The sequence below is a fragment of the Mus musculus genome, chromosome 15, assembly GCF_000001635.26.
Source record: "Mus musculus strain C57BL/6J chromosome 15, GRCm38.p6 C57BL/6J".
Taxonomy (NCBI): Eukaryota; Metazoa; Chordata; class Mammalia; order Rodentia; family Muridae; genus Mus; species Mus musculus.
Genome location: NC_000081.6, coordinates 63755502 through 63811607, shown reverse-complemented (window position 1 = coordinate 63811607; position 56106 = coordinate 63755502). Strand labels below are relative to the sequence as shown.

General features: G+C 42.2%; 1 protein-coding gene and 1 pseudogene across 1 annotated transcript; one reads left to right on the top strand and one right to left on the bottom strand.

Moving 5' to 3' along the window:
- Positions 1-2868: 2868 nt before the first annotated feature.
- Gsdmc (gasdermin C) lies at positions 2869-35637 on the top strand. Its single transcript, NM_031378.3, has 12 exons — positions 2869-3133; positions 7012-7226; positions 7855-8032; positions 9563-9725; positions 12137-12248; positions 31512-31613; positions 31805-31834; positions 32053-32079; positions 32901-33040; positions 33531-33660; positions 34094-34167; positions 34692-35637. Exons 2-12 carry the CDS (start codon positions 7016-7018, stop codon positions 34929-34931), a joined length of 1407 nt encoding a protein of 468 aa, NP_113555.1. The 5' UTR covers positions 2869-3133; positions 7012-7015; the 3' UTR covers positions 34932-35637.
- Positions 35638-51025: 15388 nt separating this feature from the next.
- On the bottom strand, positions 51026-51463 carry Gm46499 (annotated as a pseudogene).
- Between the last annotated feature and the right edge of the window lie 4643 nt (positions 51464-56106).

Genomic DNA, 56106 nt, shown 5'->3' with positions numbered 1-56106 from the left:
GCCCTTGTCTTTTCCCTTTGTTTTTTCTTGGAAAGAAGAAGGAGATGAAAATTTAACATAGAGGGTTGAGTGAAAGGCTTTTTAGCCAAGGCAGCTGTTCATGAGTGCTGTATGGTCGTCAGTCCACTGCTATGCATCACCTCTGCCCTGAAGATTTGTCTGCTGGCCCGCAGCCCACCCCAGGACTCCTGTGCCTGTGGCAGGGCAAGGCCCAGGTCTCAGTCGCTCAGCATGGGCCACACTTTTGAGCAGGGCCATGGTGGGGAGGGAGAAACAGAGTTCAGAGCAACACACCTGTAGCAGGCGCTGCTGGGCTGGACTGTAATTTGCATAGACACAGATCAAAACAGAGACCACGGTGGGAGGGGCAGCAGAGTCTTTGAAACTTCCTGCCCCAGCTGAAACCTGTGAGAGCAACTGAGGGAGTGGGGAGAAAGCTGTCCAGGAAACGCCTGTGTGTGTGTGTGTGTGTGTGTGTGAGAAAGAGAGAGAGAGAAAGAAAGGGGAGAGAGAGAGAGGGGAGAGAGAGAGAGAGAGAGAGAGAGAGAGAGAGAGAGAGAGAGAGAAGCAGTTTTTGAACTAGGTCATTCAGACAGGTAGATCAACGGAATAGAACTGAAAACCCAGAAATGAACCCACATACCTATCGTATACCATACTTGATCTTTGGCAAGGGAGCTAAAACCATCCAGTGGAAAAAAGACAGCATTTTCAACAAATGGTGCTGGCACAACTCGTGGTTATCATGTAGAAGAATTCGAATAGATCCATTCTTATCTCCTTTTACAAAGCTCAAGTCTAAGTGGATCAAAGACCTTCACATAAAACCAGAGACATTGAAATTTATAGAGGAGAAAGTGGGGAAAAGCCTCAAAGACATGGACACAGGGGATAAATTCCTAAACAGAACAGCAATGGCTTGTGTTATAATATCAAGAATTGACAAATGGGAGCTCATAAAATTGCAAAGCTTCTGTAAGGCAAAAGACACCATCAATAAGACAAAAAGACCACCAACAGATTGGGAAAATATTTTTACCAATCCTAAATCTGATAGGTGACTAATATCCAATATATACAAAGAGCTCAAGAAGATGGACTCCAGAAATTCAAATAACCCCAATAAAAATGGGGCTCAGAGCTAAACAAAGGATTCTCACCTGAGGAATACTGAATGGCAGAGAAGCACCTGAAAAAATGTTCAACATCCTTAATCATCAGGGAAATGCAAATCAAAACAACCCTGAGATTCCATGTCACACCAGTCAGAATGTCCTCAATCAAAAAATCAGGTAAGAGCAGATGCTGGCGAGGATGTGGAGAAAGAGGAACACTCCTCCATTGTTGGTGGGATTGCAAGCTTGTACAGCCACTCTGGAAATCAGTCTGGGGGTTCCTCAGAAAATTGGACATAGTACTACTGGAAGGTCCAGCAATACCTCCCTTGGGCATATATCCAGAAGATGTTCCAACCAGTAATAAGGACACATGCTCCACTATGTTCATAGCAGCCTTATTTATAATAGCCAGAAGCTGGAAAGAACCCAGATGCCCCTCAACAGAGGAATGGATACAGAAAGTGTGGTACATTTACCCAATGGAGTACTACTCAGCTATTAAAAACAATGAATTTATGAAATTCTTGGGCAAATGGATGTATCTGGAGGATATCATCCTGAGTGAGGTAACCCAATCACAAAAGAAGTCACTAGATATGCACTCACTGATAAGTGGATATTAGCCCAAAAATATAGAACACCCAAGATACAATTTGCAAAACACAAGAAAATCAAGAAGAAGGAAGACCAACGTGTGGATACTTCATTTCTCCTTAGAACAGGGAACAAAATACCCATGAAAAGAGTTACAGAGACAAAGTTTGGAGCAAAGACGAAAGAATGGATTATCAGAGGTTACTCCATCCAGGGATCCATCCCATAATCAGCCACTAAACCCAGACTCTATTGTTTATGCCAGCAAGATATTCCTGAAGGGACCCTGATATAGCTGTCTCATATGAGGCTATGCCAGTGCTTGGCAAATACAGAAGTGGATGCTCACAGTCAGCTATAGGATGGAACACAGGGCCCCTAATGGAGGAACTAGAGAAAGTCCCCAAGGAGCTAAAGGGGTCTGCAACCCTATAGGTGGAACAACAATATGAACTAACCAGTGCCCCCAGAGCTCATGTCTCTAGCTGCATATGTTGCAGAAGATGGCCTAGTCAGCCATTATTGGGAAGAGAGGCCCCTAGGTCTTGCAAACTTTATATGCCCCAGTACAGGGGAAGGCCAGGGCCAAGAAGTGGGAGTGAGTGGGAGTGAGAGCAGGGCAGGGTAAGGGTAAGGGAACTTTCGGGATAGCATTTGAAATGTAAAGAAAGAAAATATCTAATAAAATAAAATTAAAAAAAAAGTAAAACCAGAAAAAAAAAACTCCAATCTTTTCTTAATGAAAATGTACCTAGATTGTCCAAATGATTTCTTGTGATTCCTAGTGAGTTTCAAGTTTTTAAAATGTCAACCTGATTTTGTTTTCGCTAGTGAATATATAATTTGCTTAACTTGTTTGTGAAGTTAAGTTTTGTACTTAAACGGAGATGAAATAAACCTTCCCTTCATGGAGTTGCTTCCTGTCAGGCACTGGTTATGGCAAGGAATGTTGTAACCACTGCAGTGTCAGCACAAGCTTGAATCCTCCCATTGCAGCCTGACAGTCACACCCAGCACTTCCAATCACTGTTAATCACAAGTCAGACTTGCTCAGCTGGCTTTCAGTTTGGAGAGAGAGATTTCTAAGAATCCTCCCTCCTCTGAGCCAGGACAGCCCTCCAGGGGTACACCTGCCAATGCTCTTTGATTCAGAGCCACAGTCTTTTGAATGGTGGCTTTGAGCACTGGTTCTGAGCTCAGAGCTTAGTTCCTGGAGAACAGAGTTCATCCCCGAGCTTACCTGGCCAGAATACTGCATTGAAAATTGACTCGGACCTGCTAAAAGGAAGGAGACAGTAAAGAGAATCACGTTGATTTGGTCCTGGATTTCGTACAAGTTATACTTGGATTAGAAGGTCCAAGGACTAAGGAGCCACATTCAATTGCACTTTCTCTAGAGGAGATAACGCAGCTTCTGCCTGGTAAGAGCTGATGGGGATGAGGGGGTGAAAGAGGAGAGAAGGCTGTGTGCTCAGAGACAGAGTCCTGCAGGCTGGTTTGGGGAATGAGCTGATGGGTTTTCCTAAGTCATGCATGTAACCTGCAGGGAAGGACACATTTCCTAAGTTCTCCATAAGAGAATTAGTGGCGAGCTCATGAGAGTGTGGAAGGGCAATGGCTGGTCTCTGACACATCTCTGTTCAGGTTTCGTGTTGGGGACATAATTGAAATGGTCCCATGAGAACTCTTTTACGGTTGTTGACAGTTCCATCTTACTATATTCATATCATTCAAACTCAATTATCTTTGGAAATCTCGTTCTTTTCTGTAAAGAGAATGATTTAAGCAGATTAATATTACTTAGACTTTTCTGCAGAGTATTGTTAACATATCCAAGTTCCTGAATATCTACAACCAAAGTTTTGATTTCTACCCATACCCCTTTGCTTCAAACATTTTATCTCCATGACAGTTTCTACTATCCTGTGCTGGTATGTATGATTAATCTTTCCCTGGCTTTCAAAATCAATGTGCTGAGATATGAATGCATGTCCTTTCTCTTCTTGGAAATGACAGTCAGGGAAACGGCACCAACTCCATCATGTTGCCCTAGGGATCCTAAGGTCCTCTGCACTCCTCCCCTTTGCCATGTTTTGCACAAAACCCATCATTAATTTTTTAAAATTCTGTAGTAATCTTCAGTATTCACCCTAGTGTAATCTGCATATATGTCTTATTTGAATATTGCTATGAAGAGCATCAGAAATAATTATGTTCTTTGCTGCTCAAAATATATGTATACATATATATGTATATAATTCTCAAGACAGGGTTTTTCTGTGTAAGAGAGCCCTGGTTGTCCTCATTTGTAGACCAGGGTGGCCTTGAATTCACAGAGATTTGCTTGTCTCTTCCTCCCAAGTCTTGGGGTTAAATGTGTTTGCCACCAAGCCTGGCATGGAATTTTTATACCAAGAAATTGTGTGTGTGTGTGTGTGTTATACATATATAATTGGTAGTGCAATTGGCCTTATGGATTCATGGATCCCACAGCTTTGGGATAAACTGACCATTGACTAAACATATTCAGAAAAGGGCTCGGAGAGAGGGTTCAGCAGGTATAGCACTTGCTGTGCGTTGTGAGGTTCAGACTCTTCCCCCCTTCTCCCCAGAGACAGGGTTCTCTGTGTAGTTTTACCTGTCCTGGAACTCACTCTGTAGACCAGGCTGGCATCAAATTTAGAGATCCACCTAGCCTGCCTCCCAAGTACTGGGATCCAGGGCACTAGATTTTACTGTCTCGATAAGGATCTGACTTCTATTCCTAGGAACCCATATAGAACCCAGTGGGCAGGGTGCAAGCCTGTAATCTCAGCATGCAGGAGGTATAGATAGGAGATCTCTGGGGCAAGCTGATTAGCCAGACTACCAGCAGTGGGGAGCTCCAGGGTCAGCAAGAGACTTTGCCTCAATATAGAAGGTGGATAGTGATTGACCAAGTCACTCAGTGCCAACCAAGGCCTTCACATGCACACATGTGGATGAGCATTCATAGAAATATGTGCCTTTGAACACCAAAATGTGCATACATACATGCATAAATGTCACAAACATGACACATATATGTATGTTAAAAGAGGAAAATATTTAGGGGCTGGAGAGATGGTTCAGCAGCCAAAAGCACTTGATGCTCCTCCAAAGGACCCCAGTTCAGTTCCCAGTGCAGATGATGCTGTCAGAATGCACAGGGCTCAAGTGACTGCCCTTCTGAACCCCTGTGTCAAAATTAGTCTCTCCTCCATTAAGTCATTTATGTCAGGTACTTTTTTCATAGCAACTTAAAAACAGTTACTAATACAATAGCATTTTAAGCATTCTAGAGGCAACTTAAATGTTATCAGGAGTGTGTAGTCATATACAGATTTTGATATCTATTCAGAGCCTGGAACACCCAGCTATATTGAGTTTTGGCTATATGTGTGGAAAATGTTATCTATAATATTTAATGTATTGAGGTAAGTACATAAGCTATATGTGTGGAAAATGTTATCTATAATATTTAATATATTGAGGTAAGTACATAGCATGAGCTCTGCCTTCAATAGAAAACAGATCCAAACCTTCCTCAGAGATCTGTAGTTTCCTCATTTGTGCACAGGAAACACTAAGGTGATTGACTAACAATGCCCTTCTCTCTCCTCCTTTACAGAGCTTTCTCTGGGAGAGCATTGTTTTCTCTCTGGGTCGTGGAGAGTTTGAGATAATTCGGAAGTAGACTCCTCTGTGTGTGTGTGTGTGTGTTTGTGTGTGTGTTCTTGACTGACATATGGTTCAGCATCCTCAAGATTTATTAAATTATTGCATTTTGTAGAATTTCTTTTCCTTTAAGGCTGGTACTAGTACACAGTAAGATGTCACATTTTTCTCATTCTGTTAACAGATATTTAGATTGTTTCTACATTTTGGCCTTTGTGAATAGTCTGCAATGAACATGAGTGTGCTATTGTGTTGCTAAGATATTATCTTCAATTCTACTATTTTTTTTTAAATTTATTTTTATTTTTATTTTATGTGAGTACATGGTCGCTATCATCAGACACACCAGAAGAGGCCATCAGATCTCATTATAGATGACTATGAGCCAATGTGTGGTTGCTGGGAATTGAACTCAGGCCCTCTGGAAGAGCAGACAGTGCTGTTAACCACTTAGCCATCTATCCAGCCCTCAATTCTATCTTTAAGATTTCTTTTTTGAGACACCGACCTGATTACTGTAGAAGAGATAGTATTTTGAATTCTCTCAGTGTATCTGGTTCCATTTTTAACGTTAATACTAACAGTCATTGCCTTTATATAGTTTTGAAACAGCATCCTGGAAGATATAATACCTCATTGCGATTTTGCTTAACATTTTTCTTATGATGAGTGGTGACACTTGTCCTTTTGTATACTTGTTGGTTATTTGTATTCCTTTCTTGGTAGCACTGGGTCTTGAACCCAGGTCCTTATGTGTGCTAGGGAAGGTTTCAAATCCACTAGACAAGTAACTGATCGCATTTATTATTTAGAGCAATGTCTATCCAAGTCATCAGTTCTATGATTTCTCCTTTTTGTATTTATTGTTTTAAATTAGCATAAAATAATGGGCCTTATTATAGCATTCTCACAGAGCATATTATATACTTCATCATGTTCACCCTATTACCATTTCTTGTTCTGCTGACCCACCCCAAATCCCCTATATATCTGAAAAGTAGTCATTTCTTATTTCATAATTTGTATATATATATATATTAGTATATGTGTACAAGAGAGGCATGGAATATCTGTGTGTCTGAGTTTAGTCAATTTCATTTGTCTTGATGAACCTGAATTCCATCTGTTTTCCTATATTTGGTGCAATTTCAGTTTATGAATGAATAAAATGCAATCATGTATATATACCACATCTTCTTTCTCCATTCATCTTTTAACAAATTATTTATTTTTATGTGTATGGATTTCTTACTTGCAATTATGTCTGTATAGCACATATGTGCCTGGTGAGGTCCCCTAGCTATGGAATAAGCCACCATGTAAGAGCTGGATCCTATGGAAGAGCTGTCAGTACTGTTAACCTCTGAGGCACCTCTCCAGCCCCTGCCCCCATTCATCTTCTGGTGGGCACTACTAGGTTTAGCCTGTCTTCTGGCTTTTTGGAATAGTCCCAGGATAACTTGGATGTATATATTTCTGCTGTGTGCTGACTTGGGAGTTCTCTCACACATCAGTGGCTTATGACAAAAACATCAGGAATCACTGAGAATCAGTTACACTCTCTCTTTAACCCAGCTGAAGTTTGTGCTTCCTTCTATCCTAGGAACATGTCCTACACATTTGACTGGCTTAGCAAGGATGTGGTTAAAAAGCTTCAAGGAAGAGATCTGAGGCCTGTCAAATGCCTGTCAGATGCAACCAAATTCTGCCTGTTTAACATACTTCAGGAAACTTCTTCCCGGTTGGCTTTGAAAACTGAATATATTCCAGTTGGATTTACCCTTCTGCATCTCTTGGAGCCCAATATTCCTGTTCCAGGTATGGTCAGTCAAGGGACAGAGTAATGTGAAAATTAGTATTTTCAATGGTGCAGCTTCCCAGGTCCCTGAGGTGCTCAGACAGGTAGCTAGTGAACCATTCTGCTTAAAGGCAAAGGGCAAGGAAGGCTCTTTAGGAATCCACCCATCCATGCTTTTGTAGACCAGGCTGGCATTGAACTGAGAAGTCCACCTGCCTCTGCCTTCCGAGTAAGAGCCTCTTTAAATAGAGCTATGATACCCATCTTCCTAAAACTTGTTCAAAGTTGCATAGTTCAAACTGGTAAGTCTGGTTATGATCCAGACTGAGGTCAGTCTATCCTCAAGTGCCAGGTGTTTTTCTATTTCAACAACATACCCTGGGACTGGATTCTCTGCTCAGAAAGGTGTTCCCCAGGGACTGCTAGACACTGAATAAATGATGCTTTTCTTTCTTAGGATGAAGACCATGCTTGCATGGGTTCCAGAGTTTGCCCTCTGTGGTAATTTACATTTCAGATATGGCTTATTAGCTAGCTTCTTGATTAAGATTTAAATGAGGAGAGGAACTATCCTTATTTTTCCCATTCTCTAGAATAGCTGTTCCACAGTAAACTCTGAGCTGAACTTGTGTGCCCTTTCTTCTTCAGAGCCTGAAGTGTCAGCTCCCATCCCCCTTAAACACACCATATCCCAGAAACTGAAGGCTGACCTGGATGTCGAAACCATTGCAGGAGGAGAAGCAGGGTTTGTTAAGTCCTGTGGATATGACATCGAGGTTCAGAGTAAGAGCATCCCAAATCCAAAACTGGAAAGTCTTCAAAACAGGCAAGACCACGGAGGGGGTGGGGGGAGGTAAAAGGATGACTCAGCCAAGTTTCAGGCTGTGTTCTTATAGGCAGAGAGGCAGCAAGCAGGTTCTGTTGCTGGGTGGATGACAATTTAGTTTATTTTACTTTAAAAAAATCATTGAAATAATGACATATTGTCCACTAAGAATACTCATTAGGGTAGAATTACCCATTATTGTTGTATTAATGTGATGGGAACAGAAAGACAAGACAGACAGACAAAGGTTCTGATATACTAGAACTTTCTGTTCATTGTATAGAGGATGGGTATGTAATGAGAAACAAATCAGTAGAAGTGAAGGTTAGAATATTGATTAAATTATGCCAAGGATTGTAACAATCTTTTTAAGTAATCAGTGTCTCAGTGGTAAGGGGTTTAGATTGAATTCTTGTCACATCTCCTGATAGATAATTTAGAAGGAGAAATGCATGTTTCATGTGCAGGATTTTGGTGTGATATATGCATATAAGTCAGTAACATATCATCACTGCTTCTGGTAACCATTGTTAAAATGTTTTATTACGCCAACCATTGGATTGACCATAGGGTCCCCAATGAAGGAGCTAGAGAAAGGGCCTAAGGAGCTGAAGGGGTTGGCAGCCCCATAGGAGTAATAACAATATGACCTAGCCAGTACCCCCAGAGCTCCCAGGGACTAAACCACCAACCAAAGGGCACACATGGTTAGACTGATGCCTCCAGCTGTGTATGTATCAGAGGATGGCCTAGTTGGACAGCAATGGGAGGAGATGCCCTTTGTCCTATGAAGGCTCTATGCCCCAGTGTAGGGGAATGCCAGGGGGGCTAGGTAGGGGGAGTGGGTGGGTTGGTGAGCAGGGGGAGGGTATAGGAGATAGGGGAGCGTGTTTTTGGAGGGGAAACTAGGAAGGGGGATAACATTTGAAATGTAAATAAAGAGAATATCCAATTAAAAAAAGGAAACAAAGAAACTGGAAAAAATAGTTTTATTACATTTATTATTTACTCTGTGTGTGTTTGTATGTATGTGTGAGTGTGTGAGTATGTGTGTGTGTGTGTGTGTGTGTGTGTGTGTGTGTGTGTGTGTACATACCATGGCTCACATGTGGAAGTCAGAGGACAACTTGCAGGAGTCAGATCTCTCCTTTTGCTGTGTGTGGCTGAGAATCAGACTCAGGTCCTCAGGGTCTGCAGCAACCACCCCTACCTGCTCAGCCATTTTGTCAGCTCAGTAACTGCTATTTTTATGGCAAGAACATATATAGCCTACAGTCTTAGCAGATTTCAAGCACCTGTACCATATTATCAACTACAACCACATGTTTTCTGGGGATATAAATTCATGTCCTCATACTCCCATGGCCAGCACTTTATTGACTGAGCCACATCCTCATCCTGAAGCTGACTCAATCTCTTTAGTTTTAAAAGGTTGGTTCACATTTTTCTGTTTTTTTTGTTCATGATTTGGTCTCTGTTTCTATGAAATTAGCCATTTGGATCTTTTTTCATTCTCTTTTACATCTCCAGAAAACTGTTGGATCAGTTGCCCACATTTATGAAGACTTGCTGGAAGGATGGAAAGAACCTGTATGTGGTGACAGAGGCCTATGAAGTGACCAAGGATACTGTGCTGGAAGGCACAAGCAATAGCAAATTTGCAATCAAAGGGATCATCAACCAGCTTGTCAAGGTACAAGATGGGGAGAAGAAAGCTAGTCCAGCTAGTGTACTCTTGCTTCTCAAGGGATTCTTGGGATCACTTTCTAGGGGTTACAAAGATGGGGTCATTATTTTCTACTGCTCATTTATTGTGTATGCTTAATGTTAGTTCTGATCTTACATTATATTCTAATGCCCTTGTTTATAATGCTTTAATACATAGGATCATCAAATATTTATAAATTCATGGTTATTTGGTACCATGTGTTGTTTTGAGTAAACAGTAGATACTGTAGAAACAGAAATGTAAGGATTCTGCATTATTTACACACTCCAGTTTCATTGCTAGAAAAACACAGGAACATCTTACTAAACTGTACCTGTTAATCTATGTTCTATGATCATCTGATAACACATATTTTTTGAGATGTGGTCTTATATAGCCTAGATTGCCTTCAACTGACTATGGAGCTAAGACTGGCCTTGAACTCCTGGTCCTCCTGCTTCCATTTTCCAAATGCTGGGATTGCAGATATATCTCACATGCCTGGCTGTGGTTATAAATGTTTGAAGGGGCAAGATTTAAATACCTTGATTTACATGATCTATGACCAAGTCCCAAATAAAGGCAGGCTTGTCAAAATAATAGCTGATTTCTCTATGGTGACTTTAAAACCAAGAAGAGCTCAAATGAATATACTTCAAGCCCTAAAAGAATACAAATGCCAACCTGGACTATTATACTCAGCAGAACTGTCAGTCATAATCAAAGGGGAAAATAAACCTTTCTATGAGAAAGCATTTGAAAGAACTTATGACCACCAGTCTAGACCTACAGAGGAGACTAAAAAGAATAATTCTTCATGAAGAAAGGGGTGGAAATGTACAATCAGTGATGGCAAAAACTAACATTACGTCAGTGATTAAACAAAAGTCCACAAATGCCATAAAAGTAAACAAAATGACAGAAATCAATATCCTTTGAACATTTGTGGTTTAAACTCCCTAATCAAAAGACACACTTTAGCAGTAAAAAGCAGACCAATTTTCTGTTTCCAAGGAACATACCTCAACCACCAAAGATAGAAACCTTTTTTAGGGTGCAAGTCAGGCAAAGATATTCAAAGCAAAAGAGAAGTAGACAGACATGAGTTGCCATAGTAAAACCTAATGTAATAGACTTTAATCCAAAAATAATCAGAAGAAAGAATGCCAGTTCACACAGATCAAGAGAACAGGCCAACACAAAGACATTATAATTCTAAGATTATGTGGTAGTTTGAATATGCTTGTCCCAGGGAGTGGTACTATTAGGAGGTGTGGTCTTGTTGAAGTAGGTGTGGCCTTGTTGGAGGAAGTGGGTCACTATGTGGGTGGGCTTTGAGACTCTCCTCCTAGCTGCCTGGAAGATAGTCTTCTCTTGGCTGCCTTTGGATCATGATGCAGAACTTTAGGCTCCTTCAACTACATGTCTGCCTGGTTGCTGCCATCCGTCCTGCTATTATGTTAGTGGACTAAACACTTGAATCTGTAAGCCAGCACTAACTAAATATTTGCCTTTATAAGAAATGCCTTGTGCATGGTGTCTCTTCACAGCAATGGAAACCCTAACCAAGACATCATATTTTAACCAAGGATGGGTACACTCAGCTTCATAAAACAAACATTTGTATCCATAAAGAAACATAGATGATTGTCTTAATGAATGGAGAGTGACAATGTGGCAATAACACAATGGAATTTTATTCACCTGCAAAGATGTGTGAAACTATGAAGCTTTCAGGAAAATGGATGTACTGGAAATATTAATCTTGAATGAGGCAACCTAGACTCATAAAGACAGATGCTTCATGTCCTGTCTCAGACCCTGTGAGGCTGCTGAGTTCAGTAGGTGGTACCTCTAGGGTCCCAAGGAGATGATGAGTAACAGGACAGAAGATACAGAAGACATCACATGGACTGATAGAGACAAGCTCTGGAATGAGGAGAAGCTGCCTCCCTCAACAGATAGCTGAGAATACAGGTCTATGTAGAGACCCAGATGTGAATATGGGTAAATCAGTGAAACCTCAACATTAGGAGGAGACAATAAATCATATACCTAGTTTGGAAAACTCTAGGCATTGCAATAGATCTGCAGCTATGGCTCAGTGATAAATACTGGCCTGGCACATGGGTGTTCAGATTCAAGCTCCAGGCCTCTCTAGGCACACCTCCCACATTTCAATGTAGACAAATATTGTCATACAAGGCAGAGGTGCAGTAACTGGATATGGGAACCAGAAGTGGGGATAAGTAAGTGACTGTTAGGATTTTCTCATGAGCTTTCTAGATTTATGACTTTTAAATTACATACATACATTTTTGGATTAAAAGTAAACATTTTTAATGGTGTTATGAGTCAAAGAACTACAAGTTCCTAGGAATGGTTTGTTTCCCCAGGTTGGAGGCAGTGGACAGTGGCAAACAGAGAAAACAGATTCAATACCTATCCAAAAGGGTTCAGTGTTGGCCTACAAGAAGCAGCAATTGGTCATTGAGGATAACACTTGTGGTGAGCAGCAGTGGGGGCCTGGTGGGGATGGGGTTTCCAAACATGTGGACCTCCTCTGACTATAGGCCAGGAGCACTCCTCACCATCCCAGGCACATGCCCCACTTTCTTTCTTTCTTTCTTTCTTTCTTTCTTTCTTTCTTTCTTTCTTTCTTTCTTTCTTTCATTCATTCATTTATTTATTTATTTTTATATTTTTTTATTACATATTTTCCTCAATTACATTTCCAATGCTATCCCAAAAGTCCCCCATACCCCCCCCCCACTCCCCTATCCACCCATTCCCACTTTTTGGCCCTGGTGTTCCCCTGTACTGAGGCATATAAAGTTTGCCTCTCTTTCGAGTGACGGCCTACTAGGCCATCTTTTGATACATATGCAGCTAGAGTCAAGAGCTCCAGGGTACTGATTAGTTCATAATGTTGTTCTACCTATAGGGTTGCAGATCCCTTTAGCTCCTTGGGTACTTTCTCTAGCTCCTCCATTGGGGGCCCCGTGTTCCATCCAATAGCTGACTGTGAGCATCCACTTCTGTGTTTGCTAGGCCCCGGCATAGTCTCACAAGAGACAGCTATATCTGGGTCGTTTCAGCAAAATCTTGCTAGTATATGCAATGGTGTCAGCATTTGGAAGCTGATTATGGGACGGAACCCTGGATATGGCAGGCTCTAGATGGTCCATCCTTTTGACACAGCTCCAAGCTTTGTCTCTGTAACTCCTTCCATGGGTGTTTTGTTCCCATTTCTAAGAAGGGGCAAAGTGTCCACACTTTGGTCTTTGTTCTTCTTGAGGTTCATGAGTTTAGCAAATTGTATCTTATATCTTGGGTAGCCAAAGTTTCTGGGCTAATATGCACTTATTATGAGTACATATTGTGTGAGTTAATTTGTGATTGGGTTACCTCACTCAGGATGATACCCTCCAGGTCCACCCATTTGCCTAGGAATTTCATAAATTCATTCTTTTTAATAGCTGAGTAGTACTCCATTTTGTAAATGTACCACATTTTCTGTATCCATTCCTCTGTTGAGGGGCATCTGGGTTCTTTCCAGCTTCTGGCTATTATAAATAAGGCTGCTATGAACATAATGGAGCATGTGTCCTTCTTACCGGTTGAGACCTCTTCTGGATATATGCCCAAGAGAGGTATTGCGGGATCCTCCGGTAGTACTATGTCCAATTTTCTGAGGAACCGCCAGACTGATTTCCAGAGTGGTTGTACAAGCTTGCAATCCCACCAACAATGGAGGAGTGTTCCTCTTTCTCCACATCCTCTCCAGCATCTGCTGTCACCTGAATTTTTGATCTTAGCCATTCTGACTGGTGTGAGGTGGAATCTCAGGGTTGTTTTGAATTGCATTTCCCTGATGATTAAGGATGTTGAACATTTTTTCAGGTGCTTCTCTGCCATTCGGTATTCCTCAGGTGAGAATTCTTTGTTCAGCTCTGAGCCCCATTTTTTAATGGGGTTATTTGATTTTCTGTAGCCCACCTTCTTGAGTTCTTTATATATATTGGATATTAGTCCCCTATCTGATTTAGGATAAGTAAAGATCCTTTCCCAATCTGTTGGTGGTCTTTTTGTCTTTTTTTTTTTAAATTTTTTAAAAATTAGGTATATTCCTCCTTTACATTTCCAATTCTATCCCAAAAGTCCCCCATACCCATCCCCCAATCCCCTACCCACTCACTCCCCCCTTTTGGCTCTGGCGTTCCCCTGTACTGGGGCATATAAAGTTTGCAAGTCCAATGGGCCTCTCTTTCCAGTGATGGATGACTAGGCCATCTTTTGATACATATACGGCTAGAGACAAGAGCTCCGGGGTACTGGTTAGTTCATATTGTTGTTCCACCTATAGGGTTGCAGTTGCCTTTAGCTTCTTGGGTAATTTCTCTAGCTCCTCCATTGGGGGCCGTGTAACTCACCCAATAGCTGACTGTGATCATCCACTTCTGTGTTTGCTAGGCCTCGGCATATTCTCACAAGAGAGAGCTATATCTGGGTCGTTTCAGCAAAATCTTGCCAGTGTATGCAATGGTGTCAGCGTTTGGAAGCTGATTATGGGATGGATCCCTGGATATGGCAATCACTAGATGGTCCATCCTTTTGTCACAGCTCCTAATTTTGTCTCTGTAACTCCTTCCATGGGTGTTTTGTTCCCATTTCTAGGAAGAGGCAAAGTGTCCACACTTTGGTCTTCCTTCTTCTTGAGTTTCATGCGTTTGGCAAATTGTATCTTATATCTTGGGTAGCCTAAGTTTCTGGGCTAATATCCGCTTATCAGTGAGTACATTTTGTGTGAGTTCCTTTGTGATTGGGTTACCTTACTCAGGATGATGCCCTCCAGGTCCATCCATTTGCCTAGGAATTTCATAAATTCATTCTTTTTAATAGCTGAGTAGTACTCCATTGTGTAAATGTACCACATTTTCTGTATCCATTCCTCTGTTGAGGGGCATCTGGGTTCTTTCCAGCTTCTGGCTATTATAAATAAGGCTGCTATGAACATAGTGGAGCATGTGTCCTTCTTACCGGTTGAGACCTCTTCTGGATATATGCCCAAGAGAGGTATTGCGGGATCCTCCGGTAGTACTATGTCCAATTTTCTGAGGAACCGCCAGACTGATTTCCAGAGTGGTTGTACAAGCTTGCAATCCCACCAACAATGGAGGAGTGTTCCTCTTTCTCCACATCCTCTCCAGCATCTGCTGTCACCTGAATTTTTGATCTTAGCCATTCTGACTGGTGTGAGGTGGAATCTCAGGGTTGTTTTGATTTGCATTTCCCTGATGATTAAGGATGTTGAACATTTTTTCAGGTGCTTCTCTGCCATTCGGTATTCCTCAGGTGAGAATTCTTTGTTCAGCTCTGAGCCCCATTTTTTAATGGGGTTATTTGATTTTCTGTAGCCCACCTTCTTGAGTTCTTTATATATATTGGATATTAGTCCCTTATCCCATTTGGGATAGGTAAAGATCCTTTCCCAATCTGTTGGTGATCTTTTTGTCTTATTGACAGTGTCTTTTGCCTTGCAGAAGCTTTGCAATTTTATGAGGTCCCATTTATCGATTCTCGATCTTACAGCACAAGCCATTGCTGTTCTATTCAGAATTTTTTCCCCTGTACCCATATTTTCGAGGCTTTTCCCTACTTTCTCTTCTATAAGTTTCAGTGTCGCTGTTTTTTTTTTTTATTGTTTGTTTTTTTTAATTAGGTATTTTCCTCATTTACATTTTTCAATGCTATCCCAAAGGTCACCCATACACCCCCCCAATGCCCTACCCACCCACTCCCCCTTTTTGGCCCTGGCGTTCTCCTGTACTGGGGCACATAAAGTTTGCAAGTCCAATGGGCCTCTCTTTGCAGTGATGGCCAACTAGGCCATCTTTTGATACATATGCAGCTAAAGACAAGAGCTCCCGGGTACTGGTTAGTTCATATTGTTGTTCCACCTATAGGGTTGCAGTTCCCTTTAGCTCCTTGGGTAATTTCTCTAGCTCCTCCATTGGGGGCCGTGTGACCCATCCAATAGCTGACTGTGATCATCCACTTCTGTGTTTGCTAGGCCCCGGCATAGTCTCACAAGAGAGAGCTATATCTGGGTCCTTTCAGCAAAATCTTGCTAGTGTATGCAATGGTGTCAGAATTTGGAAGCTGATTATGGGATGGATCCCTGCATATGGCAATCACTAGATGGTCCATCCTTTTGTCACAGCTCCATATTTTGTCTCTGTAACTCCTTCCATGGGTGTTTTGTTCCCATTTCTAAGAAAGGGTCCACACTTTGGTCTTCGTTCTTCTTGAATTTCATGTGTTTGGCAAGTTGTATCTTATATCTTGGGTATCCTAAGTTTCTGGGCTAATATCCACTTATCAGTGAGTACATATTGTGCGAGTTCCTTTGTGATTGGGTTACTTCACTCAGGATGATACCCTCCAGGTCCATCCATTTGCCTAGGAATTTCATAAATTCATTTTTTTAATAGCTGAGAAGTATTCCATTGTGTAAATGTACCACATTTTCTGTATTCATTTCTCTATTGAGGGGCATCTGGGTTCTTTCCAACTTCTGGCTATTATAAACAAGGCTGCTATGAACATAGTGGAGCATGTGTTCTTCTTACCGGTTGGGACATCTTCTGGATATATGCCCAAGAGAGGTATTGCAGGATCCTCCGGTAGTACTATGTCCAATTTTCTGAGGAACCGCTAGACTGATTTCCAGAGTGGTTGTACAAACTTGCAATCCCACCAACAATGGAGGAGTGTTCCCCTTTCTCCACATCCTCGCCAGTATCTGCTGTCACCTGAGTTTTTGGTCTTAGCCATTCTGACTGGAGTGAAGTGGAATCTCAGTGTTGTTTTGATTTGCATTTCCCTGATGATTAAGGATGTTGAACATTTTTTCAGGTGCTTCTCTGCCATTCGGTATTCCTCAGGTGAGAATTCTTCGTTCAGCTCTGAGCCCCATTTTTAATGGGGTTATTTGATTTTCTGGAGTCCACCTTCTTGTGTTCTTTATATATATTGGATATTAGTCCCCTATCCGATTTGGGATAGGTAAAGATCCTTTCCCAATCTGTTGGTGGCCTTTTTGTCTTATTGACGGTGTCTTTTGCTTAGCAGAAGCTTTGCAATTTTATGAGGTCCCATTTATCGATTCTTGATCTTACAGCAAAAGCCATTGCTGTTCTATTCAGGAATTTTCCCCCGTACCCATATCTTCGAGGCTTTCCCCTACTATCTTCTCTATAAGTTTCAGTGTCTCTGGTTTTATGTGGAGTTCCTTAATCCACTTAGATTTGACCTTAGTACAAGGAGATAGAAATGGATCAATTCGAATTCTTCTACATGATAACCGCCAGTTGTGCCAGCACCATTTGTTGAAAATGCTGTCTTTTTTCCACTGGATGGTTTTAGCTCCCTTGTCAAAGAACAAGTGAACATAGGTGTGTGGGTTCATTTCTGGGTCTTCAATTCTGTTCCATTGGTCTACTTGTCTGTCACTATACCAGTACCATGCAGTTTTGATCACAATTGCTCTGTAGTACAGTTTTAGGTCCGGCATGGTGATTCCTCCAGAGGTTCTTTTATCCTTGAGAGGAGTTTTTGCTATCCTCGGTTTTTTGTTATTCCAGATGAATCTGCCGATTGCCCTTTCTAATTTGTTGAAGAATTGAGTTGAAATTTTGATGGGGATTGCATTGAATCTGTAGATTGCTTTTGGCAAGATAGCCATTTTTACAACGTTGATCCTGCCAATCCATGAGCATGGGAGATCTTTCCATCTTCTGAGATCTTCTTTAATTTCTTTCTTTAGAGACTTGAAGTTCTTATCATACAGATCTTTCACTTCCTTAGTTAGAGTCACACCAAGGTATTTTATATTATTTGTGACTATTGAGAAGGGTATTGTTTCCCTAATTTCTTTCTCAGCCTGTTTATCCTTTGTGTACAGAAAGGCCATTGACTTGTTTGAGTTAATTTTATATCCAGCTACTTCATTGAAGCTGTTTATCAGACTTAGGAGTTCTCTGGTGGAATTTTTAGGGTCACTTATATATACTATCATATCATCTGCAAAAAGTGATATTTTGACTTCTTCCTTTCCAATTTGTATCCCCTTGATCTCCTTTTGTTGTCTAATTGCTCTGGCTAGGACTTCAAGTACAATGTTGAATAGGTAGGGTGAGAGTGGACAGCCTTGTCTAGTCCCTGATTTTAGTGGGATTGCTTCCAGCTTATCACCATTTACTTTGATGTTGGCTATTGGTTTGCTGTAGATTGATTTTATCATGTTAGGTATGGGCCTTGAATTCCTGATCTTTCCAAGACTTTTATCATGAATGGATGTTGGATTTTGTAAAATGCTTTCTCAGCATCTAACGAGATGATCATGTGGTTTTTGTTTTTGAGTTTGTTTATATACTGGATTACATTGATGGGTTTCCGTATATTGAACCATCCCTGCATCCCTGGGATGAAACCTACTTGGTCAGGATGGACGATTGTTTTGATGTGTTCTTGGATTCGGTTAGCAAGAACTTTATTGAGCATTTTTGCATCGATATTCATAAGGGAAATTGGTCTGAAGTTTTCTATCTTTGTTGGGTCTTTTTGTGGTTTAGGTATCAGAGTAATTGTGGCTTCATAGAATGAGTTGGGTAGAGTACCTTCCATTTCCATTTTGTGGAATAGTTTGTGAAGAACTGGAATTAGGTCTTCTTTGAAGGTCTGATAGAATTCTGCACTAAACCCGTCTGGTCCTGGGCTTTTTTTGGCTGGGAGACTATTAATGACTGCTTCTATATCTTTAGGGGATATAGGACTGTTGAGATCATTAACCTGATCTTGATTTAGCTTTGGTACCTGGTATCTGTCTAGAAACTTGTCCATTTCATCCAGGTTTTCCAGTTTTGTTGAATATAGCCTTTTGTAGAAGGATCTGATGGTGTTTTGGATTTCTTCAGGATCTGTTGTTATGTCTCCCTTTTCATTTCTGATTTTGTTAATTAGGATGCTTTCCCTGTGCCCTCTAGTGAGTCTGGCTAAGGGTTTATCTATCTTGTTGATTTTCTCAAAGAACCAGCTCCTTGATTGTTTGATTCTTTGAATAGTTCTTCTTGTTTCCACTTGGTTGATTTCACCCCTGAGTTTGATTATTTCCTGCCTTCTACTCCTCTTGGGTGAATTTGCTTCCTTTTCTTCTAGACCTTTTAGGTGTGTTGTCAAGCTGCTAATGTGTGCTCTCTCTAGTTTCTTTTTGGAGGCACTCAGAGCTATGAATTTTCCTCTTAGGAATGCTTTCATTGTGTCCCATAAGTTTGGGTATGTTGTGGCTTCATTTTCATTAAACTCCAAAAAGTCCTTAATTTCTTTCTTTATTCCTTCCTTGACCAAGGTATCATTGAGAAGAGTGTTGTTCAGTTTCCACGTGAATGTTGGCTTTCTATTATTTATTTTGTTATTGAAGATCAGCCTTAGTCCATGGTGATCTGATAGGATGCATGGGATAATTTCAATATTTTTGTATATGTTGAGGCTTGTTTTGTGACCAATTATGTGGTCAATTTTAGAGAAGGTACCATGAGGTGCTGAGAAGAAGGTATATCCTTTTGTTTTAGGCTAAAATGTTCTGTAGATATCTTTTAAGTCCATTTGTTTCATCACTTCTGTTAGTTTCACTGTGTCCCTGTTAAGTTTCTGTTTCCATGATCTGTCCATTGGTGAAAGTGGTGTGTTGAAGTCTCCCACTATTATTGTGTGAGGTGCAATGTGTGCTTTGAGCTTTACTAAAGTTTCTTTAATGAATGTGGCTGCCCTTGTATTTGGAGCATAGATATTCAGAATTGAGAGTTCCTCTTGGAGGATTTTACCTTTGATGAGTATGAAGTGCCCCTCCTTGTCTTTTTTGATTATTTTGGGTTGGAAGTCGATTTTGATAGTTATTAGAACGGCTACTCCAGCTTGTTTCTTCATACCATTTGCTTGGAAAATTGTTTTCCAGCCTTTCATTCTGAGGTAGTGTCTATCTTTTTCTCTGAGATGAGTTTCCTGTAAGCAGCAAAATGTTGGGTCTTGTTTGTGTAGCCAGTTTGTTAGTCTATGTCTTTTTATTGGGGAATTGAGTCCATTGATATTAAGAGATATTAAGGAAAAGTAATTGTTGCTTCCTGTTATTTTTGTTGTTAAAGTTGCCATTCTGTTCTTGTGGCTGTCTTCTTTTAGTTTTGTTGAGGGATTATCTTCTTGTTTTTTCTAGGGCATGGTTCCCTTCCTTGTATTGGTTTTTTTCTGTTATTATCCTTTGAAGGGCTGGATTCCTGGAGAGATAATGGGTGAATTTAGTTTTGTCGTGGAATACTTTGGTTTCTCCATCTATTGTAATTGAGAGTTTGGCTGGGTATAGTAGCCTGCTCTGGAATTTGTGTTCTCTTAGTGTCTGTATAACATCTGTCCAGGCTCTTCTGGCTTTCATAATCTCTAATGAAAAGTCTGGTGTAATTCTGATAGTCCTGCCTTTATATGTTACTTGACATTTTTCCCTTACTGCTTTTAGTATTCTATCTTTATTTAGTGCATTTGATGTTCTAATTATTATGTGTCGGGAGGAATTTCTTTTCTGGTCCAGTCTTTATGGAGTTCTGTAGCCTTCTTGTATGTTCATGGGCATCTCTTTCTTTAGATTTGGGAAGTTTTCTTCTATAATTTTGTTGAAGATGTTTACTGGTCCTTTGAGTTGAAAATCTTCATTCTCATCCACTCCTATTATCAGTAGGTTGGTCTTCTCATTGTGCCCTGGATTTCCTGGATGTTTTCAGTTAGGATCTTTTTGCATTTTCCATTTTCTTTGATTGTTGTGCCAATGTTCTCTATGGAATCTTCTGCACCTGAGATTCTCTCTTCCATCTCTTGTATTCTGTTGCTGATGCTGGCATCTATGGTTCCAGATTTCTTTCCTAGGGTTTCTATCTCCAGCATTGCCTCACTTTGGGTTTTCTTTATTGTGTCTACTTCCCTTTTTAGGTCAGGTATGGTTTTGTTCATTTCCATCACCTGTTTGGATGTGTTTTCCTGTTTTTCTATAAGGACTTCTACCTGTTTGGTTCTGTTTTCCTGTTTTTTTTTTAAGGACTTGTAACTCTTTAGCAGTGTTCTCCTATATTTCTTTAAGTGAGTTATTAAATTCCTTCTTTATGTCCTCTACCATCATCATGAGATATGCTTTTAAATCCAGGTCTACCTTTTCAGTTGTGTTAGGGTGCCCTGGACTGGGCGAAGTGGTTGTTCTGGGTTCTGATGATGGTGAGTGGTCCTGGTTTCTGTTAGTAGGATTCTTACGTTTACCTTTTGCCATCTGGCAATCTCTGGAGTTAGTTGTTATAGTTGTCTTTGTTTAGAGATTGTTCCTCTGTTGATTTTGTTACCCTCTGTCAGCAGACGTGGGAGACTAGCTCTCTCCTCTGAGTTTCAGTGGTCAGAGCAGTCTCTGCAGGCAAGCTCTCCTCTTTCAGGGAAGGTGCACAGTTATCTGGTGTTTGGACCTCCTCCTGGCTGAAGATGAAGGCCCAAAACAGGATCTTTCCCAGAAGCTGTGTTGCTTTGGCCAGGAAGGTGGCCGGTTGTCTGGAGCCGAAGATGGCGCCGCCTCAGAAGCTCTGTGGTTCTCGCCTGTTCCAGAAACTGCTGGCCTCTGTATTCCACACCCTCACCCATGCAGCCTGCCCTCCAAGGAGTCCTGGAACCAAGGTGGCTCCCGCTGGAGCCTGAGGCAGAAACCTCTTGGGCCGGGCGGACCCCTGTGCTTTCACCAGGAAGGTGGCCGGTTGTCTAAAGCCGAAGATGGCGCCGCCTCAGAATCCCTCTGGCTCTCGTGTCTCTGGTTTTATGTGGAGTTCCTTAATCCACTTAGATTTGACCTTAGTACAAGGAGATAGGAATGGATCAACTCACATTCTTCTACATGATAACTGCCAGTTGTGCCAGCACCATTTGTTGAAAATGCTGTCTTTTTTCCACTGGATGGTTTTAGCTCCCTTGTCAAAGATCAAATGACCATAGGTGTGTGGGTTCATCTTTGGGTCTTCAATTCTGTTCCTTTGGTCTACTTGTCTGTCGCTATACCAGTACCAAGCAGTTTTTATCACAATTGCTCTGTAGTACAGCTTTAGGTCTGGCATGGTGATTCCACCCGAGGTTCTTTTACCCTTGAGAAGACTTTTTGCTATCCTAGGTTTTTTGTTATTCCAGATGAATTTGCAGATTGCTCTTTCTAATTCGTTGAACAATTGAGTTGGAATTTTGATGGGGATTGCATTGAATCTGTAGATTGATTTTGGCAAGATAGCCATTTTTACTATATTGACCCTGCCAATCCATGAGCATGGGAGATCTTTCCATCTTCTGAGATCTTCTTTAATTTCTTTCTTCAGAGACTTGACGTTCTTATCATATAGATCTTTCACTTCCTTAGTTAGAAGGAAGTGAAAGACTTCCCTTTTAATGTCTTGGATGGTTTTATTCAATTCCATCACCTCTTTGGTCGTGTTTTCCTGCAATTCTTTAAAGAATTTTTGTGTTTCCTCTTTAAGGTCTTCTACCTGTTTAGCTCTGTTCTTCTGTATTTCTTTAAGTGAGTTATTAAAGTCCTTCTTGATGTCCTCTACCACAATCATGAGATATGCTTTTAAATCCGGTTCTCGCTTTTCGGGTGTGTTTCGGGTGTGTTGGGGTGCCCAGGACAAGGTGGGGTGGGAGTGCTGCGTTCTCATGATGGTGAGTGGTTTTGATTTCTGTTAGGAGGATTCTTACGTTTGCCTTTCACCATCTGGTAATCTCTGAAGCTAGTTGTTATTGTTGTCTCTGGTTAGAAGTTGTTCCTCAGGTGACTCTGTTAGCCTCTATCAGCAGACCTGGGAGACTAGATCTCTCCTTAGTTTCAGTGATCAGAGTATTCTCTGCAGGCAAGCTTTCTTCTTGCAGGGAAGGTGCCCAGATATTTGGTGTTCGAACTTGCCTCCTGACAGAAGTTGTGTTCCACTCACCAGAGGTCTTAAGATCCCATGGAGGGTCCTATGAGGACCTTGAGGGTGTCTGGAAACTCTGCGTGCAAGGAACCCCTGTGCTGGAGTGGACCAGAAGGGACTTGTGCCCCTGATCAGGCCGGGTTATCTGCTTCCCTAGTTAATGCAGTCTCAGGTCTGGCGCAATTGGATTGGAGCAGACTCTTTGTTCCACTCACCTGAGGTCTTAGGATCCCGAGGGGGATCCTGTGTGGGTCCTTGTGGGTGTCTGGAGACTCCATGGGCAAGGCACCCCGGTGCTCGGTGGACTGGAAGGGCCATGCCCCACTTTTAATCACCTCTAAGCATGGCCATCCTCAAATATGCTAGCCGTAGTTGCTGAGGTACCTTCCTGCTTAGGAATGGATCTGACTTGGAGTGTCCAAAAAGTCCAGGCTAATTCCAGTCATCTCTGGGCATTCATCTCTAGCCATTCAAGGTCCTGCTCCTCTCAGAAGCCCAATAGGGAGCTGCCAGGTTGAGCAAGTGACCCATAACTCCACATTAAAACTTCTTAAAATAACAGAAGCATTGGTTCCCAGATCCCTCTGAGATTAGTCTGTGCAGGTAAGAGTGTGGACTACAGAAGCTAACAGATTCTGGGATAGGCAGAAGCCACATAGCTTCTGAGGAAGACCCCGTTTCAGGCTCCAGTCATCCAGGCACCTTCCCTGCCAGAAGAGAAGTGTCTGCCCCGCCCGGGAGGGCTTTGTTGGAGCACTTGGGGGAGCCATCTTGGTTCCCAGATCCCTCTGAGACTAGTCTGTGCAGGTGAGAGTGTAAACTACAGAAGCTAACAGCTTCTGAGACAGGCACTGTTTTGGGCCTTCATCTGCCAGGAGGCAGGTCCGAACACCAGATATCTGTGCACCTTCCCTGCAAGAGGAGAGCTTGCCTGCAGAGAGTGCTATGACCACTGAAACTCAGGCGAAATCTAGTCTCCCAGGTCTGCTGATAGAAGCTAACAGAATTATGAGAGGAACAAGCTCTAACCAGAGACAACTATAACAACTAACTCCAGAGATTACCAGATGGCGAAAGGCAAACATAAGAATCTTACTAACAGAAACCAAGACCACTCACCATCATCAGAACCCAGTACTCCCACCTCAGCCAGTCCTGGGCACCCCAACATACCTGAAAAGCTAGACCTGGATTTAAAAGCATATCTCATGATGATGGTAGAGGACATCAAGAAGGACTTTAATAACTCACCAAAGAAATACAGAAGAACACTGCTAAAGAGTTACAAGTCCTTAAAGAAAAACAGGAAAACACATCCAAACAGGTTATGGAAATGAACAAAACCATACCTGACCTAAAAAGGGAAGTAGACACAATAAAAAAACCCAAAGTGAGGCAACACTGGAGATAGAAACCCTAGGAAAGAAATCAGGAAGTATAGGTGCGAGCATCAGCAACAGAATACAAGAGATGGAAGAGAGAATCTCAGGTGCAGAAGATTCCATAGAGAACATTGGCACAACAATCAAAGAAAATGAAAAATGCAAAAAGATCTTAACTCAAAACATCCAGGAAATCCAGGACACAACGAGAAGACCAAACCTACCGATAATAGGAGTAGATGAGAATGAAGATTTTCAACTTAAAGGGCCAGCAAATATCTTCAACAAAATTATAGAAGAAAACTTCCCAAACCTAAAGAAAGAGATGCCCATGACCATACGAGAAGGCTACAGAACTCCATAAAGACTGGACCAGAAAAGAAATTCCTCCCGACACATAATAATCAGAACAACAAATGCACTAAATAAAGTTAGAATATTAAAAGTAGTAAGGGAAAAATGTCAAGTAACATATAAAGGCAGGACTATCAGAATTACACCAGACTTTTCATTAGAGATTATGAAAGCCAGAAGAGCCTGGACAGATGTTATACAGACACTAAGAGAACACAAATGCCAGCCCAGTCTATTATACCCAGCTAAACTTTCAATTACCATAGATGGAGAAACCAAAGTATTTCATGACAAAACCAAATTCACACATTATCTTTCCAGGAATCCAGCCCTTCAAAGGATAATAACAGAAAAAAACCAATACAAGGACTGAAACCACGCCCTAGAAAAAGCAAGAAAGTAATCCCTCAACAAACCTAAAAGAAGACAGTCACAAGATCAGAATGCCAACTCTAACAACAAAAATAAAAGGAAGCAACAATTACTTTTCCTTAATATCTCTTAATATCAATGAACTCAATTCCCCAATAAAAAGACATAGACTAGCAGCCTGGCTACACAAACAGGACCCAACATTCTGCTGCTTACAAGAAACCCATCTCAGGGAAAAAGACAGACACTACCTCAGAATGATAGGCTGGAAAACAATTTTCCAAGCAAATTTTCTGAAGAAAAGAGCTGGAGTAGCCATTCTAATATCGAATAAAATCAACTTCCAACCCAAAGTTATCAAAAAAGGCAAGGAGGTGCACTTCATACTCATCAAAGGTAAACCTTCCAAGAGGAAATCTCAATTTTGAATATCTATGCTCCAAATGCAAGGGCAGCCACATTCATGAAAGAAACTTTAGTAAAGCTCAACGCACACATTGCATCTCACACAGTAATAGTGGGAAAGTTCAACACACCACTTTCATCAATGGACATATCCTTGAAACAGACACTAAACAGGGACACAGTGATACTAACAGAAATCATGATACAAATGGATTTAACAGATATCTAAGGAACATTTTATCCTAAAACAAAAGGATATACCTTCTTCTCAGCACCTCATGGTACCTTCTCCAAAAAAGACCATATAATTGGTCACAAAAAAGGCCTCAACAGATAAAAAAAAATTGAAATTGTCCCATGCATCCTATCAGATCACCATGGACTAAGGCTGAACTATATTAACAACATAAATAATGGAAAGCCAACATTCACGTCGAAACTGAATAAAACTCTTCCCAATGATACCTTGGTCAAGGAAGGAATAAAGAAAGAAATTAAAGACTTTTTGGAGTTTAATGAAAATGAAGCCACAACATACCCAAACCTATGGGACACAATGAAAGCATTTCTAAGAGGGAAACTCATAGCTCTGAGTGCCTCCAAAAGGAAACTAGAGAGAGCACACACTAGCAGCTTGACAACACACCTAAAAGCTATAGAAAAAAAGGAAGCAAATTGACCCAAGAGGAGTAGACGGCAGGAAATAATCAAACTCAGGGGTGAAATCAACCAAGTGGAAACAAGAAGAATTATTCAAAGAATTAACCAAAAGAGGAGCTGTTTCTTTGAGAAAATCAACAAGATAGATAAACCCTTAGCCAGACTCAGTAGAGGGCACAGGGACAGCATCCTAATTAACAAAATCAGAAATGAAATGGGAGACATAACAACAGATCCTGAAGAAATCCAAAACACCATCAGATGCTTCTACAAAAGGCTATATTCAACAAAACTGGAAAACCTGGATGAAATGGACAACTTCCTAGACAGATACCAGGTACCAAAGTTAAATCAGGATCAGGTTAATGATCTAAATAGTCCTATATCCCCTAAAGAAATAGAAGCAGTCATTAATAGTCTCCCAACCAAAAAAAAAAAAAACCCCAGGACCAGATGGGTTTAGTACAGAGTTCTGTCAGACCTTCAAACATCTAATTCCAGTTCTGCACAAACTATTTCACAAAATAGAAGCAGAAGGTACTCTACCCAATTCATTCTATGAAGTCACAATTACTCTGATACCTAAACAACAGAAAGACCCAACAAAGATAGAGAACTTCAGACCAATTTCTGTTATGATATCGATGCAAAAATACTCAATAAAGTTCTCGCTAACCGAATCCAAGAACACATCAAAATAATCATCCATCCTGACCAAGTAGTTTTCATTCCAGGGATGCAGGGATGGTTTAATATAAGGAAATCCATCAACATAATCCGTTATGTAAAAAAACTCAAAGACAAAAACCACACGATCATCTAGTTAAATCCTGAGAAATCATTTGACAAAATCCTACACCCATTCATAATAAGTCTTGGAAAGATCAGGAATTGGAGGCCCATACCTAAACATGATAAAAGCAACTTACAGCAAACCAGTAGCCAACATCAAAGTAAATGGTGATAAGCTGGAAGCAATCCCACTAAAATCAGGGACTAGACAAGGCTGCCCAGTTTCTCCCTACCTCTTCAACATAGTACTTGAAGTCTGAGCCAGAGTAATTCGACAATAAAAAGAGATCAAGGGGATATAATTGGAAAGGAAGAAGTCAAAATATCACTTTTTGCAGATGATATAATAGTATATATAGGTGACCCTAAAAATTCCACCAGAGAACTCCTAAACCTGATAAACAGCTTCAATGAAGTAGCTGGATATAAAATTAACTCAAACAAGTCAATGGTCTTTCTCTATACAAAGGATAAGCATGCTGAGAAAGAAATTAGGGAAACAACACCCTTCACAATAGTCACAAATAATATAAAATTCCTTGATGTCACTCTAACTAAGGAATTGAAAGATCTTTATGATCAGAACTTCAAGTCTCTGGAGAAAGAAACTAAAGGAGATCTCAGAAGATGCAATGATCTTTCATACTTATGGATTGGTAGGATCAATATAGTAAAAATGGCTATCTTGCCAAAAGCAATCTACAGAATTCAACGAATTAGAAAGGGCAATCGGCAAATTCATCTGGAATAACAAAAAACCTAGGATAGCAAAAACTCTTCTCAAGGATAAAAGAACCTCTGGTGGAATCACCATGCCTGACCTAAAGCTGTACTACAGAGCAATTGTGATCATAACTGCATGGTACTGGTATAGCGACAGACAAATAGACTAATGGAACAGAATTGAAGACCCAGAAATGAACCCACACACCTATGGTCACTTGATCTTTGACAAGGGAGCTAAAACCATCCAGTGGAAAAAAGACAGCATTTTCAACAAATGGTGCTGGCACAACTGGCGGTTATCATGTAGAAGAATGGGAATTGATCCATTTCTATCTCTTTGTACTAAGGTCAAATCTAAGTGGATCAGGGAACTCCACACAAAACCAGAGACAGTGAAACTTATAGAGGAGAAAGTAGGGAAAAGCCTTGAAGATATGGTCACAGGAGAAAAATTCCTCAAAAGAACAGCAATGGCTTGTGCTGTAAGATTGAGAATCGACAATTGAGACCTCATAAAATTGCAAAGCTTCTGTAAGCAAAAGACACTGTCAATAAGACAAAAGTCCACCAACAAATTGGGAAAAGACCTTTACCTATCCTAAATCAGATAGGGGACTAATATCCATTATATATAAAGAACTCAAGAAGGTGGACTCCAGAAAATTAAATAACTCCATTAAAAATGGGGCTCAGAGCTGAACAAAGAATTCTCACCTGAGGAATATCGAATGGCTGAGAAGCACCTGAAATAATGCTCAGCATCCTTAATCATCAGGGAAATGCAATTCAAAACTACCCTGAGATTCCACCTCACACCAGTCAGAATGGCTAAGATCAAAAATTTAGGAGACAACTGATGGTGTAGAGGATGTGGAGAAAGAGGAACTCCTCCACTGTTGGTGGGATTGCAAGTTTGTACAACCACTCTGGAAATCAGTCTGGCTGTTCCTCAGAAAATTGGACATAGTACTATCAGAGGATCCAGCAATACATCTCTTGGACATATATCCAGAAGATGTTCCAATTGTTAAGAAGGACACATGCTCCACTATGTTCATAGCCTCCTTATTTATAGTAGCTAGAGCTGGAAAGATGCCCCTCAACAGAGGAATGGATACAGAAAATGTGGTACATTTACACAATGGAGTACTACTCAGCTATTAAAAAGAATGAATTTATGAAATTCCTAGGCAAATGGATGGACCTGGAGGGTATCATCCTGAGTGAGGTAACCCAATCACAAAGGAACTCACACAAAATGTACTCACTGATAAGTGGATATTAGCCCAGAAACTTAGGCTACCCAAGATATAAGATACAATTTGCTAAACGCATGAAACTCAAGAAGAATGAAGACCAAAGTGTGGACACTTTTCCCCTTGTTAGAATTGGAAACAATCAACCAAGGAAGGAGTTACAGAGACAAAGTTTGGAGCTGAGAGGAAAGGATGGACCATGTAGAGACTGCCATATCCAGGGATCCACCCCATAATCAGCTTCCAAACGCTGACACCATTGCATACACTAGCAAGATTTTGCTGAAATGACCCTGATATAGTTGACTCTTGTGAGACTATGCCGGGGCCTAGCAAACACAGAAGTGGATGCTCACAGTCAGCTATTGGATCGATCACAGGGCCCCAATGGAAGAGCTAGAGAAAGTACCCAAGGAGCTAAAGGGGTCTGCAACCCTATAGGTGGAATAACAATGTGAAGTAACCAGTTCCCCAGAGCTCTTGACTCTAGCTGCATATGTATCAGAAGATGGCCTAGTTGGCCATCAGTTGAAAGAGAGGTCCATTGGTCTTGCAAACTTTATATGCCTCAGTACAGGGGAATGCCAGGGCCAAGAAGTGGGAGTGGGTGGGTAGGGGAGTGGGGGGGGGGGAGGACAGGGTATGGGGGACTTTTGGGATAGCATTGGAAATGTAAATGAAGAAAATACCTAATAAAAAAATAACAGAAGCACAACACAAACTGAAGCTGTCAACTGAATGACTGAACTCAGTACAGAATTTTCTCCAGGACTGTCACCTTGAGTTGTACCACCACCCAACACATACACCACACACAACATACACACATCATCCCCACCCAGCCTCCATACCCACACATTCAGACTTTGCCATGACTGTGTTAGGCATGAACCTGTGTGTGATCTGACTGTCAGAACATCAGTAGTTCTCAGAGCCCCAAGTTATTCCTCAGTGTGGCTGGTAGCACCTAAGAGAGGAGGGGATACACACACACACACACACACACACACACACACACACACACACACCCTATTCCTGCAGTATCTATCTTGTAGATTAATCCTCTAGTTATCAGCAACAGTCAAGGAAGCTGGGCTCTCTAATTTAGCATGCACAGTTAGTGGCTGATGGCTTCTAGAGAAATTGTTTGTATCCTTATAGCACCTATGATTGAACCATAGGGTGGGGATTGGGAACAGGGTTGGAGATGCCTATTAAATGTCTGGGGGAGATGGCCTTACTGTTACAGACCATGGTAAGTGATAAGTGTTTTTATTTACAGAGGGGAAAGAAAATGAACCCTATACTCAAAATATTAACAGCAAAACAAAATAAACTGCGATTGGATCAAATGTTTTACCCAGTGACTCAAGGCCATGCTTGTGGAGAATGAATGTAGGGTGGGTTGGGGGAGGGGTTCAGGATGGGGGTAGGTGTAGGGGTGGGAGTGGGGGTGGGGAGTGGAGTGTTTCCTGGAGGATAAACTCTAAAGTTTGATGTGTGCACGGAAGAGAGGAAGAGTGGAAACTTATGAGAACTGACTAGGTGGGTGAGAGGAGGCAATAATGGGAGGGGGCTCTGGGATGAAGGGTTCTGACGGTGCAGAGCCCAGTTATTGTCCGGTCAGGCAAAGTGTTGGTGAACCTAAGCTATGAAGAGAAATTGGAGCCGGATGTACTACAGGTCACTTCCTCTACCTCCTTTCTTCATGTCAGCTTGGGAGAGAAACGACACTGTGGTTTCCCCTTCCACAGGAGAAGGCCAGTTTTCTCAGAAGCTTCTGGCCAGCGATATGGCAACTATTAAGTCCTTTTTGGTCTGTTATGAGGACTAAATTTTCCTTGCCAGTCAACACATTGTCCCTTCCATGTCTGATTGTATAAACAAGATGCTTTTCGCGCTCCCTAGTGCTCAAAATGTGATTTGCAGACACTTTGAAGTTTGTTTGCTTGCTTGTTCTTCCTAACTTCGTTCAGTTCACACATTAAATGTTGTCATCTTTGTGTCCTCCACAGGCTCATTTCATGGGTCAAATGCTTGAATTTTGTTGTCAGGCACGTTTAGACCTCAGCACAGCTCCATGAACGTGAATGCAAAACAATTCGAGATCACAGGTTGAGCATAGATAAAGAAGGCCAGCTAGTAACTGAAGGCTAACAAGAGACCTGTTTGACAGGACAGGAGGAAAACAGTCTGCTTCACCTCACGGAGTATTTATTTGCTTGTTTTTACTTTGTGTGTATTCGTGTTTTGCCTGCATGTAAGCGTCCCAAACAAATGCAGTGTCAGAGGAGGCCAGAAGAGGGTGCTGCCGTATGGGCTCTAGACCTGAATTCTGATTCTTTGCAAGAGCTGCAAGACTCTCTCCAGCTCTCATGGAGTAATTCTTGAATGTCAGAGGGTGTAATGGCCACCTAAAGTGCTCATTTAAGATGCCAGTTTCAGGCAAGTGAGATGAATTAGCTGGGGAAGGTGCCTGCTACCAGGCCTCATGACGAGCTCTCTCTCCATGCCCCTCATGTTGGAAGAGGATAACTGACTTCCAACGTTGGCCCTGGCCTCTGTATGTGTCCAAGGCACACACGCATGTGCACACAATAAATAAACAAGCATAATACAATGAAGGTTTCCGGGCATCTGTGAAAGGATCTGATTCACAGGACACACAGGCTGGTGCTCAGGTTGACATCAGTCCCTGGTGTTCGGCTTGGGAGTCCCTATGTGGGGTGTGGGAAGAACTCTAGCAGGTATAACCTCACCTTACCTAACTTGAGTTTCTTTTTTATTCAGTTATTCTCACTTCTGCTAACACTAAGAAGAAGATGACCTTTCCAATGAGATTTGTGGGAATGTCTGGACATCTAAGATATCAGGATCTAGTCATTGAGACAGGTATGACATTGCTAAACTGAGATCTACCTGGCATGGGTTTATCGTAGGAAATTTCTCATAAGAACAGAATTGCGAGGTGAAAAGCGTATGGAGGAGTTGGGTGGGGGAGGGGTAGGAAAATGGGGGAGGATATAGGGGATGTAAGGACAAACACTAATTCTTGGGTGGGCCAATATATTATCTCTTTCTAGGCTCGTGGATAAATGACATCGATCCAATTGGTGAGTGTGTCTTGTGGGGTTGGGGTTGAAGATCAGGGTGATGCTACTTGGCTCTGCCCTAGCCCTGATTCTGGTTGCTGGAGGATGGGAAAGTTCATGGAAGGCCAATGTGGTGAAGGCATAGACTGGGTATGGGGCAGGAGATATGAGATGTTCCAATGTGTGTCTCAAAAAAACTGAGGATGAAGAAAATTAACAGCTCAGGTTTCTCTTTCTAGGAACAATTAAGGAGCCCACCCATCTAGGTGAGTGTGTGTGTGTGTGTGTGTGTGTGTGTGTGTTTAAAAGAGGAAAGGAAATCTGGGCTTCTACTGGGAAACCATAGGCTTGGATCTCAAATGATAACTTCCCATGGATTTCAGAAATCAGAGGTCTACTTCCACATTCTTTTCAGTTAGTTCAACTCACACATGCACAATTGTGTGCACTGATGTTCACTGAGGACAAATGGGAAGCAGACATTGCTCCAGCATGGGGAATGAGAAAGAATCAGAGATGTGCTTTGGTGCTTCCACGGTGGTACCCTCCCACTGTCCCGGCTCACCCATAGGACAAGTGGCAGAACCAGAACGCCCTCAAATGTACTGCTTGGCTAATTCTTTATAGATTTCAGAGATACTGACCAATAAGTGTGGCTATTATGTGCAAGGTGCCCGAGAATCACAAACACATTGACCCCCTCACCACATCCCCATTTATCACACACCGAAGCTGATCCACAAACACCGAGGATCACCGTCACCAAAGCCCAACAGTATGTTTCATTCCTGACATATCCCAGAAATGAATACTTGCTCCTTTCTCTCCCAACACTTGCAATAACCAGTGTTCAGATTTCCATCTCTACCTCCAGTGCTATATCCCATCTTTTCAGAAGGTTAATGCTTCCTGGTTTCTGGCTCCATGATAGTTCCTCCCCCCCTCCCAGTGGGGTGTAGGGGTGCATGGGTGCTCAAGCAGGCTGTCACTGGAGACATTTTTAGCTGCTGGAAAATGATACCATCCCAGAGATATTAAATTGAAGAATGTCTCTTACTTTCTGATTGGTGTTGCTGTCTGCGAGCAGATTTCATGTGCCTACAAAATGAAGTTTCTGAACAAACACGGCTACTGGCTGAACTCTCAAAGGATGTTCAAGAAGTTGTGTTCTCCAGTTTCCTGCACATGCTCTGTGACAGGGATGTTCTGTATGACCTGATGAAAATGGTGAGAGTTCCATAGCTGCCTAGAGATGATCAAACCTGTAACGGTCAGTTTGGGAGACAGGGATGCTAAGACATGAGGGAGGAGGGATGTATATGATGCTGAGGACGCTGAGAATGATGTCAAGGTTTGGGGATCCCAGCTCCATGCACAATGCTGAGGGCTAAAGAGTGTGGCCTACTAGTTCTGCTCCCCATGGAGAGATACTTAACTCTTTTGGAAATAGGCACATTACATGAGAATACTTTTGAGCTAGATATGGGAAGCTGAAGTTACTTGAAGGAAGGTTGAAAGTTCAGGGTCTTCCTGGACTACATAGTAAGTTCAAAGTTCACTTGGGCAAGGGCCTGAGACCCTGTCACACGAATGAAGAAAAAGAAGGGTTAAAGGAGCCACGGGGTAGCTTGGTGATAAAAAAACTTGTTCAGCATGTAGAAAGCCATCTAGTCCCCAGCACTAGAAGTGATATTAACAGAACACCTGTCTCCTGTAGCTGGAGTTGAATCAGTTGGGGCATATGGATGGCCCAGGTGGCAAAATCCTGGATGAGCTTCGAAAGGACTCGAGCCTTTCATGGATTAACCTAAAGGACCTCATTCTTTATCTCCTTCAAGCCCTGATGGGTAAGAACGATTTCAGGGGGAGTGTGGGGAGAGTCCTCATGTTGGTCCTCATAGGGCTGTGTCAGAGGCCACCTCCCCAAAGCCTTTGGATTATCATGACCATTCGCACATCACCCTTCTCTCTAATGCCAGCAAGGCTCAGAGTGATAACAGTGCATGGACCACAGATGGAGTCTGAGGTCTAGAAAGTGAGCAGTCGCCAATCACCTAACACATCCTTGTAGGAAGCTGGTTCCTGCCTCAGCCCTTAGAATTTTCAGCTCCGGGTCATATCACTTATGAGCCTGGAGCTCATCTCAAGGCCTGGAGACCTTTTTTGAGCAGTGCATTTGACCTTCAAGTCCAATGGGGAGATATTCCTGTGTCTCAGAGTTTTCCTCTCATTGGGTTTTATAGTTCATGGTAAGAAGAAAATACATTTTCCTTCCCCCAGTGCTGAGTGATACCCAACTCTGTCTGCTGGCCCTGTCTGTGGAGATGCGGCTCCTCCCGCACCAAGTGGAGCTGGTAAGAAACTGCCAGGGGCTGGTCGTCCAGGGAGGGAGAAGAAGAAAGCAGGAACAGTTTTTACAAGGGGAGTTGGGAACCCTCTGGGGAGCAGGCAGGTTGGGTTCCACCATATCAGGAGCATCTCTGCAGTTATGGAAGCCTTGGAAGTGAGGCCCACTAGGTCTATATAGCCATATAGGTAGCCATATAGGAAGGCATCTTTGTAGGTAGTAAAGGAATACAAGTCAGTCTTACCGTTTGATTATGGTTACCATCTGCAAATAGCCTCTCCTCTCCCTTATATATTTCTCTCTAAATACAAAAGTGTGTATAGCCATATGCATACATGTGTGCACACACCGGCAGATGATACTCTTGTGCACTTTAGGCTCTATTATTGCTATGTTGTAGGTAAGGAGCCAATGCTTAGTGCTTCAGGTCTTGCTCATTAGGTCTTTATCCTGTGTTTCTCTCAGATGTTGGGACAGATCTTACCCTGGGGTCAGAGCCTGGTTTGCCCAATCTGATCATTTTTGTTCTAGGTAAAGAGCATCTTACAGCCAAACTTCAAGTATCCCTGGAACATTCCCTTCACACTCCAGCCTCAGCTTCTTGCCCCACTCCAGGGTGAGGGCTTGGCCATTACTTATGAATTGCTGGAGGAGTGTGGTCTGAAGATGGAGCTGAATAATCCCAGGTCAACTTGGGATTTGGAAGCCAAGATGCCCCTGTCTGCTCTCTATGGAAGCCTGTCATTTTTACAGCAACTTTCAGAAGCCTAACTCTTCTTCCAAGCCCAGCCTCAGTCCTGGATACATTTGAGATATTGCACCATAGCATACACAAGAGTTGTGATTTGAGTGCATGCTTTAGGCTGGTGGGAATAAAGATGCTACGGCTCCTTTTTTTTTTTTTTAAAGTATTATTGATTCACAATTATACAAATAATATACTTGGATCAGATTCTACCTACCCCCATTGCTTCTTTTAATCCACCCCTTCCAAGTTCCTTTTTCCTCAACAACTTCTCATTCATCATTTGTCTGTTTGTTTGATGCTATGCTACGTTTAATTAGGGTTGTTTGCATAAGTGTGTGATTATTCATTTGAGCAAGAGTAGCCTTCCAGAGGCTACCTCCTGCCAGCAGCATTGAGAGCCTATAGGTGTTTTAGGGAGGGTGAGTTTCTTTTCCATTCATGTGGAATGTTGGTTGGCTTGGGTTTGCTTGGTCTTGTGCGGGTACCCATTGCCACTTTGAGTTTATGGGTTTAGCTATTCCATATCCTTACCACGTCTAGGAAACAGGATGTTGTTATCTATCAAAACTAGTCAAATGGTATGCTAAATAAAGATTTAGATGTTTTCTCTATATAAAAGGATATATATTTTACTTTTACTCAATTGTGTGCATTTTGAGTTGTTCTGGGTGAAAGGTACTGGTGCCAGTAACTTTGAAATGCATCAGCAATAAATTGGGATGTTTTATGTAAGTAGTCAACAGTATGATTACTTAATACTTTTTTAGGCACCCTTACTTATTTTTCCCCTTCCCCCCTTCTATGTTTATTTCCCTTTCCCTTTTAATCAGAGCTCCCCCTTTTCCCCATTCTCCCCTTGGATCACTCGCACCCTGCCATTTCCCTCTGTTATCTCCTACTGCTACCCCCCACCCCACCCCGTGGCCCCTTTTACTCCCCTGGTTTATGTACTTGCTCCAGGACAGACATGTACTCTTACATGAAGATTTGGCACCAGGAGGCTCAAGTGAGAGAGAACATGCAGTCTTTGTTTGTCTGGGTCTGAGTTATCTCACTTAATGATATTTTTTTTTCTAGTTCTATCCATTTGCCTTCAAATTTCATGAGTTTATTTTTCTTTACAGCTGAATAGCATTTCATACTGTGTATATACCACATATTTCATACTGTGTATATACCACATATTTCATACTGTGTATATACCACATATCATTATCCATCCATCAGTTGAAGGACATTTCGGATGTTTCTGTTTCTTTTCTTCTGGATATGTATTTTTGAATTGATTATTTAGGAATCTCATAGCATGCACCCCAATGGTGCCTACCTCCCAGCCTTCCCATGTCCACCCCTTCCCCTGTAACTCCTTCCCCAAAGGAAAAAAAGAAAAAAGCCAAGCCATCCTGTGTTGTCTATATATTCACTGGAACATGGTAAATTCTTAGTGGTCAGACCGCCCCACCCTCCCACCCCAAAAGTCTTTCTTTGCTTTTGTCCACACCAGAAGTCTTCAACTGATAGAACCCTATGGCTACCAGCGAGGTGCAGGGCTGGATATTCCACACCTAAGCCACTGCTTGCCTCTGTGTGCTGTGGGTCAGTTGAGGTGGGGCCAGACCTTCTGAGTGGGGGCTGTGTGCGATATATGTATCATCATCATGGTGTGGGCCAAGAGGAGTGAGGCCAACTCTGGCTAGCAAGGGGCAGATCCAACTCTCCACCCGGGGCGGGGCCAGCTCCAGGGGGGTGGAGCTGGGGAAACACACACACACTCACACACACACACACAGACACACCTCTACCTCTCCAGTGAGGGGCAGTAGGGCTGGCTCTCCAGCATCCATGGATATTATTAACATGACTTCAGGTGGCAGAACATCTGTATCCACTTTAGTGGCAACAAGGACCACAAGTATCAACACAGCCCTTGGCTGTGGTATCAGGACCACCAACTCACTCACAGCTCTGAGCAGCTTCAGCGGCCATGAGCTTCAGCATAGCCTCAGAGAACTACATTTACCATTCACATCAGGATGACACCTGAGGGAGTAAAGTCCCAGGACATTACCAGCAGCACAGATTGCATGGATCTCAGGCTTCACAGTGTCCGGGGGCAGCAGCAGAGGCCACAGTCACCGACACAGTCTCTTCAAGGACCATGGTGGTTTTTTTGAGGAGGTCCAATTCATCAAGTGAACCTTTCTTCATCTCGAGCTTCCATCCTTGCCCAGAGCCAGGGAGATCCCTCCTGCAGCCAGGCAGTATGTTCAGGGGCTAAGTCTGCATCTGCAGAAGCTCCAGGCTACAGCACCGCCCCTCTCCCGCCCCTGCTCCCTCCCCCGCACCCCCCCCTCTTTTCAGCAGTGACAGCACATCATCTTAGCCCTCTTTCTTACCTGTCACCCTATCTTACCTGTCACCACCATCGCGTCTCCAGTTCCACCTCCGTCCATATTGCACACACTGCTCCGTTTTTCTACCTTTCCCACCTCTACATCGCATATCTGTTTATTGTAGTGGCACCTGCCTGTGTTGGGGCCGTTGGGCCCTAGGCAGTGCTTGCCTGGGTCTGTTTCTATTTCTTATTGTGAACAGAACAGCAATGAACATGGCTGAGCAAGTACCCGTGGAATACGATGTTGAGTCCTTTGGGAGTATGGTACGGATTGAAACTGATGGGCCATACCGTAGATTTCCTTTAGCTTTTTGAGGTGTCTCCACACTGATTTCCAGACTGGCTACACCACGTTGCTGTCCCTCCAAATTACTACAGACCAAGTGGCTTAAAACAAAGATACATTCCTTTGTAGTTCCCAGAAGTCAAGGAGCCATCTTTCACTCCTTAGGGCTTCAGTGAGAACAGCTGCTGCCTCTTCATTTCTGGTGACTGCTGGCCCTCCGGCATGCCTTGGTTTGTGGCTACATCATTCTAATTTCTGTATCTATGTTTACATATCCTTCTTTTTAGAGTCTTGATTTCCTTGTGCTCTTAGGGGAGGGAGGTTTTGGGGATTTAGGTCTCTCTTCAATCCAGGACAACTATCTAATGAAACATGTCTACAACAATTGCATTTCCAAATGTCAAATTCTGAGCTCAATGTGATGCTTTTCAAATGAGTGTCGTTGATCAGGGGTTGTGTGAGAAAATCAGTATGTGAAGGGACTACACATGTGGGTTTAGTGTGGATGGGGCTTTGTCTGGTAAGTGTTCTATTGCTGTGAAGAGACACCATGACTATAGCAACCTTTATAAAAATTTTCTTAAGTCGGGGCCTTTTAACAGTCTCAGAAACTTATCGCTATGGCAGCAAGCATGGTGGTACACAGGCAAACACGGCAGCTGAGAGTTGTACATCCAAATCTGAAGGCAGAAAAAAAAAAAAAAAGAGAAAAGACACTGGCTCTGGCTTGAGTTTTTGAAACCTTAAAGCCCACCCCCCAGTGACATACTTCCTCCAACAAGGCCACACCTACTTCAAGGCCATATCTCCTAATCCCTCTCAAGTAGTGCTACTCCCTGTTAACCAAGCATTCAAATCTATGAGCCTATGGGGGGGGGGCATTCCAGTTCAAACCACCACAGGCTTCCAGCAGACTAGACATGGGGAGTGTTCCACCTACAGCCATTTAGAAAGCAGCCCTGGGAAGCACATGGGTAAAGTTAGAGGTGTTGGGAAAGGGGCTTGCTGGTGGCCAGTTTTGGATTCCTTGTGGCCCAGGGAGACCTGTTCATGTTTTATCCAAGGAGAGGGATACTGGGTATATGTACTGGCTGGCTTTGTGTGTCAACTTGACACAAGCTGGAGTTGTCACAGAGAAAGTAGCTTCTCTTGAGGAAAGGCCTCCATGAGATCCAGCTGTAAGGCGTTTTCTCAGTTAGTGATCAAGGATGTGAGGGTCCATTGTGGGTGGGACCATCCCTGGACTGGTAGTCTTGGGTTCTATAAGAAAGCAAGCTGAGAAATCCAGGGGAAGCAAGACAGTAAGTAATATCCCTCCATGGCCTCTGCATCAGCTTCTGCTTCCTGCCTGCTTGAGTTCCAGTCCTGACTCCATTGGTGATGAACAGCAATGTGGAAGTGTAAGCTGAATAAACCCTTTCCTCCCCAACTTGCTTCTTGGTCATGATGTTTTGTGCAGGAATAGAAACCCTGACTAAGATAGTACAGAAGCACCGGAAGGGAGCAGACAGTAAGCAGATGTTGGAACTTTTCTCATTGCCTAGACCCTGTATAGTGTCTTTTAAAAGCAAAGCGCTTAGAAAGGAGTGTGCTGGTTAGTCTTGCTTGCCAACTTGACATACCCGGAAAGAGGCAACTTCGATTGACAACCTGCCTCCATCAGACTGGCCTGTAGGCATATGTTGAACATTTTCTTGATTGCTAATTGAGGTAGGAGGGCTTATCCCACTGTGGGCAGGGCTACTTCTGAGCAGGTAGTCCTTGGTTGTATAAGAAAGGTAGGTGAGCAAGCCAGGGGCTGGAAGCCAGTGAGCATCATTCCTCCTCGGTCTCTGCTTAGGTTTTTGCCTTCAGACTCTTGCCTTGAATTCCTACCTTGGCTTTCCTGACGACGGACTGTAACCAGTAAGCTAAATAAACCCTCACTTTAGGGTCTCAAAGGCAGACTTGGGGGCTCTGCTTGGTTTCTTTGTTCCTTTTCTCAGTGAAGCTACATGGAACAAATGTTCTTTTTCTGATTTCTACTATTAATTTGCCTCTTTTTAACTGGATTATTGAAGACAGTTCCAAGACCAGATGTGGAGCACCAGTTGTGACCGCAAGTATGACAACACTAGACTGGCTTGGAGGCGATTTAAAGGCAATTTATGGGTATTTAAGATTATATCATTGCGGGTTGATCAATGGAAAGACTGGCAGGATTGTGTGGTGAAATTCCAATTGTCGCCAGCAGATGGCAGCATTGTCCAGCAGCAAGCTGTTTGTGGGCACCCTCCCCTCCCCCACTCTCCCCTTACACCTCTTTCTCTTCCCTCCCTGTTGGGTTAAGGTGGAATGGGAATGGAGAAACTGGGCAAGACAGAGTTGTTCACACTGGTCTCTTTTTCCATCTTCATGTAGGCTCTCCCTCTTAAACACTGCATTACTTGTGTTCGCTCCTTCAAACATTTCTGAAGGGAAAACCTGAGTTATGGGGAACCTGAAACTATTTTCAATATTTTAGAAAATATGACTTGGTGCGATGTTGGCTGCTTATGCTGGAACTATTCCGGGTCATGCGATAAATCAGATTGTCTCATGCTGAGCAAAGATTGCAACTACAAGTCTTCACTGCCTTGCAGTAAGCCAGGAAATACTTCTCAATGAGGTTAGCCAGCCATTAAATCCTTCTACACATCTTAGAACCTTGCTTGATACCTAAGAAAGCATGAATGGTAAAAATGCCAAGACTCAGTATCTTGGTGAGAACACGAAGAGTGTTCAAATACTGAAAAGCTGCCTCCCATGAGTGAGCTGGAAGGACCTGGGTTTGGGAATGGGTTTGAGACAGGTTTTAAATGAGTCAAATTTTCTGAGTTTCAAAATCAGTCTCCCTCTTCTTCTCCCTTTTCCTCTCCCTCGTCCCCTCTCCCTCTGTCTCTGTCTCTCTGTCTGTCTGTCTCTCTCTCAACTCAAGCTCTATGCATGCTAGATCAATGCTTTACCACTGAACTACATCCTAGCCCATTGATCTACTAGATTAAATTAAGTAAGATAAGTAAAAAGGCATAGATAACCCAGCATAGCACCCAGGAGAACCCAGCACAGCACCTAGTGCTGCTGAGGATCACTAAGCACGGACGAACCTGAGGCTTGTTATGAACCTAATGTCAATGCTAACAGGGAGATGCAGAAGCAATGGGTAGAAGACAGACTTGCTTCATTTCTGGGGCATTGAATTTAGTTGAGTGTGTGTTTTGTTAAGGTTAATTTTTTTAAAAGGTATCCTTGGGCAGTTGAACACACTTTAAAGAAATGTCTTTCCCTCAGGAGGGGTGATAAGTGACATTCCTAGCTAGATCCCACTTTACCTGTATGTATGTATGTATCACAGCATACAGAAGGCATACACTATCTGCTAGAAGAACTCTGGGCTTTGCCTTGGCTTGCTACTTGGTTCACTGTTCAGTATGTGAGGATGTGTATGCAACCAGTCCTGAAGCAGACAGTGGAGACACGAGGCCGGGATGAGTGTCTGTCGGAAAGGTCCTGAGGCTGCCTGGTCAGCGTTTGTTTGTGAAGCTGAGTTGGGCTGACAATGTTGCCACAGTGACAATTTCTAAGTGATCCCAAGTAGGATTGTCATGCCTTACCATCTTGTGATTCCTAGTCTGCTGAGAAGCAGGGTCTCTGCCAGCTGTCCTGAGTTTTCAGAGGTTAAGGCCTTGAGTTCCTTTAGCTGTAGCTCTGAGAGACTAGGACAGAGACTAAGAGACACAGCAGGATGGCCGGCTTCTTCCTTAGCCTCTCCCTGTCTTTCTGTCTACCCGGGAACCTGTCTAATTTCTACCTGCTTCAGTAAGGAGGAGGGTAGTGGGAATTCTAGTAGGAATTCTCCAGCCTGTCTAATATTCCCGTTGATGACGGCCTAATGAGTTGTACTTTCTTTGTGTGAGAAACAAGTATATACAGATATCCGTAAAGATTTAAGCTAGTTGTTCCCAGTGTTAATTGAACACACCAGGTCAGGTGAACAAGAAGACAGAACCTTTGTTCTTAAGGGGTTCACTCATAAACTAACTTGTCTCCAAAAAAGAAGAAGGATGTCTTTACTGTCTTAATTGCTATGTGACAAGGCACGAAGAACACAGTGGCTTAAGATTACAAGCATTTGATTCATCTTCTTTCTTTTTCTTAATGTGGGCCAGGAATTTGAGAGTGGATCTGCTGGGTGGTTTTAGCTTGGGGTTTTCTAGGTAAATGTCATCAGATGCTGACAGAGACTAAAGTCAACTGAAGATTTTTTTCACTGAGGCAGAAATGGTGTTCCAGAGATGATTCTCCGGGGTGGGGGGAATATCGATCCGTTATGATTAAGCCACATTTGTTGATGGGTTAGGAGCAGGTTATGGAGGCATCTCTCACATAAGTTTCATCTCTTAAAAAGATGGAGGTACCAAGGAATTTGTCAACATACTTTAAAAATCACCATCTAGGTCTATGCCCACGTTTTCATATGTCTCTAAAAGCTATGTGCCCACATGTTAAGTCATTCAATTAATATTTACTGAGCACCTAATATCTGTTAAGAGGCTCAACATTGTAAAAAAAAAAAAACTACCCCTCTATTTTCTTTCCTGGGACTCTGGAAATCAGGAATAATGAGGATCAAAGAGACTTGAAGTTTATGTAGAAATCAACAGACCTAAGTAGTGAGGTTTTCTCAAGTAAGAAATAGACTATCAAACCAAGTAAAGCTGCAATCCAACCAGTTGCAAATTAACAGTGCAATTGTGCCTGTTTCCAGTGTGTTCTCGGTCTCTCTTTATTTGGGAGATCCTTCTGTGGTTGTAATGGTTGCCTAGCTACCAGAGCTGTGCTTCCCCTTCACTCTGGGAGTATTTGAGCAGAGTAGCTCAATAGCATTAACATTCCTGGGGTTTCCCAAGCAGCAGACAAACTGCTGGGTGCTGAGCCCTGATGCCTACCTAGCAGTGCCGAGGATGGATGTCAAGGTGGGAAGGTTCTGGGGAAAACAGACTGTGGGAACGGATGTGCGCAGAAGCAAGTCTTTCCCCCCTCGAGAGCAAAGAATGACATGTTCCCTATCCGAGGAAGGATAGCAGCTATTTAAAATGTCGTTGGTGCTTGCTTCAGCAGACCTTGTGCTGAAATCAAAGTAGCATAGAGAGATAACACATGAGAACACGCCACACGTTCAGATTAGAAGATCTGCATTTTAAGACCTGGACACGGGCAGTACTCAGTTCACAACGTTCCCTGAAACATCCACAGGCTCAGAAAAAGAAAATACGATTCAGATGATTTTTAAAATGATTTTTTTTGAAGAAATTAAATCTGACAAAAGTCTCTTAGGCATGTGTAGTATGCAAGACTCCAGACTAAAAGCCCTGCTGAAATGGAAGAAAAAAAACAACAACAACAAAAAAAAGCTAGTGTTTGACATCTGTCACTTGCCCAGCAATAAATACGAAAGGGACAATTTGTCAGTCTAGGCACTGGGAACACAGACATAAATAAAATAGATGCATTTCAGGTCTCCAGGTATAACAGCTTAGAAAAGCTCGGCAAGAAAGGAGACAAATTCATGTAGCTGTCAGACTTTAATAGGTGAGGTGACGATCTTGATAGCTACCTGGGAACCTCAGAACTGCCCAAAGCCATCCTTCTTGAAATTTTGTTGGGCATCTCCACACTGGGTGGTACCTATAGAGCAGACTTGCTACATCATACCAGCGCAAGGTGCCCACCTGATTCCTGGAGAGAAACTGAGGCTCTATTGTTCTTCTCCTTGCCATTCTGATTATTTCATAAAAACTCAGTCTCTTTCTGCTTCCTTCTTCCTCTTGTTGTGAAAAAGCTGTGTTTACTTGAGTTGAAAATTCATGATTTCCTGAGCGTAGAAGGGAATAAAATGGCCAAAGGTGCTGATAGGACATACAGTGGAGTGAAATTGCAACTAATAACCATAGCAGAAGCACGCTGGACAGATAGACCATTTTATCTTGTTTCCTTTTTGCCCATCAGATGTCTCTCTTGGTTTGGAGTGGAAGCACTTCAGTTTTATCCATTGTGATTTGGATGGGTGCAGGTCTTATCTAACCCGCAACAAGGGTAGGGTCAATGGACTAGATATGATCAATAGGAGAACACAACATACATTGTTCTGAAACCATGACTGCCACTAATGGAATGTTTGCGGAATTATGGAACCACAGACACGGCACATTTTTAAACAGTGAGGTTGCTTGCTGGTTGCTAAAATATAACCCCAAACTGTATTGACCTTTGTAGAAGAAAATTATGGTTGAGGGTAAGGTCAACGTAAGGGATTTGGTAATGATGAAACCTTGGACCCAGTCTTACCCGAAGCCTATTTCAGTTACATTAGTCAATAAGTCATCTACCTAATTTGAAAGGGAATTTTGCTATTTCTCTCAACAAGTGCCCCAGTTAATTAATGAGGTGGGATATTTAACACAGGTGATCAGCAGAAAGGCTTTAACGCAGAATGGTGAAGTGATCGAGATTAGCATGGCTTTAATCAGAACTACAAGAGGGTGTGGTGGGTGAAAACCTCAGGGATGAAGCAACAGTATTTACCACATTGGGATAATGATCATGTCAAGGAATGTGAGGATGAGAAGCAAAGAAGTCAAGGAAAAGTGTGGAATAAGGACACAGGGAGGAAACAAGTGAACAGATAGTAGAGATGTTGACTGCCAGTGCTGGCATCCAACCTGTGCATGGAGATTTGGGATGGAAACACAGGAGAACTGGTATGCTAAAGTAGCAATTAAAACACAGTGGAGTGAGTGACATTGCCAAGGAGGCGTGCAGTATGTCATTAAGGAAAACAGGTCATGGGCTGATTAAAAGGGATTCTAGAGGAAGCAATGTCATTAGTGGAAGAGGTTTCCTATAATGCTATGTTTGTATGTGTGTGAACATGTGTGGTCCTGATCCCCTGCGAGCTGGGGCTCTGTGTCAGTCCCCACTAGGCTTGCTGGAGTTTGTTTTCTTTATATCTATGACTCAGCTTGTACAATGGACCAGGCTAGGATTTGAAATAAAGTCTTCCCGACTATAGAAGACACTTGGTTCCTGCTATATATTCCTACAGGTGGGGAAGCTAGGCAGATATATATGAAATTGCTTTGTAAGGTATAAATTAACATGTGTGTGAACTGACCTTACCATCCTAAGTCTGTTATTGACGACCTGTGCTTATGGTGACATTTTGCATGTGTGCATACGGTATTTGTGAATATGTGCATTATAGATAAAAAAGCACACGTGCATGTCAAATAACATCCACATTGTCTACATAATTATTCTTTATATGTGATGTATTTACAAAGGTGACTAAGTATATTTAGTAGTTAGGAAACAAGTTATTAGAATTTAAGATATAGTCTAAATAAGAGATTATTCTAATAGAAGATATTTAGGTGCTACATACCAGTATCAGAACACTGTAAATACTTCCTGTAGTCGTGGGTGTTGGTAAGCGAGACTGTCACTCAGAGGTGACTTTGTTCTCACCACAGCCTTGTGAAGGATCGGATTTGAGTATTGTGAGGAGCCAAAAGCCCTATTTGGCATCATTGAGTTATCTGTTCTGATTCTTATCAACTTACTATCATCTTCAACAATTTGACCTGAATCCTTTAAAGTGTATTATTAAAGTGTATTGTGTTATTTTGCAGCTCAGAACACAGTGTTTATGTCTGCTTGGAAAAAAAAAGTGTGTGTTATGCCGAGGCTTGAGTGGTACTTTCTGTAAATGTCAATTAGGTCAGGTTGGTTGATAGTGCTCTTCAAGTCTTCTACATCCATCCTGATTTTCCTGTCAAATTGTTCTATCAATTACTGAGTCATAGCTATTAAAATTGCACGCTATACCTGCTGATTTTAAAACTTTTCTTTCAGCTTAAGTGAGCTTTTGCTTCACATATTTTAAAGCTCTAAACATTATTAGGTATGTCAACATTTGGGATTGTTCCGTTTTGAAATATCGTATTTCTATGAAATGCCCTTCACAGCCTTTGCTTTGAATGGTGTGTTGGGTGTAGATAATAAGCCAATATATTTTTGGAGGATTAGCATTAGCATGCTGTAGCTTTACACAAATTTTTATTGTTGTGTTTGTCTTTGTGCCTAAGTGCTTCTCCTATAAGCAGAATACAATTGGATCTTTTTTTTCCTCCCCCACATTCTGAAAACCTTTGCCTTTTAATTGGGAATTCTAATCTATTTATACTTAATGGGTGTGATGGAATGATATGTTTAAGTTTGTCATCTTGCTTTTCAACAGCAAAAAAATTGGAACATTATCTTATTTACTCCACTCTCCTTGACTTCTATGGGAATGAATTTTAAAATTATTATTAATGCTATTTTCTCAATTGGTATACATCACACATGCTACTGAATTTCAGAAGGATGTTTTTCACATAAGAATATAACATACGGAAATTGGTCTGAAGTTCTCTATCTTTGTTGGGTCTTTTTGTGGTTTAGGTATCAGAGTAATTGTGGCTTCATAGAATGAGTTGGGTAGAGTACCTTCTACTTCTATTTTGTGGAATAGTTTGTGAAGAACCGGGATTAGATCTTCTTTGAAGGTCTGATAGAACTCTGCAATGAACCCATCTGGTCCTGGGCTTTTTTTGGTTGGGAGACTATTAATGACTGCTTCTATTTCTTTGGGGGGATATAGGACTGTTTAGATCTTTGACCTGATCTTGATTTAACTTTGGTACCTGGTATCTGTCTAGAAACTTGTCCATTTCATCCAGGATTTCCAGTTTTGTTGAGTATAGCCTTTTGTAGAAGGATCTGATGGTATTTTGGATTTCTTCAGGATCTGTTGTTATGTCTCCCTTTTCATTTCTGATTTTGTTCATTAGAATGCTTTCCCTGTGCCCTCTAGTGAGTCTGGCTAAGGGCTTGTCTATCTTGTTGATTTTCTCAAAGAACCAGCTCTTCGTTTGGTTGATTCTTTGAATAGTTCTTCTTGTTTCCACTTGGTTGATTTCACCCCTGAGTTTGATTATTTCCTGCCTTCTACTCCTCTTGGGTGAATTTGCTTCCTTTTGTTCTAGAGCTTTTAGGTGTGTAGTCAAGCTGCTAATTTGTGCTCTCTCTAGTTTCTTTTTGGAGGCACTCAGAGCTATGAGTTTTCCTCTTAGAAATGCTTTCATTGTGTCCCATAAGTTTGGGTATGTTGTGGCTTCATTTTCATTAAACTCCAAAAAGTCCTTTATTTCTTTCTTTATTCCTTCCTTGACCAAGGTATCATTGAGGAGAGTGTTGTTCAGTTTCCACATGAATGTTGGCTTTCTATTATTTATTTTGTTATTGAGGATCAGCTTTAGTCCATGGTGATCTGATAGGATGCATGGGACGATTTCAATATTTTTGTATCTGTTGAGGCTTGTTTCATGTCCAATTATGTGGTCTATTTTGGAGAAGGTACCATGAGGTGCTGAGAAAAAGGTATATCCTTTTGTTTTAGGAAAAAAGACACCGTCAATAAGACAAAAAGGCCACCAACAGATTGGGAAAGGATCTTTACCTATCCTAAATCAGATAGGGGACTAATATCCAACATATATAAAGAACTCAAGAAGGTGGACTCCAGAAAATCAAATAACCCCATTAAAAAATGGGGCTCAGAGCTAAACAAAGAATTCTCACCTGAGGAATACTGAATGGCAGAGAAGCACCTGAAAAAAAATGTTCAATATCCTTAATCATCAGGGAAATGCAAATCAAAACAACCCTGAGATTCCACCTCACACCAGTCAGAATGGCTAAGTTCAAAAATTCAGGTGACAGCAGATGCTGGCGAGGATGTGGAGAAAGAGGAACACTCCTCCATTGTTGATGGGATTTCAAGCTTGTACAACCACTCTGGAAATCAGTCTGGCAGTTCCTCAGAAAACTGGATATAGTACTACCGGAGGATCCTGCAATACCTCTCCTGGGCATATATCCAGAAGATGTTCCAATTGTTAAGAAGGACACATGCTCCACTATGTTCATAGCAGCCTTATTTATAATAGCTGGAAAGAACCCAGATGCCCCTCAACAGAGGAATGGATACAGAAAATGTGGTACATTTACACAATGGAGTACTACTCAGCTATTAAAAAGAATGAATTTATGAAATTCCTAGGCAAATGGATGGACCTGGAGGGTATCATCCTGAGTGAGGTAACCCAATCAAAAAGGAACTCACACAATATGTACTCACTGATAAGTGGATATTAGCCCAGAAACTTAGGCTACCCAAGATATAAGATACAATTTGCTAAACGCGTGAAACTCAAGAAGAATGAAGACCAAAGTGTGGACACTTTGCCCCTTCTTAGAATTGGGAACAAAACACCCATGGAAGGAGTTACAGAGACAAAGCTTGGAGATGTGTCAAAAAGATGGACCATCTAGAGCCTGCCATATCCAGGGTTCCATCCCATAATCAGTTTCCAAACGCTGACACCATTGCATATACTAGCAAGATTTTGCTGAAAGGACCCAGATATAGCTGTGTCTTGTGAGACTATGCCGGGGCCTAGCAAACACATAAGTAGATGCTCACAGTCAGCTATTGGAATGATCACAGGGCCCCCAATGGAGGAGCTAGAGAAAGTACCCAAGGAGCTAAAGGGATCTGCAGCACTATAGGTAGAACAACATTATGAACTAACCAGTACCCTGGAGCTCTTGACTCTAGCTGCGTACATATCAAAAGATGGCCTAGTCGGCCATCACTGGAAAGAGATGCCCATTGGACTTGCAAACTTTATATGCCCCAGTACAGGGGAATGCCAGGGCCAAAAAGTGGGAGTAGGTGGGTGGGAGGGTATGGGGGACTTTTGGGATAGCATTGGAAATGTAAATGAGGAAAATACCTAATAAAAAGTACACACACACACACACACACACACACATATATATAAAGAATATAACATACTTTGGGTATATCTGTATCTCATACCCTCTCCTTTTCACCCCATCCATCTCCCTTTGTTTATTTCTACTACCACGTAACACAAAACCCCAGTAATTCTATGTAACTATATAAAAATCTATAGAATGATATTTATATCTTTCCTGTTGATTGAGTTTAAATGTTATGGTGTGGTTCTGTTCATGAGGATCGTATTTAGCTCTTATGTGTTTGGGAAATTCTATATTTTAAAAATATTTACTGGTTGTAGAATTTTTGGATGGTCGTTTTGTTATTATTTGTAACTCGGGACAGTGATGATTTTGCACCTGGGCTGATAAAGTGTATCAAATGTAAGCATCCTGAGGCCAGCAAGATGACTACAGGGAGTCAGAGAACTAGCCACCATGCCTGGTGTGGAGCTGTGGTCTGAGTGCAGCTTCTGGGTAGCAGGATCTCTGAGTGCTGCCTTTGACACGTCTTAGTGCTCGGCTTAGGGCTCACTGTTGCCACAACTGAGGTACAAAAAGACCCTGTAGATACTCTGCTGACATCCCAGAAAACCTAACCTGGAGTGAAGATTGAGCCCTCTCTCCTATAAACATTTTTATATCCCCTCTTCCCTCCCCGGCTTTGGATAGATTCCTCAGGAAATGCTAATTAGCTAGATACTTGAGGAAGAGCTTTTGAAAATCTCTAAAAATAGGTTCTCTACTTTTAGCTTTCTCTTTTCTGATAGTTTTTTTTTTCTTCTTCTTCAAACTCAAATGACCTTGGTTTCCCTAGAATCTCAGATCATTTTTAAGAAAATAAATGAATTAATTCTATTACTTTTCAGTGAGGTGACAAGTCGATTTATTTATTGCTTTCTTGGTTATCACTCTTTATGGTTTTTTTTTTAAGTGTTTTTCTCTCTAGGCTTTAAAATATTCATGCCTGATATTTCAATTCTATTTGGAGCTGTTTTTTTTTTTCCTTCATTTCAGATAAAACATGGGTGTCATCCTACAATCCAAATGACATCATCCTATAATTCAGATGATGTCACTCTCTTTGTTCTACAGTTCATGTAAACCTTGGGAGACTGCCAGTCAATGTTTTGTTTTTGGATACTAACTATTTGTATAATATTTTTGCTCTGTTATAATAACCCCCTCATAGGAATGAATCAATTTCTGTAAGACTCAACACACTCTGTGAGACCAGCATCAATTACCTGTAAGAACTATGCAATTATTTAAAAATACAAGTTAGTGAAGGCCTTGATATGCTGGGATGAGTTCATTTTCTATGCAGAGGGTACAAAACAAGTGACTGCCAAACATGGACACATGAACCACTGACACGGCTGATATAGCACAGACTGCTTGGATTTTAAGTTATATTATTTTCTTAATAGGGAGAACCTTTACGGTTCTACTCACAGAATTTATTGAAACAGATATTGTCAGATGTCTATGTTGATTATAAAATAAAGATTCTATAGGAAAACACCTGTGGTTATAAATGTGTCTCATGAACTAATTTTTAGGCCAGGAAGTCCTGGGTGAAGTTAGCTAATTAAAGTTCAGCATGTCCCATCTACATGTTCATCACACATCTCCAGTTGCAGGTTCCAGCCAGTCCTCGGCTGAAATGGCTTTACAAGGTATAGGCTTCAGTGTATTGACTGTGTCAGTGTGTCAGGGCTACCATAGCAATAGTCCAAAGTCTAAGATCAACGCACTGACAGATGTCACTTTCTCCCTGAGTCCTCTGTCCTCATGTGTCTCTCCTCACTGTGTCCTCATCTCTGGTGTCTCTATGTGTCTAAATTTCCTTTTCTTTCTTTTTTTTTTTAATACATTTCTCATGAACAATGTATTTGGGGTGGGGGTACATATTCCCACATACTTATTTGGAGGTCAGAAAATTTGTAATAACTAGTCCTTGCCTTCTCAGATGAATTCCACGAACTGATATCAGGCTGTCAGGCTTGGAGTCAAGTGTGTCTACTCACTGAGCCATCTTCTCAGCCCCTCCCTTCTTTTTTGAGACAGGGTCTTTCTATGTAGCCCATCTTGACTTTGAACTCCTGATTCTCTTGCCTTTGCCTCTGAATGCTGGACCATGTTAAGTGGATTTCCTCTTAGAAAGGCACCAATGACATGGGCTACCTTCTGGCTTCATTTTTGTTTGCTTACCCCTTTAAAAGGTCTATTTACTTATTATTATTTTTTTTTACTACAGTCATACTCCTTTTTTTTTCAGAATAAACCACTTTATTTATTTATGTTTTTAACTCACAATCACAATATAGTTAGTTTAAGGAGGCCAAACACTTGCCCAGTAACCAACACTACAAGCCTCAGTAAACATCTGCAGTTAGATCTCTTTCACCGCCGTTCTGAAGCAATGGAGCTGTTAGAAAAAAGGGTTCACACTTGTACTATCAATTACACAGAACCAATTTTACGTTTCTTCAGCTTGAATTTCTTGGTTAGATTAAATCATTTGCAATCCTGCACTGCCGCAGCACCTCGTTGAAGCCTTCACAGAGCTTGACCTCGCTCTGGTTCTGAGCACACTCCAGAAACTGCTTGATCTCTAGGTCCTGCCGCTGGGCTCCCTGAGGCTCCTGGTAAGTCATGTCAGGCTTTGCAGGTTCAGCATTATCACCTCCTCTGAAGCCCCCCGGTGATGGCGTGCCCCACAGTGTGCCCCACTGTAGAGCCCACAGCCATACCGGCTGCAGCGGAAGCCATCTGGGCCATTAGGCCTGGCTGCTGGAGTGCAGCAGCGGGTGAGCCAACCAGAGATGGTGCGGCTGCTACTGGAGGCTGAGTACAGGTGCTCATCTGAGGGGCCCCGCTGGGCTGGCCGGAGGAGTCACCCAGGAAGTGCAGCTTTGGCTTCCACGTGAGATCCCACTTGGCATCCTAACTGCTTATAGTCTCAGTGTTCAGAGAAGACTAACTGCCTATGGCCATACTCTTAACCAGTCATTCTCAGTCTTCCTAATGCTGTGACCCTTTAATACAGTTTTTCTTGGTATGGGGACCTCCAATCATAAAATTATTTTTGTTACTTTATAACTGTAATTTTGGCTATTGTTATAAATTGTAATGTAAATATCTGATATGCAGGGTATCTGAGATGTGATCCCCTCCCAAAGGGGTCATGACCCACAGGTTTCAAAACTAATAAGGTCTAAAATAATAAGGATTAAACTTTCAGGTATGAATTATTAAGGGAGGGTATATCAGGGCAGGATGCACTTAACCTATAATCATGTCTAATTACAAAATTAAAAAACCCATTAGATTGTATCTGTCACCAATAAAAAAACGAAGAGAAGAACAGAAGGAATTTTTTTTAGACATTTGGGAAAATGTAATTTAACTTATGAAGGCCTTTGCTTTGAAACTTATACTCTAGAGTTGTTGCCAATCAGTAAGTCTTTGTTTAATGGGACGATTTTCAAAGCTTCATTATTTTCAATCCTGCTTGAATATTAAGAAATTAAGAGTTTAGAAATTTTCTGTGTATGGGTGTTTTGCCCACATGGACATCTGTAGGTCACATGCGTGTCTGGGACGGTGGGGGCCAGAACTGGGTATCAGGTGCCTTGGAGTTGTAGATTCCTGCGAGTTATTGTGAAGATGCTAGGAAGTGAACCTTGTCTTATGGTCCCAAGTACTCTTAATTTCTGAGCTCTTTCTCCATATATACACACACACACACACACACACACACACACACACACATATATATACATACACACACATATACATATATATACATACACACACACACATATATATATACATACATACACACACACACACACACACACACACACACACACACACACATATATATATACATATTATATATCCACATTCTTCTAAGACCTACGGTCTATACCGTCTATTTGGAAAGGGCACAGAGAACTTATTCATTTATACAATGAAATGTATTTATAATTAAAATGACAGTACCTGTGCTCTATTTACTATTTTATTTAATCCAACTTCTTAGGTTTTTTTTTTGTTTTGTTTTGTTTTTTTTGTGGAAATTTAAATAAAACTAAAAATGTCTTTGACCGCAATGGAAGAGTCAGTATTGTTTATCACATACAGATAATGACAAAATTCATACACAGAGAAAATAAAACACCCTTAAGTTTTCTCCTTTCCAGCCACTGGGCAGTTTCTCTCTGTGGGTTCCCTTCAGGAAATGTGGTAGATGAATGAATGAGCGTAGACTACACCTTTCCATTCACTGAACAGAGCTTTATGCAGCCTCTGTTTACAGCAATCTTAGAACAAATGATGTCCAGGCCCTTGTGCCAGAGCATTCCCACAGCATTCTGGGTAGGAGCAGATGTGCCTTCCATTTGAAAGCAGCTTCGGATGAGGCAAAACCAGAGCGAGAAGTCAATGCAGACCTGGGACGTGGGAAGTTTGGAGAGATGGAGGTTGTCTCTCTTGGTTCCAGCATCCCAGCCATTCCTCCTCTGACCTCTGAGGTCATCAGTGTGGAAGTGGTGGGGCTGTGGAGCACGTGCTAGTTTCTGTGTCGTCTGGAACTACCTCTTAGTCTGACTGTCTATTGCAAACATCTTTACTTGGTGCTCAGTGAAAGTGCGACCTTTCCCTACCCAGCGCCCGTCGTTATATCAGTGGGCCCTGTGTGCTCCTGGTTGGAATAAATCTCCAACTCAGGGGCAATAGATCACAGCCCCCATCATTTATGGCCTATAAATTAGAGGGCGACTGGGAAATCTGGCTTTGGTGCCTGGCTGATCCCTCCTTAGATACAGTGTCACTTTTTTCTCGGGGGGTAGTGGGGGCAGGCTGTTTGGTCTCCTTCCGATCCCCCTGAAAGACAGTATTTACAGGCTATGGAAATACCTTAGCCACATGTTTATTTCTTTGAGACAGTCTGCCCGGAGCTCATTGGCTCCTTGTTCATGTGTCTGTCCGAGCTGTCTGGGCCTTTCGTAGCCTTGGGTGGCATGCGCTCCACATTTCCAAGGCTCCTCAGTGAGAGCAGAGCACGCTTTTAAAAGCCCCACCACACCCTGAGTGTTTGGGGTTTCATAATGGCAGAGTGGCTCTCTTCAGCACTCTGGAGGGTGCATTCCTGAGGCAGGGTGTTCCCCTCTTTCCACCGAAGCTACAAGGCTCCATTGATGGCTGGGATTGTCCCATCCATGATTCTCAAGAGACTTGGCAGTTCTCTGGGGGGTGGAGGGGGGTTCCCACCTCCTGTAGCCTGTCACATCACCGTCAAAAACAGACTTATAACTGTGGAATGCTGGACTTCAGGATAACTTTTTCTGCTCTAGGGAAGTTATGGCCAGAGACATCTCTGGCAGATTCCAGAGGCTCATCTGTCTCCATATTTGGAAGTAAAGCATTATCACATAAGCAGCCCTAGGGTGCCTCTGTTTAGCCCATAGACGCCTTGTGATGATCCCAGAAGGGACAAGGGGCGTGAGAGCCCAATGCAGTGGGATTGCAGAGCTAGAGGTGCACAGAAGGTCATCTGACCTGTCTCTCCACCAGATGCAGGAATCCTCACCCTGATGTCCCTGACGGGAGGTCATCAGCCTCAGTCTGTGGAGGTCAGGACCCCGCCTGGATCACAGCCCTGGTTAGCTCTTCACTACTAGCTGGCTGTTCTCAGTCTGATCCATGTCACCCCTCCCTCCCTGTGCCAGGCTCTTGGGTCTATAGTTGTGTCCTGGCAGGATAGTTTAGAAGAAATTCTACAAGGGTCTGGAGGAATTCAACCTCAGGTCTTGCTTAGGGTGTCCTTTTTCCAGTTACCTGGGTAATGAGGAAAACTAGAAATAACTAAAGTAGCTAAAGGGTCTGCTTCCCAGTCATCTTTGCCCTCAGTGACCTCCTTCTTCAGGACACAGAATCGTGTGTTGAAGCCACAGCCCATGGATTCAAGCAAAGATACTTAGCCTCTGCCTTTCAGGTTTTATGCCCACAAAACAGAATGACTGCTGTCCATTTCACATGGTTGTGGTGACTGGGGTGCCTTTAAAGCATTGTTAACACCAACTCATTATGCCCAGGGCTATGTAATAGCCCACCCAAGCAACACTTAGTCAACGATGAAGTTCAAACTTGTAACAAGACCCCTCTGGGTGGAAGATACATTCCTTCTACTACATCTCGTGGCCTCCTCTTTAAGCTTTTAAACCTGTTTATCTGAGGCCAATTCTTAGGAGCTGAGGTTTTGCTATCTCAAATGCTATATGCTTCCCCTGGTTTTGAACTCACCACCCATTACCCATAAAGCCCATATCATTAATGTGCCAGTCAAATAGCAAATGGTAGAGAATGGAACTGGCTTTCAGAAGGGCCGGACCTGGGATCAGGATCTGTCACTACTGAGCTGGGTGATCTTGTATTGGAAAGTAAATGTCTACAGTTAGGTTTTTCATGTGTAAATGAAGGGGCATAAACTCTACCTCCCAGATCGACAGCATATTCATGGCTCAGATAGGAGAAAAGGTGAGACAGGGTCTGGTTAACTTGAAGCTCTGGGGTTCTCATTTATAAAGTAGATGGTTATTCCTGCGTGTGGAGATTATGTGAAGAAAACCTTTACAAAGATTTCATCACAGAGGAAGCACTCATCAAACAGTGGGTGCTGTCACGTCCTCACAGCAATGACAGCATCCAATGAAGGCAGGCTGAACAGTTCATACTTAGATGAGGTATTCAAGCTAAGGCATCCACACTAGAGTTTCCTATGCTGAACAAACCTGGTTTTGCAGGACGGTTGCCTAGCATTAGGGCATGCAACATGGCTGTGAAGCAGATTTTTCCTCTGCCCATAGATAACTGGTCTCCAGGGGGGGCTCAATCCTGTGACCCTGTCTTCATTAGCCATGTGAACCTTCTGGCCTGGTCTGCCCTTGGTAATAATTCCTGCCAGGTCACAAAGAATATCTTACCCCATGAGTCTTGGGTTAATGCCAACCTTTGACCCTATTCACTTAAAAGGTAATCAACAGCAGAGGCGTTCACTCATGTACCCAGGGCCCATTTATCAAGGGACATTCTTGAGTTTCTTAGTTCATCGTGACTCCATGTGCCTGGATGCTGCCTTCTTCCAGAGATAAGAACAAAGGCAGGTATCTGAGTTTCCTTGTGTCTGGGCCATCCATCACCTTTTCTTTTCTCTCCACACCCAATTGAGTCAAGAACTCCCATTAGAGGGGCTTTGAGCTGATGACTCGGACAAAACCCAGGACCCTGACTCCCCTTTCTTTATGATCCTGTTATCAGGCTGATGGGTGACAACCATGTGGGGGAACTGAGCAAGCAACCATCACTGACAAACGCAGAACACATGTTTGATGTCGTGAGGATGTGGCACTTCCTTTACGCTCACAGGGCTACTTAATTCAGTCCAGCAAGTTTTGGATACGTGCCCAATTGCTCATCCACTCAATTATTTACTGTTCATCAAACATTTTTTTTGAATGTTGTATACAAGCACTGTACGTTACTGCTTAGTGGGTTGGGGACAAAAGAAATCGACAACTCTTAT

Excerpts from the sequence above, each read along its gene's own strand:
- Gsdmc (NM_031378.3), top strand. The coding sequence starts at position 7,016 with ATGTCCTACACATTTGACTGGCTTAGCAAGGATGTGGTTAAAAAGCTT. Across the intron at positions 33,041-33,530 it reads TGTATGACCTGATGAAAATG|CTGGAGTTGAATCAGTTGGG; the intron begins GTGAGAGTTCCA and ends TGTCTCCTGTAG. Across the intron at positions 34,168-34,691 it reads TCCCGCACCAAGTGGAGCTG|GTAAAGAGCATCTTACAGCC; the intron begins GTAAGAAACTGC and ends TTTTTGTTCTAG.